The sequence below is a fragment of the Amblyomma mixtum genome, chromosome 1 (assembly GCF_055824585.1).
Source record: "Amblyomma mixtum isolate Tamu chromosome 1, ASM5582458v1, whole genome shotgun sequence".
In the NCBI taxonomy this organism is placed as follows: Eukaryota; Metazoa; Arthropoda; class Arachnida; order Ixodida; family Ixodidae; genus Amblyomma; species Amblyomma mixtum.
The window spans coordinates 87,639,446-87,710,880 of NC_143012.1; the positions used below are offsets into that span (position 1 = coordinate 87,639,446).

At 50.5% G+C, this 71,435-nt stretch overlaps 1 protein-coding gene across 1 annotated transcript; it reads right to left on the reverse strand.

Annotated features, from left to right (window-relative positions):
- Positions 1-22,268: 22,268 nt before the first annotated feature.
- On the reverse strand, positions 22,269-53,406 carry LOC149367129 (uncharacterized). The gene is made up of 6 exons (XM_089554311.1): positions 53,225-53,406; positions 39,491-39,687; positions 33,145-33,281; positions 29,616-29,710; positions 24,681-24,750; positions 22,269-22,666 (listed from the first exon to the last, which is right to left on the reverse strand). Exons 1-6 carry the CDS (start codon positions 53,248-53,250, stop codon positions 22,499-22,501), a joined length of 693 nt encoding a protein of 230 aa, XP_089410437.1. The 5' UTR covers positions 53,251-53,406; the 3' UTR covers positions 22,269-22,498.
- Positions 53,407-71,435: the final 18,029 nt, after the last annotated feature.

The window sequence follows — 71,435 nt, forward strand, 5'->3', positions numbered from 1 at the left end:
GCTTTTCGGCCGATCCTTCCATCTCTGTACGCCCTTGCTGCAGCCTGAGAATCCGTGGCTATCCAGTAACTCAGTCCCTGCCGATTGGCTTCAGTCAGGGCTAGAGCTATGGCGATCTCTTCCGCTGCTTGTGTTGTCCTTGTGCGCACTGATGCACCAGTAACTATATTCCCATTGGCGTTCACTACTGCTACCGCCCTAGCGTTTTCCTTCGTTCTGTACTTGGACGCGTCAACATACAGAACCATCTGCTTCTTCTTTAGGAACCTGTCCAACTCCAATGATCTCGCCGCCCGTCTTCCTTCGTGGTTCTTCGGGTCCATGTTTCTGGGCACTGGTTTAACCAAGAAAGTGCTCCTAATTTGGCTGTCAATGTCTGTCTTGTCTTCGCCCTCGTCTTCTGCCGGGTATCCTAGCTTGATCAGTAGTGCGCGGCCAGCGGCTGTTCTTTTAAGTCTTTCCATTTGAAATCTGAGCATGGTTTCGCTGTGCTCCTCATAGGTGCCGTACACCCCCATGTTCATCAGCTTCTCTGTCGAGGCGCAGGTCATGACGCCTAAGGCTTGCTTATACGCCCTTCTGATGCATGTTTCCATTTTGTTTTTTTCCCCTTTGTTAGGTTGTAGGTACGGAAGCGCGTACGTCATCCTCGGTATGATGAGCGCAGAAGTGATCCGTAACGCATCTCGCTCCTTCACCCCTTTTCTCTTGTTCGTAATCCGGCTTAACATCCTGCATATCTGTTTCGTGGAGTGTTCCAAGAGCTGGATGGTATGGTCCCGTTTGCCTGTCTCCTGCAGCCACATTCCCAAGATGCGAAGCTTATTTGTCCTTCTTACGCGTTGTCCATCTATCTCTAATTCTATCGTTCCCCTGTCCTCTTTATTTTTGTGAAGTCTAATAAATTCTGATTTTTCTGGGGAGCACTGCATCCCGCTAAATAATGCAAATTGACCGATCTCATCCGCCGCTCTTTTCAGTATTTCTTGCTTGTTTCCCGTCGATCCTTTTGTCGTCCACACTGTGATGTCGTCCGCATAAACTGAATGTTCTACATCTTTGATGTTTTTCAGTCTCCTAGTTAATCCAATCATTGCTATGTTGAAGAGCAAAGGTGAGATGATGGATCCTTGTGGCGTCCCTCTGTTTGGCGTCGTCTTGTTTTCTGACCTAAGGTTGTTGATGCCGATCGTTGCTGTTCTGTTAGACAGGAAGGCCTTTACGTATGCGAAGATCCTTTCCTCACAGTTTGTTGCCGAGAGTTCTGTGAGAATGGCATTGTGGCCGATGTTGTCGAAGGCCCCCTTGAGGTCTACGGCCAAGATTACGCCTTCTCCAGTGCCCGATATTTGTTTTAGTACCGTGTCTCTTAACTGGAGCATCACGTCTTGCGTGGAGAGCCCCGTTCTGAACCCGAACATGGTATCCGGAAACAGACCGTTGTCCTCCATGTAAATGCTCAGTCTAGTCTTGACCACTTTCTCGTATAGTTTACCGAGGCATGAAGTTAGTGAAATAGGCCTAAGGTTCTCCAAACTGGGTGTTTTCCCTGGTTTAGGTATCACGATATTCTCAGCGTGTTTCCACTCCGCCGGGACCGTGCCCCTTTCCCAGTGCTCGTTGATTAGTCCAGTCAGGCTTTCGATTTGGTCATCACTGAGGTTTCTGATCATTGCATTTGTTACTTGATCTTTTCCCGGTGTTGTGTTCCTTGTGAATGACCTGGCAGCCGCGTATACCTCGTAGTCGTTTATCGGTTCATCCAGCTTCGAGTTCCTTGTCCCTGAATATACCATGGTGCAGGGTGGCACTTGCGTGCTTCCGACGTACCTGGACCAAAGAAAATCTGTAATCTGGGCGTCCGTTCCCTGAAAATTGTGCGTGATACGTTCTATCGTTTTGCTGTTTTCTCTTTTCGATTTTGTCGGGTCTATGAGGTGCCTGAGCAGCGCCCATGTTTTAGCGCTACCCAAGTTGCCGTTTAGTTCATTGCAAATTTGGTGCCAATTATCTCTAAGTAAGTTTGCAGTGTGGTCTTCTATCTCCTTATTGATCTGAGCTATTCTGAGTCAATTTCCTGTTATGTTTTTGTTTCTTCCATCTTTTCTTCAGTCCCCTACGAGCCTCCCAAAGATGTAGCAATCGTTTATCCGCACGTGGAAATTCATCGGTGACCTCTAGCTCTGTAGTATTGTCTCTGTGGACCTCCCGTAGTCGTTTGGTCCACTTTTCGATAAGTTTCGCCTCTAAGAGTGAAACGCGACAGCGCCTTGCAACGCTGCCAGGGAGTCCACGGAACGCCATCGCCCGTTGGGTTCTGTACGCATTGCTCGTCGCTAAATTGGTTTTTGAGGAAAGGGAATGTGTCGGTCTCGCATACCTCGGTGGACTCCTGAACCTCGCCATAAAGGAGGGGAGGAAGATGGGAGTGAACAAAGACACCGTATTTACTAGACGCGCCTTTGTTCATTCCAAACCATCGAGCTGGCATGGCGGAGAGGATAGCGTGCTCGTCTCGCACTCCGAAGACCCTGGTTCGATTCCCCAACTCGACCAATTTCCTGCTTGGTTTTATTTACTTATCTGGTCTGACTAAAAATGTTTATTAGGCTAATTGGTTAATTAAGCAATTAACTAAACTCAGTCTCACGTACTTGGACCATCACTATACGATCCGTTTAATTGGTTGCATGGTTACTAGCCAAAGTACAATTGGCCCGTTTGAAATTCGCGCACTGTGACGTCACGACCGTTTCGACCAATTGAAAAGCGTGACATTTCTGTCGACAACGCCTGCTTACAGCGATGAGGCATTAAAGGCTTCCGCCTTAAAAGACGAGGGACCAGAGTGTCCTGTGCTTTTCTTTTTCTGGTCCCTGTCGATTACAATGAATGGAAAGTGACATGTTATGTGACTTCGAACGAGACCCTGTGCGACCGGAATAAATAATGTACGCTCGGTAGTGACCTGTTTCAGCGTTTGCATCACCTCCCTGATCTTCCCCGGGATGCCATCCATGATGTGCCGGCTTTTTAAGGCGAAAGTCTTTAATGTCTCATCGTTGTAAGCAGCAGTTGTCGACAGAAATGTCACGCTTCTCAGTTGGTCGAAACGGTCGTGACGTCACAGTGCGCCAATTTCAAACGGGGCCAATTGTACTTTGGCTAGTAACCATGCAACCAATTGAAGGGATCCTATAGTGATGCTCCCAGAAAGTGGGACTGAGCCCGCGCCTTCAAATCCCAACACTGTGAGCCTTGAACTCCGCCATGCCAGCTCGATGGTATGGAATGAACAAAGGCGCGTCTAGTGAGTACGGTGTCTTCGCTCACTGCCATCTTCCTCCCTTCCCTTCCGGCGAGGTTTAGGTGTCCACCGAGATATGAGAGACAGATTGATTTCCTTTCCTCAAAAACCAATTTACTGACCAGCGAGGCGTAGAACCGAATGGGCGATGGCGTTCTATGGACTCCCTGGCAGCGTTGCAAGACGCTGTCGCGTTCCACTCTTAGAGGCGAATCTTAACATCTTAACCACACATCAGTGACCGCACTTTAGGTCAAAAAAGTGCACCCCCCCCCCCCTGAATTTTGACGGGTGTCCACCGAGATATGTGAGACAGTTACTGCGTAATTTCCTTTCCTCAAATACAATTTTCATTTTCTTCATTACGGGCCATCTTTGTCTTTCTTCTTTCACTCCCACTTCCTCCCTTCCTGTACGGTGCGGTTCAGGTGTCCACCGAAATGACAGATTGGATTGGAAAACGTTTATTGTCAGCACTGAGCCCTAGTGGGCATTATACTAGGTGGCTTCGAGCCCATGGCTCTTGGCGACCTTGTGAGCCCACTCAGTGGCCCGGACTTGCGTCAACGGGTCTGAGCTGGCCAGTATAGCCTCCCACCGCTCTAGAGAAGGGACTGGTAGTAGGTCCGCCGGTGGCGGCGCCTTTTTGCAGCTCCATAAAATGTGGTCATATCCGGCTATCTCGCCGCATTGTTTGCAAGTAGCGTTGTATTGTGTTGGATACATGTGCGCTAGTCTCGACGGGCTAAAGAAGGCTCGCGTCTGGAGCCGACGCCACGTTACCTCCTGGCTTTTGTCGAGCTTTTTGTCTGGTGGCGGATAGATCCTCCTTTCCAGTTTAAACTGATTGGTGTATTCGTGAAATGATATGAATGCATCTCTCATAAAATTTGGGGACTCAACCCGGCTCACTGCTCGGCTGACATAACCTCGAGCTATACTGTGAGCCAACTCGTTTCCCCTGTTCCCCGAGTGTGCCGGCACCCATATTAGTTCCACCTCTATTTGGTCCCAGTCTTTATCTCTTAGGATTCGTTCTGCCTCCTGGGAGATCATACCCCGCGCAAAATTGTTGATAGCCACCTTGGAGTCGCTAATTATGGTGACTGCTTTGGTGCTGGCCATTGCCATGGCGATAGCCGCCTCCTCCGCTGTCCCTGAGTTTTTTGTTTTGACCGAACCGGCCGTTAATGTTTCACCCGAGTCGTTCACGGCCACGACCACAAAGGAGTCGCCTCCTTCGTATTCCGCCGCGTCTACATAGGTTGTGTATTCCGAGCCTTCGAGCTTGGCTTCAAGGGCCTTTGCTCTGGCTCTCCTCCTGCCTTCGTGAAAAGCAGGGTACATGTTTTTTGGAAGTGGTTTAATAGTGAGTAATTTTCTAACTTTGGTCTGTAATTTTGCCTGCGCGTTTCTTTCCGGAATTCTATCATGTAATCCTAGGTCGCTCAGGATCTTTCTCCCCGGGGGTGAGGTCGCAAGCCTCCTTAATTGCGCAAATATATGTGCCTCGCATAGTTCCGTGGTGGTGTTGTAGATCCCCAGTTTAAGAAGTCTTTCCGTAGGAGTGCAGTGGGGCAGCCCCAATGCTGCTTTATATGCCTGCCTTATGATCCCATCTATTTTGTTCTGTTCCGCCAGCCCTAGCTTGAGGTAGGGAACGGCGTAAACTATTCTGCTTATCACGAAAGCCTGAACCATTCGGCAGAGATCTTTCTCTTTGACTCCCCGTCTTTTGTTAGCTATTCGCCTTATGAGCCTGGTTGTCATGTTAATTGTGGACTTAAGCAGGTTTATTGTCTCTGTGTTCTTTCTATTGTCCTGTATTATAAGTCCTAGGACCCTGATTTTGTCAACTCTGGCTACCGGAGTCTCATTTACCAGTACGTGAATGTCTCCTGCGTTGGTATCGCGTTTCCTAGCCCCCCGGATCACCAGAAGTTCGGATTTGCTTGGCGAGCATTTTAGTCCTGCCCATTCCGCGTAATCCTGGACAATATCGATCGCGTGTTGGAGATTTCGTTCTATTTCCCCATCGTTTCCTGTATGCGTCCATATTGTTATGTCATCCGCATATAGCGTATGGTTTATACCTTCGACAGTCTTCAATAGCGGCGGTAGGTTCTTCAACGCCAGGTTGAATAAGAAAGGAGAGAGCACTGAGCCCTGCGGAGTTCCCTTGTCTCCCAGCTTAATAGTTTCTGACTGGATGTCTCCTAGATTTATTTCTGCGGTTCGGCCGGTTAGAAAGTCCCTTACGTAATCGTAGGTCCGCTTTCCAGGGGCAATCTCCGCCAGATTAGTTAGTATGACCTCGTGTTTGACGTTATCGAAGGCTTTATGTAGGTCTAGGCCCAGTATAGTTTTGGCGCCCCCTTTGTTCGGCGGGTCTATGATGTCTGCTTTGAGCTGTAGCATGACGTCCTGCGTGGACAACTTGCTCCTGAAGCCTAGCATCGTTTCAGGAAATACCTCCCTTTCCTCTGCGTATTCCTGGAGTCTGTTTAATATGACATGTTCCATCAGCTTCCCCAGGCAGGACGTTAGCGATATCGGCCTGAGGTTGCCCACTTCAAGTTTCTTCCCGGGTTTTGGAATAAAGATTACTTTGGCATGTTTCCATTGTGAAGGTAGACTACCTCGTTTCCATATCTCATTTTGGTAATCTGTGACTGCCGTGACCGAGACTAGATCTAGGTTCCTTAGCATTTTGTTGGTTACCCCATCTGCCCCCGCTGCCGACGTGGTTCTTAGTTGACTCATTGCTCTCCATACCTCCGCTACCGAGATGTCCTCATCTAGCTGTGTGTTCTCTGCTCCTTGGTAAGCTGGAGATGAACCCCCTTTGTCTGTGTTAAGGTACCTGCTCTTCAGTTCCTCTATTAGGTCCGCGGCTGTTCCCTGGTATTTGTGAATCAATCGTTTAAGCTGCCCTTGTGCCGCCGACTTTGTTTGTCCTGGGTCTAGTAAGTGGCGAAGAAGATGCCACGTGTTCTTGCACCCTAGCTTTCCATTCATTTCATCACAAATTTGTCCCCAGTGTTGACGCTGAAGCTCGTTTGTGTAGTCTTCTATCTGTTTTTCGAGTGTCGATATTCTCTTCTTTAGCCTTCTATTGTGTTTATGTTTTTTCCACCTCTTCAAGAGGCTCTCGTGGGCTTCCCACATGTGGGCCAGCCTCGAGTCTGTGATGTCATGTTCGGTGGTTGGGGTCTGTCTAGTGTGACTGTTTACGTCTCTTTTGAGTGTCTCAACCCATTGATTTAGATCCGATATCTCCCTCGGAGCGGTTCTGTCCCGGACTTTTCGGAGGGTGTCCCAGTCTGTCAGCTTCGTTTCGCGCAGCTTCCCCTTCATCGGCCTGGTTTGTGTTTCAATCTCTATGATGTAGTGATCGCTACCCAAGGTGTGTCCTGTGTTTGACCATCTTTCACCCTCGAGGTCTTTGCCTAGCGTCAAGTCTGGGGACGTGTCTACGCTGACGCTATTGCCTATCCTCGTGGGGTCTTTCGGGTTGTTTAGTAGCGTGAGCCTTAAGTTTTGGATTTCTGTCCATAGTTTGTTTCCCTTGGGGAGGCCGTCCGATATCCCCATGCCGGATGCGGGGCGTTGAAGTCCCCCGTGATTACTAATCCCTTCTGTCTAATGGCTTTACGTAATAGGTCCGCCAGCCCTGTGCCCCGGTTTTTCGGTGAGTTGTATATATTCACAATAAAGAGACTGTTGTCCCCTTTTCTGTTTGGGATTATTTCTAACATCACGTAGTCCTCGCTTGTGTTTTCGAGTGCGTGTTGCGTTGCCGTTAGATTTCTTTGCACTAGCGTGGCCGTGAACGACTTGGGTTTGTGCTCTTTTTGCACTTCTAGCGGGGTGTACGCGGCGTAGCCATTTAATTTGACCATGCCGCTTGCCTCCTGCAGCGTGATTACGTCCGGTGTGGTTATGTTTTTTTGAATGTATGCCTGCAGGTTCCATCTTTTGGACTGGAAGCCTCTGCAGTTCCACTGCCAGATTCTAATTTGTTGGCGAGGGGCCATGATGTCCTATAGAGGCTGCTGCTGCGGTTGCAGCGAGGGGAGGGTGTTGCCGGCAACAGGAGGAAGCCTGGCTTCTATGTTTGCTAGTTGTTCCAGAATTTGCTGGAAGCAACCCATGGTTCGTTCCCTGAACATGACGAATTCCGCCGTCAGATTGTCAGCACGTTCGGCTATTTTGTCTACCCTAGCGGTAAGGGCATCAATTCTAGCGTCTTGAGCGTCAAACCGCTTCAATAGTGTGTTCATGTCTGACCTAACCTTGATGTGGGTTTTAGCCGATGCGTCCTCGTTAGGACTTTCTGCCGCCTTTTTGGGAGTACTGTCGTTTGTGTTTCCCTCTCTGGGTAGAGGTCTTTTCAAGGGGACTCTGGTGTCTGTGTCCATTGTGTTTTGAATGTCTCCCCCTTCATATGTGTCACGCGGGGGCGCCTGACTCGCGTTTTCTGATTGTGGCAAAGGTGGTTTTTCGACCACCTTCGGCTGTTTTGTGTTAGCGTTAATGAGTTTCCTAAGCTCCGCCATCTCCTTCTTTATGGTGTCTAGCTCTCTCTCTCTCTTAGCGAGCTGCTCTACCAGTTCCTTCTCCCGAGCGGTTTCCCAAGAAGAGGCCTTATCTGGCCAGCTCACCTTTTTGCCCGCGTCTCTGTCCTTGCTTGAGCCTCTTCCTCTGCTCGAGCTGCTCTCTCTGTCAGGACCCGAGCTGGCGCCTCCGGTCCCCGGTAATGGTGGGAAGGAGCTCGATCTGCTTCTCCCCCGGTGGCCTTGGCGGGTGCCGCTGTGGTCCCTGGTCTTCGGTCTTGGTTGGTGTCCGGAGTCAAGTTGACCCAGGTCGTTCTTGGCTTTATAAGGTTCTTTCTTTGCCAGCCGATACTTGCAATTCCGGCTGCCGGTGTTGTGTGGCCCCCCGCATGCGATGCATTCGGGCTTGCATGTCGGCAGTTCTCCCTCCGGTGGGTCTGGATGGTCTTCGCCGCATCTGCGGCAACGCTTTACCCATGGCTTATAGCACACATCCGTCCTGTGTCCCGTCTTCCTGCAGTTGTAGCAGGTCTCTACCCGCTCTCGGTACGGGTAGACGATGAACACTGATCCCCAGTAGAAGACTTGTCTGGGAAGCTTTTTCTCTCCAAAGGTGAGGAGAATAGATCTCGACTTGCCAATTCTTCTGGCGTTGAGTACTACGATGTCCGGGTTGCGTTTGATGAATCCTTGGCGGACTTCTTCCGGTGTTCCGATATCATAGGCGTTGTATACCACGCCCTTAATTGCGTCGTCGGGAGCCGCGACGTAGGGTGCCATGGCGAGGGTCTTCTCCCCGATAACTATCGTCTTTATGAAATGACAGAGAATTGCTGCTCCATTTCCTTGCCTCAAAAAGCGTTGCGTTCAAACGGCAAGGCATCGCGCCGAACGGGTGGTGGCGTTCCGTGGCAGCGCTACAACACGCTGTCGCGTTCCACTCCTAAAGGCGAAGCTTAAGCGTCATTAATTAGCATTTAATTAGTATTCAGGCATTAATCGGTAATTAACCATTAATCAGTGATTTGTCATCACTTAGTAATTAGTACTCAATTACATGTGACGCCACCAGTGCCACAGAAGCAGCCAGTGGTGCGGAAAACGCTTTTGCCTCTACGCACTTTAGACAAAGTGCCCCTGAATTTTTTCTTTGGTCTGTACGCGTAGACCGGATATGCAGAGGTAGGATGCTTGTAGGGATGTCATTGCCCTCAAAAAGCTTGTGGCTGGGTGGGGGTAGTTCGCAGTGTTTAGCTTTGCGACGGAGGAAAATAAGCAGGATGTGCAAGAGAGAACTGTGGCATAGGCGTACTTCTGGTCGCCGTAGACCGTTGCCCGTACACTCTAAAAAAGGCCACGCTTATCAATCGGGAGTTTCCCAACTTTTTACGCGCTTCTGACGTGATGCTTCGACTCTTCCTAAGTGTTATCATTGCTAAAACGGTCATGCTTAACAAACGTGCATTTCTGGACTTTTTATCAGCTTTTTCTACACGTGATCTTGCTATGCGTTATCATTCATAAAAAATGGCTGTGGCTTAGCTAAGGTTAAGCCTGGTTATCTCGAAGCGAAAAGTTCTCGCTTCTTTTCAGCCAACTCCCAAGCTACCACTTCTGGTTGGTTGGTTGGCCTCAAGTAGAATGGCACATACCACTTCTGGATCGGTGTTTCTGCGCCGTCCGACTGTTGCTTCTTCTCCTTCCACGGCGAATGTCAGCGCCTGTTTTATGGGCAAGCGCGCCTTATAACCCCTCTTTTCAAATGCGCACTGCGCACGGCTGTGGCGAAAGGTCCAACGGTGGCGAGGAGAAGAGGCGGTGCACATGCGCAGTAGCGAGCGGCGGGGGCGAAAGGTCAGGCGGCGGAGTGTCGTGTCCGGTCGCTGTGTTGAATGCAGCGAAAGACGCACACGGTACTTTAAGACTTCGTTTATTTAAAGCCGATGAGGGTGCGACCAGCGTCGACCGAGGCAGGAGCCGAACTGGCCGCCCGAAGAAAGGTGGGAGCGGAGAAGCGTCCACGGGAGGGAGTGGCTTCCCAAAACAGGAGGAGGATGCGGGGGCGCACCATGGGGGGGGGGGGGGGGGCATCTGGCGACAGCGTGCGACGAGGGGCAAGTGGTCGTTAGGAGGAGGATACGAGTTGTCGTTAGGAGGAGGATGCGAGTGGTCGTTAGGAGGAGGACGCGGGGGCGCACACACACAAAAGCAATAAGGGGACACAACACGGAGTTACAGTGAACTAGAATATTTTCCAGTGGCGCGACCGCGCCTCTCAGCCTGACGCACGCCGTGTCCCCTGCAGCGGCGGCGCTGCGATCGACCACCCTTGAACGCTCGGCTCGCCTCCGCAGCGTGCGGTGCCAGCACATGAGACTGGAAAGCCTGCTTCGTTATTTAGCTGCGCGTTTAACGTAGTTTTGTTTTGCGCTTGCTTTATGTCTTTAGTATTTGAAGATACTTGGCATGTGCGGATGTTTACTGAATTGAGTGTACAATGTCGATCCCGCCATAGCAAGCAATGACAGACGAAGGCTATTGAGCGCACTGTAAACGTTTTTTTTGGGGCTAAGTATTACAAACTGTCGCAGTTCCGACATATTTCGAGACATTAAATTTCGAAAATTAACAGTTATTCGTGGGACCATTTCTCACGGGATATACGCAATTGAAATATATATATATATATATATAGATACCGTTTTCATTATGAACCAAGACACAAATTCACCGAATATTAGGTGTGTATAACTAATGATTCCATGCTCATACGAGAATACACTTAGGTCAACACATATGGTATACACCATAAAAGCGATTGACGCAAAAAACAGTCGAAAAACTGCTTAATACGATTTTAATGCAGGTGTTCGTAATTTTCACTGAGATCAACTTGAAAGCTCCAATGCATGAAGCAAACAGTCTACAAATATAGCTAATTTAATCTGCTTAGCTTGAGGTGCTGCGCTGCCTTTCGCTTCGACAGCATGTTTGACTTGTTCAGTCCTTTGATAAAAAAATGAAGCCGCGTAGTAATATAAAAACTCACTATGCGAGGAGTGATACTCTCAGCATGTGCATTGCATCCCACATTTAAAGGAGCAGCACAATGAATCATGTGTAATATGTAATATGCAGGACATTTTGTCGGTAGCACGCACTTTTTTGCCACGTACCCAGAGATGTGATAGATCAACCTTGAGTCACTTCTTTGGATGTTATAGTCATGTTGCACAGCTGCACTGCCACATGAAGCCGACGGTCCCTCTTTTTCGGAGCAAACCTTCACTTTCTCCATCAGTTGCTGCTTTGCAGTTTCCTCTTTGTCCCCCGCGTCAAGAAGATAACTTAATATGTCGCTCTCTGCATTTCCACCTGCAACGCTGTGTGCCAAGTTGTAATAAGAGAGGCAGTGAACAGTGATAACAAACTGTTGTGGTGTTGGATGGGAGTTGCAGCCAGATGAAAGCCTTACCAATCCAAAGAAGTTCTCCACTTTGTCCTGGCTCAGTCGGGATGTCAACAGGTAGCTGTAGCCAAGTTGGTCGTGCAAGTACTGAAGGAGCTCAAGAGTACTTGTTAGCGTGACTCTTAGGCCTTCCGCGGTAGATTCGCTCAGAATTTTTTTTTTTTTATCAGCGTGGCGCTCCCAGGTATCCAGGAAACCGAGGGTTTTCTTTATTAACTTCACACCATCAGAAGCAGGCCTGAGGGCTTCAGCTGTATACCTGCCAGTCATCACAGCAATCAAGGACTTCATTCTTATGAAAAACTTTTCTGTAGCTTCAAGTTTACCGCAGCTCTGCTCTAGCTGAGTGCGGTAAAGAAAAAAGGCTCGCAAAGGACCATGCCCGAACAATTGGAATGCATAACTTGCCCGCATTTTTTCGAAATTGTTGGGGCTGATGTACACGGTAGTTATGCCAGGCATTGCATTCATTGTTGCAGCATTTCTGTCCAGTTCGAAAGCTTTTCGAGCAAATTTCATTGAAACCGTTCCATCGGGGGTGTCAAAAGTTGTGACAATAAGCCTGTTTCGAATATTTTTGACAAGGTGTGGGAAATCAGAAAAAAAATATAAGAAACGGCTGCTGTCAACAGGATGCGGTTTCTCGTGCAATGCAACCACACTGAACGAAAAGCCAGCGCAGAACTGAAGCGCCGTCGGGCGTGCTCTGAACCGCCGCCGCCGGCCGCCTTCAAGGGTGGGCGACAACAGCGCCGCCGCTTCAGGAGACACTCTCGGTGACACGCGTAGCAAGGCGCTGCCCCCTCCGCTCGCTTCACTGGAAAATATTCTAGTTCACTGTAACGGAGTCAGCGCGCGGCAGCGACGACGGCTGCGGCAGCAACGGCCACCTGCGCTCCGCGTGACGTCACTCGGTTTCGCGCATGCGCAGCGGTGGCAAATCTGTAGTGTGGCTCACGCGAAGCGCGCTGTTGACGAGCCTAGTGAAGTTTTTCGCTTCAAGAGCTTGTGGCTGGGGGGGGAGGGGGGGGGGGGGTTTCGTAGTGTTTAGCTTTGCGACGGAGGAAAATAAGCAGGAGGTGCAAGAGAGGACTGTGGCATAGGCGTACTTCTGGTCGTCGTAGACCGCTGCCCGTACACAGCAAAAAAGGCCACGCTTATCAATGGTGAGTTTCTTAACATTTTACGCGTTTCTGGACGTGATGGTTCCACTCTTCCTAAGTGTTACCATTGCTAAAACGGTCATGCTTAACAAACGTGCATTTCTGGACTTTTTATCAGCTTTTTCTAGGCGTGATCTTGATATGCGTTATCATATATAAAATGATCATGTTTAGCAAGCGAGACTTCCTAGGTTTTACCGCCGTCGCGTTAAAGGGCCCGTTCTCCAGAAAATCCAGTCTTGACGTTGTCGGCGTCGGCATTGTGAGCGAAAATTCGCGGGCACGGCACGGGCAGGTGGTCCCCAGAGAAGCAACCTAGGAGGCAGGTGGACCACCTAGGTCATGTGACCTTGCGGCGTCATCACAACCTGCCCACAGTGGCACGTGGCAGTTAATGATTGGTCACTCGGGAAGAGCAACCTGGGCCGCACAAGGCCCCACCGGTGGCAGCACCTTCCATCGCAGGGCAGTGGCGCATCGCTTAACCGCCGCACCACTGCGCCAGGAGGGGGTATGAGAACTCCCAAGGATCTGTGAACGAAAAGTAGAAAATGACCTTCTGCATATTGTATCGAAGTTAAGACATGTTGAATGCCAGGGGGAAAAAGACCCAGCTTTATTGAGCAGCGCGTATTTATACCCACAGTAGGGAGAGGGGGCAAGCGCAGTTCATAACGGTTATCAGTTTGCCGTTTCAGCCTGCATTGCGCAGGCTGCCCGTCACGCATACGATGCACATATATGGGAATTAACCCATTGCGCTATCGCGTCACACCCTTAAGGCGCAGTTTAAGCGTCCCCTCCAATCTTTTTACGCGCTTATTCTAGGCTGGATGTCTTTCCACGCTTATTATGCGTTGTTTTTCTGATAACAGTAAAGCTTAGCAAGCATTAAATTCTTGATTTGTTCCACGCTTACGTTAGCCATGATCTTTCCCCACACCCACAAGCATTGCCAGCCTTGTATTATGCAGCCCTCAATCAATACAAGGTACGTAACTTCTGCAACTCTTCGTTCCAGAACCACTAAGCCCGCCACGGTGGCTTAGTGGTTATGGCGCTCGGCTGCTGACCCAAAAGACGCGGGCTCGATTCCGGCCGTGGCGGTCGAATTTCTATAGAGGCGAATTTCTAGAGGCCCGTGTACTGTGCGGTGTCAGTGCACGTTAAAGATCCTCAGGTGGTGGTGGTGGTGGAACTTTATTTCCAGCGGATAATAGAGGAGCGACCCGAAGTCGCCCCCCGCTTAAACGGCGGCCGCTATCCCTTGGGCAGCGGCGGCGTCTTCAGCCAGCTGGAGGAGCTTTATCTGTGTCCCCGGGTCGGGGCTGAGCAATAGAGCCTGCCAATGACCGGTAATGAATCGACTCGCGGGTAGCGACTGCGAGCAGTAAGAGATCATATGATTTAGATCGGCTTTGCTATCGCAATTTTTGCATTTGTCTGAGTAGAGTCCTTCCGAATAGAAGCTACACAATCGGGGATTTGGATAGGTGTTAGTTTGAAGAATCGGTGTTAGTTAGTTTACGCCAGGCTTTGGCCTGTTGCTTGGAGAGCGTTTTATCTGCTGGGGGGAATGTGAGTCTTGCAAGCCTGTAGTGCTGCAGGATTTCTCTGTAAGAAAACAACCTGTCCTTGCCGGAGTATAGGGCGGGTGGACTGCACGACCCAGCTCGGCGGGACAGTTCTCGAGCTCGGTTATGAGCCGCTTCATTACCAGCAAGGGAGGCATGAGCAGGCGTCCAGATTAGGCGAATGCGCCGCGTGGGCTGATAATTTAGCAGAATCCCTGCTGCTTGTGGAGAGATTCTTCCAAACGTGTAGTTACGTATCGCCAATTTTGAGTCGCTGACAATGGTTTCTGCCGAGGATCCCGCAATGGCTAGAGGAATGGCTGTTTCTTCTCCAACATGTGTGTGCTGAGTGCGTATAGTGCCCCCAGTTATGAGTGTACCACATTCCGTGGTGACCACAGCTACCATCTTGTCAGCCGAAGAATCTGCTGCATCAACATATACCACAGAGGTATCATTAAGGAAGCGTTCTACACAGCGTTCAGCGTGGAAATCTGGGTGCATGTTCCGAGGTAGTGGAGGAATGACCAGAAGCTGGCGTATATGTTTGGGAAGGTCAGTTGTTGGTCCGCCTTGTCGTTCGTATGTTATGCCTAGTGTGGACAGAATGTGTCTGCCAGTTGGTGTGGCCGTAAGGCGTTCGTACTGCGAGACGGTTACCGCTTCAATAATCTCACTTAGGGTGTTATGAAGACTGAGACCTAACACTTTCTCAGTCGCTGTGTGCATGGGTAGCCCAACTGGCTCTTTGACGCATTTTCTGATTATGGCCTCCACTTTCTCTTTTTCAGCTGACCTGAGATGTAGGTAAGGGCATACGTAAGCGATGCGGCTGATCACAAAGGCTTGTACTAAGCGGAGAGTATTGTTTTCCCTCACGCCCGAGTGGCGGTTACTGATGCGGCGAATGAGTCGCATAATTTGCTGCGAGGTTCCGTGAAGCTTCTGAATTACGTCACTATTGAAGCCGTGCTCTTGTAGAATTAGGCCCAAGATTTTAGTTTTGGTTACTCGAGGAATGGGGACTCCGCGAATACTGAGTTCGATGGCCGGTGGGGGTTGCACAGGGGATCTGATTTTGCGGAATATGAGAAATTCAGATTTGGCTGGAGAACACCGCAGCCCCCTGGGGTCTACATAGTTCCCCACGATATCAATGGCACGCTGAAGTCTCTCCTCGATTTCGGCATCACTGCCCTCGGCGGTGCACAAGGTGATATCGTCAGCATAGAGGCTGTGGTGGAGTTGCGGGATCTGCGCTAATTGGTGTGGAAGTTTCAACATTGCAACGATCCCCAGGTGGTCAAATATTCCGGAGCCCTCCAATACGGTGTCCCTTATAGCCTAAGTCGCTTTGGGACGTTAAAGCGCTACAAACCTAAACCTAAACTATCATTCTTAGGAAGCGCGAGAAAGGTGGGGATAGAGAGCCCCGAGAATTATTAGGAGAGACTGGCGCAAAAAATAAAATTCTGTCGCAATGTTTCCGGACTGTGTGCTACGCGGAGACATTTATATAATATTTGCTGCCACTAAAATGTCTAATCAGGTAACATTCATGAGGCCCTTTTAACGTTTGCGGAGAAAAATAAAGACTTCGAGTAAGGTAAATAAAAAAAGCGACTAAATTTAATCTTGGGCAGTGCTTTTTATTATCAGTGCATACCCTTCTCGGATGAAAAATGCCCTTTAAGCGCACTTGCACGTGAAGTGCTGTTTCGTAATCAGCAGGAAATAAAGAAACATCATTAGTTCGCACCGCAAATTTCCAGCGTAGAGAGAAGATGACGCAGTTTTATTTCTGCGGCCACGAAATTTCAGCGCTCCTGCTCAGCTTCAGGACTGCTTGGATGAAACCGAGGAGCTGCCCGTATGCTGCCGGATATGTCAGATTCTTGATGTTGTAAAGTGACAAGCGCATTCCAAGTGCAGTTTTCAGTAATGCACCGTGATTGGTCTCCCCAGCTTCACGAAGCTCATGGCAACATATAATGTACCTCTCTTCGACCCGCACGATAGATGGACCAACGATGTCTCAACCTGGCAACAAAAGTAATGTCATCTGTAAAATGTCACTGCAAAGCTGTCCTTGATATTAGTGAGAAAGAACTAATCCGGGCGTTCCGAGCCAAGCAAAATCGCCTCTTGCCCATGTTTGTGCAGCAGAATAATTAGAAAGAAAAAACAAAGAAAAGAAAGCCTCATGAATAACGACGACTGGGAGTCGAACCTGTGGCGGCGCAAACAGATCAGCTTCACGCCTCGTGTTAAACTGCTGCGCACTCTCGTTTTATTAATGCTCAAGCATTTCTAGGCTACGTCGCCGGGGTCATGTCACCAAAGCGTGTCCGCAAAACGTGTCCGCAGCAGTTGTGACGTTCTCAGAAGAGGTATAGCGTCAAACGAGTGGCTGTAATCGAAAGTGGATGGATGACTAGTGAATTAATTAGAGACAAAAATGTCGAAAAAACGTCGTAATAGCGCAGACGTCGATAAAGTGAGTGGACGCGAAAACAGCCGTGGACGGCAAAGAAGTGGAAAAACAGGCAAAAGAATGAAAATAAAGTTCGAAATGAATTTAAACGTATTTGATGAGTGATAATTAATCGAACAAAAAGTTCTATTGACACAGATTAATTAGTTAATTATCAGAAAAACCATTGGGCTGTTCAATAGGCTGATGGGGATATAGTAAGTGGACGACAAAGCAACCACAGCGTCAAACTTGAAAAACCAAAATGGTTGATTGAGACAAAAGAGGGTATAATCAGAGTAAATAAACCATTATTTAATTAAATCTTAAGATAATTACGCTAATTCGGTACTTAAATTAATGAAGAAATAAAATGAAAATGATAAAGAGAGGCAAAGAGAGGCGACGAGTGCCGAGGAGGCGTCAATACTTTCGCATTCTCTCAACGCGGGTCGCCGCAGGGATCGCAAATTTTTTTTTTGCCGACTTCAAGACTTCACTTTACAAAGCAGCCTGCACGAAGAACACAACACTTATGCTAAAAATTCGTCACCCGCACTTGGAGTGACGTGATCACATTAAAATTCGCGCATGTATATCAATGCTTCCGTTCTCGGAGGCCACTCCGGCAGTGTTCTTGTATCTTGTAACAATAACTGTGCAAACAGATTCACGAAAACACTGTTGTATCGGCCTCGCATCAATGTCTGCCTGGCTGATCGTCATCCTCGATCAGTATTTGGTGATGCAGGATGCTGAAAACTCTCGCGCTGTGCATCGGAGAGCGCCGTCTTCATCAACTTCCATTTGCTCCATCCCGCGGCACTGCCTGCTCACCGTCGTATCCTGCGTAGCACATAACCGTGCTTTCGCTCCGATGTGATTGTAGTAAGCATCCTATGTATTGTTTTAAATGACAGATTCCAGAAAGCGCCAACATTACCTGTGAAAGAGCTCTCCTAACTGTGGAATTGAGAGCAGACTTTGCAAGCCTTCGCCTTTGATGCACGGTAAACGCATTGATGCTGGATGTTGGGCCCGTTTCGATACCGCCAAGACAAGTTTCTTCGATCATTTTTGCTTGCCCCGAATTTCAGACCCAAGCTTTAGCTCACTTTCAAAGGCCAGCTGAAAGAAAATATATCGGAAGCCTATTGCACAAATGCCTCAAAAAGTTGCTGTTGCGGAAAATACTGGGTCAAACAGGAACGCCCTATAAAGAAAACGGTCTTATGTTGTCGGTCCCTTGCCTAGCAGGTTGCCTCTGCTGTTTCTACCGCCCCTGGACAATATGTTCCACAGGAGTTCCCTGTTCACGTTATCATATGCACCGCTTAAGCCCAGAAAGGCTAAATACAGAGGTCTGTTTTCCGCCTTAGCTATTTCTATGCTTTGGGTAGGCACGAACAGGCTATCATCTAAGCGCCTACCCCTTCTGAACCCATTCTGAAGTTCTCCGAGTATCCTATTACCTTCTGCCCATGACTGCATTTTAATTTCACCGCCTGCATTGGCAGCCTGTATATAACAGATCTTATCGAAATCGGACGGAAGGGTTTTATGTTCATCTTATCTCCTTTCCCTTTATAAATCAAATTCATTTTACTCTGTCTCCAGCTTTGCGCAATTTGCTTATTTGTTATGACTTTCTCCAATGCTTTTATCAGCTCTTCCTTGCTTCTTGGGCCAAGTTCATCAATCAGCTTAATTGGAATTTCGTCTATCCCTGCGGATGAGGTTTTAGGAATATTTGCTTCCGCCTTTTCCCAGTTAAGTTCCGCCTTATCCCAGTTCTAAGCTGTTCTCTATTGTGCTGTCCTGTGTTGCTCCCTCACTTGGGGAGGTTACCCTATTGTCGTAGCTAAAAGACGTAGCTATAACTGACGTAATGTAGTTCACAGCATTGTCTCCCTCTAAGCATTTTTCATCAGCACCTTTAATCTGTTCCTGCTTTCTTTGATTTGTTTTTCCCAACCAGCTTATATGGTTCCATAATTTTCTTGGCCCCCTTTATTTGTCTCGCGAACTTCAGCCAGCCATTTATCAGAGGACTGCTTTATTTTAGCCTGGACGAGGACCTGAACTTTCTGTTTCTTTTGTCGATAAGATTCCCATTTTTCGCCTATTTCCTCTTCAGATAACTGCGCCCTCTTTGCTTCTCTGAGTTCCCTTGAAGCCGCCCGTCATTGTTCGATGGCCTCCTTAATTTCCATATTCCACCAGATTCGTGGCTTCCTCTTTCCTCTCCAGGGCTTACTCCTTTCCCTTATGTCATTTTTTGTAGCGATGAGTAGTTCTGATTATAATCCCACTTCTCCATGGGGCGTTTCTCGATTGCTTCCTCTATGTCGGCTGCTATTAGCGCTATTTGTTCGTCGTTTAACTTTGCGTTGTCTTTTTGACTTCGCTGCATTTCTCTTTTGACTAGGGCTCCCAACTGTAGACTGATACGTTTATGATCACTTCCTAGGCTGTACTTCCCCTCTTCGTCTATTTCCATTATTGCGAGCTTGCTATAGATGCCTTGTGACATTAGATAGTAGTCAATGGTTGTCTGCCTGTTACGGGATTCCCACGTGATTTGTCCCTCACATTTAGTTTCTTTATTGACAAAAACTAGGTTGTGCCGCTCACAGAAGTCTAGTATTAACTTCCCGTTACAATCTGTGTATCCATCCTGAGCCTCGATGTGGCCGTTCATGTCTCCAAGCAGAATAATATCGGCACCGTCTCCAAACTGCTTTATATTGTCATTGAGGCGCTTAACTAGATCCTTGTTTTCTTGCCTGCATTTGTCCCCGGTTCCTAAATAAACTACCCCTAGCCATGTCTTTTTACCAGCAATTGTACCTGATACCTAGCCATGCTGTTTGCAAGTAGATTTTATTCTTTGTCACTTGGTTCCTTGATGTATTAGCATACCCACTCCTCCTCCCTTCTTCTCCGTTGTTGTTCAGCTTCACCCTTCCCAGGCACTGCCATCAATTAAAGGTGGATTTTCTAGATCCCTCAAATGTGTCTCGCATAGAGCGTACACACCTACTTCGTCGTCCTCTAACTGCTGTTCTATTTCTAGCCATTTCGCTCTCTTTCTACCCCCTTGCATGTTTATGTAACAGATCCTGGCGTTAAATTTCGTTTTCGTAGTTTTCTTTCTGGGCCTCCTAGTGGACATTTTGTTGGGCTCAGCCGCCATTGTTACATTTACTACATCGCTTCTAACTACCCCTACGCCTTGAGCCACCGTGGACCCCCTAAAAAAGCTACCGCTCGGCCTCCCAGGCGCCCGCCTATCTCTTCTCCTACCCTTCCGCTGAAATGGATGCCATCTCGTCCAAAGTCTCTGCCCGAACCTGCTCTGTGCACTTCCTTGTTTATGTCTACCACCTCAAAGCCTTTCTCGATGCCTAACTGCCTTATCTCTCGATTAAGGTTCACAACGTCGTTAGGAACCTCTCCATTCCTTCCGTGCACCTGCGGCTCTGTTCACATCATGATCTGCGCTTGCTGTGCTATGGCCCTTGTACCGTCAACTCCCCCAGCTAATGTTTTCCCTACTTGTGCGGCGTTACCATTCAGGACATCATTTAGCCCCGCCGCTACCACTACCAAGTTACGCCTTGCAACATTCTCGGAAAGTTCACTTTTTGTCTCTCTCAGTACCTCGTCCATTGTCCACCATGGGAATACCCCGACTGCTACCTGCCTATCACCCTTTACACGCTCCAGAATAGCTCTTTCGCAGCGCCTCACGTTTGAGTCACAAGCGATAAGCACTAGGGTACTTTCCCCTCCCTCGTAACTTCCAGATCTTGCTGCCTCTTATCAGTGAGTCCCGAAAGACGCGGGTTCGATCCCGGCCGCGGCGGTTGAATTTCTTTGGAGGAGAAATTCGAGGCCCGTGTACTGTGCGATGTCAGTGCACGTTAAAGAACCCCAGGTGGTCGAAATTTCCGGAGCCCTCCACTACGGCGTCTCTCATAGCCTTAGTCGCTTTGGGACGTTAAAACCCATAAACCAAACCAAACCATCTTATCAGTGACTGTGACCTCATTCCTTTGGTTTAGCTTGTTCCCCTTCTATCGCCTCTAGACTTCCTAGCTGCCACCTGTGCGTAGCTCTTCCTGTCTGAACATGTCTGACTTACTTGCTTATCGCTGTCAATGCCAGTACAAGCCCCACCCACGTGGCTGGCACTGGAATGTCCGCCAATGTGGCTTCCAAAGACGGTACCAGCCATGTTTGACTCCAACTGACCAAGCTGTTCTTGAAGTTTGCGCTTCTCTGCCATTTCTCCGTGTAATTCTCTTTGTAGAGCATCCATACGTAGCACTCTTTTGCTTGTTCGCCTGTTCAGCCCTCTCCAGGCGTGCACTTAATACGCAGCATTTCCAAATAAAATCTGCGCCTTTGGCCTCCTCTGCCTATTCGAACCGAATTTCCTTCAAATTCACCAATGCCTCACACTCCTTACATTTAACCTTAGGTAGCTTAACCATTTAGCAGCACTCGATTATTGCTACCACCAAATGCTAAGATATCTTAAAACAAAAAAAAAACACACTTGATAACACGTGCACAAATAAAATAAAATTCTGCCTACCGCAAATGCCGATCACTCACTTATAACAGGAATAATTATCTTTATAAAAAAGTTAACGCACAAATAAGCACTGAAAAACTATAGCTGCCGGCCAGAAAAGACGCGGCCGATTGTATGCCACTTACCTAAAATCTATTCTTTATCCTGCACTTCCACCCAACTTTAAAAACGTTAAAAGAAAGTACTCGTCTATTTTACGCAGTCGCGTCGCTCTCGCAGTCAGCAGTCGGTCCGGTCTCCACGCGTGATCATAGGAGCACCTGAACATGCGTCCGCACAGCACGGCTGTCAGATCGCAGACATGTAGCTATGTTCGAAAGAACCACCTAACGGTCATCATCATCATCAGCCTGACTACACCCACTGCAGGGCAAAGGCCTCTCCCATGTCTCTCCAATTAACCCTGCCCTTTGTCAGTTGCCGCCACTGTATCCCCGCAAACTTCTTAATCTCATCCGCCCACCTAACTTTCTGCCGCCCCCTGCTACGCTTGCCTTCTCTTGGAATCCACTCCGTTACCCTTAAGGACCAGCGGTTATCTTGCCTTCGCATTACATGCCCTGCCCAAGCCCATTTCTTCCTCCGGTGCAGCGGTGGCGTAGAGGTAGAGCATCCGCCTCGCGTGCAAGAGGACCGGGGTTCGAATCCCGGTGCCACGCAATTCTCCACCGGATTAAAAAAAAAAACTCCGCGTGTCGATAGAATTGCATACCCAGGCTTGGAGTGCGGCCTGATTTCGGTGAACCTAACCGACAACGCACTTCCTCACCAGAACAGGATTTGGCCACCCTGGTGTAGTACATGGCCATAAATTTCTATGAACAAACCAATTAACCTAACGGTGCAGTGACGCATCTCAAACTCTGCGCCCGGTAGAGGTATGAGAACTAGCCGCTATATCTAACAATGTGACACATTGTGCCCTTTTGCGTAGTTGCGCGATTGATATTAATGGGGGAGTTAAAGACAACAGACTCAGAAATTAAATAGAATCACTACCGGAATAGATTGGCGAGTCAAATAATACTGTCGCATTTCTTCCCCGCCAATAAAATTGATCACCCCTGATTTTGTCTCACTACTGACGTTGTCGGAATGCAATCATTCTTGAAGCGACCCACGCTGACGAGGAGCGAAGTTTATTTACAGCAAAAAGCAAAGACAGCACACAACACACACCAAACACAGGTAGAGACAGCAGTGACTCAGCAAGGCAAAGTTCCAGACGCAGCCAGCCTGCCTCCTTGCAGCCGGCTATTGTCCTTTGCACAAAATCTCTTTTTTTCTCGCACCAGGAAAAAAAGGTGTATCCTCCCCGCAGAAGGACGAAGGGGAGGTAGGCAGGGACGGCTCCTACACGAACATCCAGCGCTGGTGCCGAGCAGCTACGGCCACACAACCCAGCCCGATGGCAATCAGCATCTGGAGTATCCCGTCGAAGCGACCAGCGCCACCTTTCGCCGGTGCATTGGTAGGCGCCGCTGGATCCGGCGCTGGAGCCGGTGCCGCTGGATCCTCCCCCTAGTCATCACGAAAGGAAAGGCACTGTATGTTACATCAACTCTCGACAGCCTCGTGAGGGGAGGTGTCGGCACCCGCCGCGGTGGCTCGGTGGTCAGCATTCGGAGACTGAGCCCCGAGACCGCGGGATGAAATCGCGAGCCCGGCGGCCGCGTTTTTTGAAGCGAAAAGCTTCACTAGGCTAGTCAACACAGCGCTTCGCGTGAGCCGGAGCCCAGATCTGCCATTTCTGCGCATGCGCGAAACCGAGTGACGTCACGCATGGCGCAGGTGGCCGCCGCCGCTGACACAAAAAGAAATAAATTATCAAATAAAAAATTGGCTGCGGCTTAGCTAAGGTTAAGCCTCGATATCTCGAAGCGAAAAGCTGCGGCAAGGCGGAGGAGGCGCCGCGCGTGTAGTGAATACGGTGCTGTCTTAGCAGGTTGCTTTAGAGACATGTACGGAGGGCAAAACGCATGTCTAGAACACGCTCTGAGCTTGTTTCGGGCGTATCACGCGATAACTAGCGATAAGATGTGGTTAAAAATGGCCTGGATGTAAACATGTGCTGTTAAACTCACAGAATTTCATCGTCATTTTTTGCCTTCTTGGTTGCAGCGGTTTTGGGAGCTCCAGAACACAGAGTTTGGTTGTTCTAGGCATGTGTTTTGCCCTCTGTACTGCGGCGTGCATTCTTCTCGGGTGTACACCAAGATATGAGAGAAAGGCATTTGATTTCTCTAATAGCAGTTTTCATTTCATTTTATTTTCCTTAAGGCCCTCACGGCGCGGTTCGGGTACCCACCGAGATATGAGAGGCAGGAGTCGTTTCGTTTCCTTAAAACCAATTTTCTTTTCATTTTCCTTCCCTGACGGCGCGATTCCGGTGTCCACCGTGACGTCACACAGTTCGCGCATGCGTACCTATGGCTTTTTCTGACGACGGGGCTCACGCTAGCCTCGATGTTGACTAGCCTAGTGAAGCTTTTCGCTTCAAAAAATGAATGAAAGACAAACAGTGCGCCAGGAAACTCTCATATCTCGGAGGACACCCAAACCTTCCCTTGTTCACATTGTGTTGTCAAAAAACCCATCTTCGCTCCCCTTCTCTACTGTGCACCCAATTATAGTGATTTTATTCTTTTATTTGACCACAGCGCGCGAACTGTCTGTACATTGGGGGAGGGTATACAGAAAGAGAAAACGACGTAAGCACTCTCAGCCAAAGAACAAATCAACATCGTATCAAGAAGCAACCAGAAAGACAAAAATGCTCGCAGCACTACAAAATTCAAATGGTCATTGTTATAGCCATTGAATTGTATTGGTAATTTTTATACAACCTGACGTCCAGCGCGGCTGCAAATTGGTTACCGAATAGAATTTCATTTATTTCGAACTCCTACGAACTTTCGTCTGTGTTTGCTGAAACAGCGGGTGCAGAGTTCAGAAGGACAAATTAAGCACTAAGAACGATATACTTCAGAAGTACACTGACATACGATGAAGGGTCAGTGTTCGGGCTAGTGGGTAGCCAAGATAAGGATCCATATCGCACAAAATTAAAGGGACACAACACAAGCGCTAAACCTCCACTAAACGTGTGAAACGTGCTCACTGATTGGTGGCTTGCATTGTTTTTTTCTCATTCCTTGACACAACATGACCTGGACAAATAATCATTGCTAGTCATCTATACCTGTATCTTACGTGATCTTTATAACGTTGTCCGCGCCAAATGAAGACCGTTCAGTGGAAGTATAGCGCTTGTGTTCCGTCCCTTCAATTTTGTGCGCTATGGATCCTCATGTTGACATACGATGGAACACTTGGGAATGAGCCTTCATCACTCTTTATAAAAACTGCCCCCACTTGAAATGGTTGAGAAGCATCGTTATATTTTTGAGCGTGGTGTCTTTAGTGTGCAGCCTGAGGACGAAGACTTTGGTACTTTGGAAAAGCTGCTTTTCCACAACGTCTGGCCACCGGGATTTTTTTTTTGTTCCATAATAAGGCGCTGCTGCTCACCTACCTTCTTTATTTCCACTGCGGCGCTCTTGATGGGCTTTGTGAAATCATCTTTAGCCTTGACGATTATGGCTCTGGAAGGAAAAGAAAGGTGTAAATAAAGTGGGTTCATTGAAATTTGAAGCTAATGACGCAACGAACCAAACAATTCAAGGGGGGGGGGGGGCGCTATGTTGACCGAAAGTGCGGTGAGGCGAAAGCCTTAAGCGCGGTGTTGCTGCTTGTGTCACTGATGTGTGGTTAAGAGGTTAAGCTTCCCCTCTAAGAGTGAAACGCGACAGCGTCTTGCAACGCTGCCAGGGAGTCCACAGAACGCCATCGCCCGTTCGGCTCTACGCCTTGCTCGTCGGTAAATTGGTTTTTGAGGAAAGGAAATGAAGATGGGAGTGAACGAAGACACCGTATTTACTGGAAGCGTATTTGTTCATTCCAAACCATCGAGCTGGCATGGCGGAGAGGATAGCGTCCTCATCTCGCACTCCGGAGGCCCTGGTTCGACTCACCAACTCGACCAGTTTCCTACTTGATTTTATTTATCTGGTCCGACTAGAAATGTTAGGCTAATAGGTTAATTAAGCAATTAACTAAACTCAGTCCCACGTACTTGGAGCATCACTATGCGATCCCTTCAATTGGTTGCATGGTTACTACCCAAAGTACAATTGGCCCCGTTTGAAATTCGCGCACTGTGACGTCACGACAATTTCGACCAAGTGAAAAGCGTGACAGTGCTGTCGACAACTCCTGCTTACAGCAATGAGGCATTCAAGGATTCCGCCTTAATATTCGCACATAAGCCCGTGAAACGCCAGCGGGAATGCCGCAGCTCCCATAGAATCCCGCGTGTTCTTTCAAGATCTTCCTTTTACGTGACTGTGTATGGCGCGCGCGTTTGTAATGACTGCGCATAGACAAGGGAGGGTCGAGACCGGCATTGGTTGCGCCCAAAAAGCTCGCACGCTAACCACGTGGACAACGGATTTTCCAACTCGCGAGTACCTCAGTGGTTACGGCGTTCGGATACTGGGCCGGTCACGGGTTGTCCCGGTGGGAGCCGCGTGTCGGTGTAAATGGGGTAATACCGATAAGTATATATCCAAGGAGGCCAACGTTTTGCAAATTAAGAGAAATGTATATATTTTTTACTGGTAGGAGGAGGTAGGTAATAAGGAGGCAAGATAACCGCTGGTCCTTAAAGGTAACGGAGTGGATTCCAAGGGTTGGCAAGCAGCAGGGGGCTCCAGAAAGTTAGGTGGGCGGATGAGATTAAGAAGTTTGCGGGGATACGGTGGTCGCAACTGGTGAAGGACAGGGCTAATTGGAGAGACATGGGAGAGGCCTTTGCCCTGCAGTGGGCGTAGTCAGGATGATGATGATGTGATGATGTGGGTATTCCTTGGACGCCACCTCAATAAGTGTTGCTTCGAAAGCAGCAAGCAGTAATTGTAGACGTAACTGGCGTTTCACCAAAGATGTTGCACGTAGGTGATATCCATGTCTGATTTGGAATATTGAACACACAGTACTCTCGGCTATGCGGCCCACTCGCTCCACCAGCTAACCTGACCATAAAGACCAATAGGTGGCAGGCCTAGGCAGAAAACAACGCTGCGCCTAAGGGAATCTTCAATGCGGAGGGGGTTTCAAGAAAGGGAGGAATTGCTCGTCAACATACAGTATTGTAAATCGATGCCATTAATTCAACAGCAAGATGATCTTGGCTTGACACCTCATCTGTGATAATTGGCTCCGATACTGACAAAGTTCAGAACAGAAAGCTACTGATGCCGAGGGGAAAATCACTCCTTTCACAACCGTCTTGAGCCGTCAGGGCATGCGGCCGGGTAGTGACGGCTTTCTAAGATTTGCTTCCTGTGAAAGTGCTTTCCTGGAGTATCTTTATTTCGCAAGTATTTTGCAGCAAAAGCTACACTGGCCACGAACTTGCGATTTTGCTGTGGCGGTGCTCCAAGGAGGCACAGAGACCGACCTTAAGCCGTTGCCTAACAACCGCTGCATCTGGCGGGCGCCACGCGCTCGCCGCGCCATCTGGCATGACGTCACACCACGCGCCTCACTTCGGAGCCACAGCCGCCGTTTGCTATGACGTCACACCGCTTGCCTCGTCGTTGCTCTCGCTTCGTCAGCTGTGTCGCATGCATGCTAACATGTAGGAGGATTGGTTTGGTTTGGTTTGGTTTATGGGGTTTAACGTCCCAAAGCGACTAAGGCTATGAGAGACGCCGTAGTGGAGGGCTTCGGAAATTTCGACCACCTGGGGTTCTTTAACGTATGTCGGAAGATTGAAAGGAGAGCTCGTATGCGCCACAACCACAGTTGAGACGGCAGTATGGACGGCGACAAGTCTTCTAAGCAGAGGGATGCCTGCAATCGATATCGGAACGAGATGAAGAGGAAACGAGTCGCCCAGGAAACAGAGGAACAGCGCGCCGTGAATATGCCGCCGCGAGACAGGCACGTTTAACGTCCGATGTCTCGACCGCTAGCAGCAGCGAGAGCAGTCGGAGGAGAGACCATAATCCTGCTGCACTGAAGACGGCCCGTGATGAACGTATCGTCTTTAATGCAACGACAACATAGCTAGACAACCAGACTAAGCTGGACTTGCAATCAAGATTAACCAAGGCTAACCAAGCTATGCCTTCGCTTTCGCTACGTGTATCTTGGCATCGCCAAGCTAAGCCACTCTCATTTCTTGAAACCCTTCGCCTCACGGAGCTGTCGTAATGGCCGTTGACTTGGCATGGTCAAGCTCGCAGAGAACCGGTAGAAATCAGAGCTGCGGGTGGCGGTCTATAGAAGCACGAAGGGCATAGCACGGTACGGTGTTGAAGACATCGGTTCAGGCGGCTGCGTCATTTGCGCCTCTTCTTAATTGCCGTCGGAAATTGTCGAGATAAAACTTGTCGCTTCTATCAAAGAAGTTTGAATGGTGATTGTAGGTACTCGTAATATTTCAATTCACAAACAGCTTGACCAGAGCCATTTTCTCGCCCTCATCTATAAATGGCTAAAGAGACGCCCAACTCACCAAAAGCCTTCTTAGCAAATGGATGAGAGTGGTGAAGTTTCTAGTTAAGTGGAAGAGAAATTTGGCGGTCAAATTGTGGCCCCACTTTCGTCCGGCTCTTAAAAATACTACTCTAGCTTTGCCTAAACAGACCCGATTTTCTTACTTCACTCTCCTTCTAACGGTTGATAAAAAAAATTCAGGGGGGCACTTTGCTGACCTAAAGTGCGGTGAGGGTGAAGCGATAGCCTTAAGCGATGTCTTCCTGCAAGATGTCAAGCTTCGTCTCTAAGAGTGGAACGCGACAACGTCTTGCAACGCTGCCAGGAAGTCCACAGAACGCCATTTTGAGGAAGGAAATGTATATGCGTCGCATATCTCCGTGGACACCTGTACCTCGCCGTGAAGGCAGCGAGGAAGATGGGAGTGAACAAAGACACCGTATTCACAAGACGCGCCTTTGTTCACACCAAACCATCGAGCTGGCATGGCGCAGTGGTTAGCATGCTCGTATCGCACTGCGGAGACCCTGGTTCGATTCCCTAACTAGGCCAATTTCCTAGGCGGTTTTATTCATGTTTCTGGTCTAGCTAGAAATGTTAATTAGGCTAATTGGTAAACTAACTAATTTACTAAACTCAGTCACACTTGGAGCATCTCTAAACCATCCCTTTAATTGGTTGCATGGTTACTCGCCAAAGTACAATTGGCCCCATTTGAAATTCGCGCACTCTGACGTCACTACCATTTCGACCAGTTGAAAAGCGTGACATTTCTGTCGACAACTCCTGCTTACGACGATGAGGCATTAAAGGCTTCCGCCTTAATAGCTGTGGTACAACCAGTATAAAGCTAGTAAGATTAGCGAAAGCTCTGTTAAGCGTGGTTAGACATGGTTTAGCTTTGATTAAACTTTATTGTACATCAATGGTTTTGTTTGAACGGCGACGATACATCATCGAAGCACTAGTCCCGGCACGTTCCTCACCCATGGCTTTGTGACATAAAGAACGGGGCGTCACACGAATTCCGGCAGGTGCGAGAGCGACATTTTCGTCTTGCAAGAATCTAAAAACTCGCGATAAGTCTACTATTGCATTCTTTCCTATGAGTAAGCGTGGTTAGAAAGCAACGCGTTTTCCGTAAAATGTTTTGCAAAGGTTTTTCTTTTTTGTTCCCCGGCCTTTCTGCATGAAAATAAAATATGGTTTACTCTGACCGTTCCACAACAATTCTCAGAGGATGTCCTCGTTTCGTGAGTGTGAAGCTATGTGCAAGATGCGTATTTTCGATGCGAAGGCGACAGAAGATGACTTCAATAAAGCATTCTCAACGTTGAGAGGACTTCCATTCCCCAACGACCGGTTTTGGTAGGTCCACTTTTGTTGTTGATGTCATTATCCTCAGTGAATTAACATTTTTAATTATTTACTCTTTACTAGCTGTAAGAGATCTTTGTGTGGAATATTTAATTTCTGTGGTTGGCTTTGGTGACAGTGCACGTCAGCTCTTTCGTTATCGGCTATGCAGAGAATAAATGAATTGGTTTATTGGAGTTTAACGTCTCAAAGCTACTCAGGCTACGAGGGACGCCGTAGTGGAGGTCTCCGGAAATTTCGACCACCTGGTGTTCTTCAACGTGCACTGGCATCGCACAGCACACGGGCCTCTAGAATTTCGCCTTGAGTAATTTGCAAAATGTTAGGTATGGTAAGTCATGATACGGTATGGCATGTAATAATAGGGTATACGGGAATTAGCGCCCGAAAGCTTTACATTTGCTGTAGGAGAGGCAATAGCACAGTGCTTCGGACTCATTCCGACAATCTGACTTCGCTAGAACGATGCGCTCTCTGCAAGGAGCGGAGAACAAGTGCGCGATGGAGAAAGAAATGCCGCAGTGCTTACTCGAACATAACTTTTCCCATAACAGTATCCGCTGGTTTCCACATAACTTCGATGTTCTTGAGGTCTTTGGTGCCCGAACTGTGTGCAACGCCGGACTAGAAGGAGAAGGCAGGTTACCATTATTCCATTAGCGTATGAGTAAGATAAATTTTTGGAGTGAAGTAAAAAGAATTCAGAACAGTACGGGCATTGGAAAACACTTCCTACACACTGAAATAAAGTTGTCCCGCGTCGTTTGCTGCGTGCTGATGGCTGCGTTTGAGATGTCTGCATGCACGCCGTGGGCGACGGTCGCTCGAAAAGTTTTTTTTTTTTTTTAGTTTAGAGAAATGCATTTTCAGTGTTTTCTTTTCGGAAGCCTTCAGCTTAGTAAGCGAGTTTGCCTGCATGCCTTTGCTGGTGTGCGCAGCGAAAGGCGTGGCGCTGTTTCGCTGGCTACCAAGTTGTTGCCCGCTATTCGTCTGCTCGATAATTAGACTCAAATTATCTCAAAGTGGCCCTACAGTAATCTTGCGGCACGAAAGGAGCAGAGAAAAGTGCCGAATGCGACGGTTTCCCTGCTGCATGTGCTTGTGCGTAAGCCTAACATGCAAATTCCTTTCGGCTCGTAGAACCCTTTACCAGAACCATTGACCGCTGGCAAAATCCATCGCTACTCGAAGTCCCCAGAAAGGCGACGATTAGGACAACTGCAGACGCACTAGTAACTGTTCCATAGTTGAAAAGCAACACAGTTTAATGCACGGAGTAAAAAAAAGTAGACAGGGAGGTGACTTCTTATGACATCGTGCGACTTAATTTCTCTTCGAACTGTGTAAGCGTCGCAAACATTTAGGCACCTTAGGAGAGGTGGGTAGGCTCTACCGAGGCCACTGCATCCTGCTAAATCTGCCTCCTCCACCTGTCTGCCCCATTATTCAGCTGCATGTATGAAAGTTTGTAATCCCCTTTCAAAGAAACCTATACAACATTTTTTCGATAACTTGTCACAAAAACTACCTAAGGTCCAGTTTTGTTCTACGTTCTTGCGTGTTATTGCGAAGTTGATGATCCCTGTTGTCGAAATGACATTCATACTCGATTCATTTGTATTCAGGGGATAAATAGAAGCATTACAAGCGATATGGAAATCTTGCTGATAACAAACGTCACCATCTTCAGACAACGCTTAAGCGCTCAGGTAATGCAGCGCACACAGTAAAAAAATTTGCATCCTTAAAGGTGTAGCGCTCATGGCTGCACCCTTTCCGCACCCTCATTTTTTTCTTATTTCTTTGGAAAAGGGTGCGCTGAGCACTTTAGCACCTTTGATGCACCCATGGACCCTTCAAAGCTGCACGGGTGCAAGGGTGTCGTAGCTCCTGCGGGTGCAAGGGTGCGTAAGGGTGTATGGTATTCTTTGACTTGTCGAACAACATTCCAGTAGTTCAATTAAGCGTGCTTTTAAAATGACGTGACCCATTCGAGTTTTCCCTTAAAAGACAGCTGCAACCTTGATGCGAGCAGCTATGACTGGGATCTGCGTCCCCATAATGTGACAATTAACAACTATTTTAGCTGAAGTGCTAAGCGTCACTGACTCCATGTAGGGGGTCGCTGAAACGGCATATATAAACTTAGTATGCACGGAACTGTATCTGTCCTCGCTTCGGCGAGCGCGGCTTCGGCCGCTTATCCGATTTTTTCAGCAGCGTCCGCTCCGGCGGACGCAGTTGTTGCTGCGACGCGCGTCTTTTCTTTCCTTTTTCTCTTTCCTCTGCTCTCTTAACTCTCCTCTATCTGCACGTGGCAGCGGTGGTGGCTTGGCTCGAGCCAGTAGGAGGCCCGTGCAATTTCCTTTTCATCCTTCTCTCAGTCACAACAACAACAACAGTATTTGTTGTTTCAGTCGGCGTCTTCGCTTCGCCGGACGCGGTTGTTGCGACGCGCGTCTGTTCTTTCACTCTTTCTTGTCACTTTATTTTAGAGCGCAGCTCTTTGGCGTCCGTTCCTGGGTTTCGCGTCGTCGTCGTCGTCGGCGTTGTCGTCGGCGTCGGCCTCGTAACCAGATCCGCCCCCCTTTCATCCGCAGCTGGGGTTGACTCACTATCGGCGTCAGCGGCATCAGTCAGTCGCTGCTATCTCTTCCCTCCTCCCTTTATCGTGTTGTCCGCTTGCTGCGCGCGCTTCTGCCCCCATCGTTTGCCGCTGGGTGTACACGCCGCCCCCCTCTCCCCTCTTCCTGCGAGTCTCCGGTTGTCAAAGCGCCGGCTCGAACTTAATTCCTTTCTTCGCTCCTCCTCCAATGAAACCCCTGTGCGGTGGCAATCAGAGAGCCAGATCGGTGGCGGCGGATCTGTATATGTGCACCGCCCGAGCCAAAATTGCCGCTGCCGTTTGCCCTGTGCGGTGGCAATCAGAGAGCCAGATCGGTGGCGGCGGATCTGTATGTGTGCACCGCCCGAGCCGAAATTGCCGCTGCCGTTCGCCACTGCGAAATTATCTGCCAGTTCTTTCTGAGCCTTGAGCGAGACGACCGATGGAAGTCCTCCGTCTGCTAAAAAAAAAATTCTGTGATAGCGCATACATGTGTTGCTCGATTTCTTTGCCTCAATCTATCGAAAAGGTGAAACAGCTTATTTGCTGCGCTCAAATTTCGCATTAGGAAGTAACGTAATCGTCGGTAATTTTTTTAACTCTCCTCTATCTGCACGTGGCAGCGGTGGTGGCTCGGCTCGAGCCAGTCGACAGGCCCGTGCACTTTCCTTTCCGTCCTTCTTCCAGTCGCAACAACAACAAATGTGACTCCACAGCAAGGAGGTTCAGAAACACCGTGAGACACACATCTGGGTATTATAATGTTAGTCGAAGATGCCGTAACATTAGTGCACAGACAGGTCGTCGGCAGCTTTTCGTCGGAATGTTGAGCTTCCATTTAAGAGTGCACCCCAAAAAAGCAATTGATCAGTACCGTTTAAAGCAATAAAAAACTTATGAAGCTTTAAAGCAGTCGGAAAAAGGGTGCGACAAGCATACTTTTCAGCCCTTTAGGCAGCCAAAAATAAGGGTACAACTGTAACGATCCCACCCACGCTATGGGTGCGACGAACATACTTTGCACCCTTTTGGAAGGGTGTGAGTTATTGACACGGAAATGCACCCTTAAGGGTGCGAATTTTTTTACAGTGGTGACGTTTAGCACGAGTAGAACACGTGGACTCCATCCATCCGCATTCGATGGATGCGGAGGGCTTGCTTATTATGTTTCCTCTGCGCCCCTTTAGCTCGCCACGTCACTAGTGGCCTGGATATCGGTCCGTATAGCCGTCGTAGTAAGCTCAAAACACGTAAGCTCAAAAACGTTTTTGCCTTCTCGTCCACGAAGAGCTTTATTGATGTGATCCTGGGTTCGCCTATGGACCTTGCAAGCAAAGGAGTGAATCCCCAACGAACTGGAAACCTGTATTCAGGAGCTCATGTAGTGGGTGCGGTTCTTTAAGCAAGCCGCTCCGCAATTTCCGCGGAAAATGTAGCGCCATCAAGTACTTACATCCGCCTTGCCTTCACACGTCAACAACTTTATATCAGGCATCATTGTTGCGTCTGCCGAGAACTTTCCTTCAACCATCTTCCCTCCTTCGTCCGTGGCGGAGATCCGAAATCCCTTGTACGAACCTCGCAGCGTCACTGCACCAGAAAGGACGACAAATGCTTGAGCCTACAAAGACCGCTGTACTAACCTTCCACTTAATCCTCCGCATGGGAGACTTCCCAACGCCGTTTGCAAAAGAAGATTGGCAGTGGTTAAGCTCTGGCTAAACCTGGAGGATTGCGAAAGCAACGAGGAGAGAGAGGGAGGCGATGGAGAGCGCGCGGCAGCGGCGGCGGCCCCGGCACGGTAGCCATGCGCCGCTACTACGCATTGCGCAACTGGCGAACGCGGCGGCGGCGGCACCTCTGTGTCGCCTGCGCAGCGACGGCGGCGGCGCGCCAGCGTTGCGCCGTGTGACGTCACTGCTCCTCGCGCATGCGCAGTATAGCCTTTCGTTAGCTCCGCGAAATGGCTCGGCGGCTCGCGTAGTGTTGCTTTCGCAACAAAATTCGTGATACGATTTGCGTCTGGATCGTGCAGTCGAGGACGAAAGTCTCCGGACCACGTGTTCCTCGAACGAAGCTTGTAGCTCTACTATCAGACAGCAGCTCGAGACCGCAATTGTGGAGATGAAAGAACAAAAATTCAACTTTTACTTCCACAAGTGCGGTCTCCAGCCGCCGACTAATAGCAGAGCTATCATCTTCGTTAGAGGAACACGTGGCCCGGAGACTTTTGTCCCCGGCTGTACATTCAACTCGCGGGGTCAAATCCAAGCTGCGGCGGGAACAACTGCAAAACCGCTCGTGAGATGTGCCATGTCAGCGCACGGTAAAGAACCCAGAGAGGCCCACATTCAAATAAAGCCCTTATCTACGGCGTCCTTCAAAGCCCAGGAGTCGGTGCAGGACGATGAACCATACAGTTTGCAATTTGTCGGGACTATCGCATGTCCAAGACAGTTCTGACTTCACCAAGATAACTAGGATGGCTTGCGGATAGCACAAGGCCAAATAGATGAACAACTCGATGTGCAGCGGTGCTAGTTCAACGAGTTTACGGTTTAAGCCAATGAGTAACTGCTTTATTTCCAATCTATTCCAAATTTCCATACTCCTAAATCACAGCTCGTTTTGCTCGCTTTCGCTAGAAAAAAAACGACCACATAAAACTTAGACGCAGTAACTGTCTCAAACTCGATGGACACTAAAACCACGCCGTGAAGGAAGGGATGTAGCAGGGCCTGAAAGATGCAGGAGATAGAGGTGTCGTAGAGGAGGGCTCCGCAATAATTTGGACAACCTCGGGTTCTCCAACGTTCACTGACATTGCACAGTACACTAGTGCTTTCACGTTTGCCTTCGGCGAAACTGAGCCGCCGCGTCTAAGGTAGGTGGACACTAAAACCACGCCGTGAGGTAAGAGATGTATTAGGGCCTGAAAGATGCAGGAGATACAGAGGTGTCGTAGTGGAGGGCTCCGCAATAATTTCGACTACCTCTGGTTCTCCAACGTTCACTGACATTACACAGTATACTAGTGCTTTCACGTTTGCCTTCGGCGAAACTCAGCTGCCGCGTCTGTCTAAGGTAGGTGCGTGGAGAGGTCAAAACGCAAGCAGCAAATGTAATCGGGCCCTCTATTGAAAATGGATGCTTCCATTCTGGTCCTTTCAGGGACAGGACTTTTCCAATATGTGTCCAATATTGGGCCTGTGACTTGCGCTGCTAGGGAAGCGAGTAAAAGAAATTGGTGAGGGCTGAAGCAAGCTAGATCACGACCGGACTTGGGTCACACTGGGTTGGTAAGTGGTGGCCCACTTCTCGAAGGCTGCTTGCTTTACAAAACCCCGGCGTGGCACTCCACCATACGCGATGCAGGTGCCCGGACCTACGAACACAAACATTACGACGGCCCGAAATCACGAACAAAGCAGCCGATCCTGCGAAGACGCGGCTGATCGGGAAACTGAACTGAGAAGCAAGAGAGTACTAATACGCGATCCAAATGTAAGCCTTTTCACAGATATACAGTCCACAGGCTTTCCTTCTTGGTCTTGTAGCATGGCTCGCTACGCACTGTCAGCATTCAAAGTCTTTCCAAAGAGAGAGTGGTTTTACTCCGCAGCACATGAGTCACAGAGTGGTGTACACAGACATAACTTCACCAGCGAAAGTACGAGACACCAGGAGAAGAAGAACACAGGACAACGCTGGACTAACAACTGAAGTTTAATCGAGAAACGGCTCGAAATACGATCTAAATACTCTCCCCCTGCAGGAGTCACTGCAGGAGTTGTAAAAACTGTGTTCAGGTTTTTAACAACATTTCAATAATCGGAAAAGGAAAAAACAGGGGGGAGAGAGAAATCCTTGAGGCCTACCGTGTTAGGTTGCAAGGCAGTGACACGTGCGTCAGTGTACCGTCCTTGCATCTCACTAGCAAGGAAGTTAATTTCCTAAGCAGAGGTTTGCAAGCTTCATAGGCAAAATATGTCTTTTGTTGTTTGCCAGCGTAGAAGCGTGTATCCACACCTTGTTGATTTGCCACTTATCTATGCTTTGTTTCGTGTGTCTGATACGCATGCGTCTTCTGATGACCTAGGTAGGCGTTTCTCGGTAAAACTTCAGTTGTTAGTCCAGCGTTGTCCTGTATTCTTCTCCTGGTGTCTCGTACTTTCGCTGGTGAAGTTATCTCTGATTTACACCAGCTAGTCCACATGGGTACCTTGTTACAGTTTATGATGTACAAAGCCTCCCTGCACCACTTAGAAGCAAGCCCACCGGGCTCTATCTTATCTGACAAGGGCTGCGGCCGGCATCGAAGCATTACGACGTAGACACGAACGCCGGCCTTTACATCTCACTTCAGCTGAAAAGACACTACAGTCAAGTGCCGCAGCAGTCGAGCCGCAACGCCATGCCTACGATGATTTAGCACTGCATGCCGAAGCAGTGGTCACAGGCAAGCGATTAGCGAAGGAGCGACTATTGGCTTATTCCAATCAGCGATCCGGCGGAAATTCTTTTGCTCCAAAAAAACCAACTAGCCTGTTTCAGTGGGCGATGTGAATTCACATCCTAAGTTCTCATTGGACCACGATGGCATTTTCTGTAGACTCCGTAAGCAGCTTGCTCCTTCACGTATACAGAGAGCCACTCCGGATCGCCGAATGGAACGCGCAATAAGATTTGTGCAAAGTTGCTCGCTCCGCTCTGGCTCAAATTCTCGTGACCGGTGGCACCTGTCCTGGTATATTTTTTAGAACGCAGCCCATTGGCGCCCATTTCTGCGTTTCGCGGCGTCGCCGTTGTAACCAGCAGGGGACACCTTAGTCGTGCTTTAAGCTGAGAAAACAATGGAGCGGGAGATTGCAAAACAGGGAAGGCGCATAACTACCCTTTTTGAACAGTGGACACCTCAATCGTGCTTTAAGCTACGTGGTGACAGATGTGCGCTGCGTGCGTTGGCATTGACAAAGTTCTGCCAGAAATGCGGCGCTGAAGCCACAGGCCGTCGGCATTCATTGTGTTCATTGGCGTTGGCGTTGACAGCGTTTTACACTCATCATTTTGAGGCAAGGAAGTGCGCATAACTGGCTCCCTGGGTGGTGGTGGTGGTGAAAACATTTATTAAGAATGAACAGGAGGTATGTTTGGATCAGCCCATAAGGGGCCGAACCTTACAAACACTAGGTGGAGGTCCTTAGTATGGGACCCCAGTGGCGGTGGCTGCCGCCCGGGCGCGCCCGACTAAGGCTTGTTGGGCATGTAAGTCGTGGCAGCCGAGCAGGGTCGCCTCCCAGTCCTCCCGCAATAGCTCTCGCTGCCGCCGATCCAAAATCGAGAACGGTTATCACAGACTGTCGCCGGGCCTGTGAACATTATCTTGCAGGCTAAATATCACCTCTTGCCTCCCAAATCCTAAGACGCGCTCCCGCCGATCCAATCTGGGCTCCTGGCCACCAGGGTCTACGAGGCAATGAGGCCGCTGATGCGGCCGCCCGAGCGCTCTCACACCGGGCTCCTCATCCTAGCTCTCCTGGCTCAGAAGCTCATAAACCCGGTTCCGCGAAATCCTAATTCATTATTGCGACAGCCACCGTCTCTACCCGGCATCTGCCAAGGGGCTGAGTAAGGCGGAGGAGCGAACTCTGCGGGGCTTGCAGACAGGATCTCTTCTCTGTCCTGCCATAGCAAAACACTTCGATCCCAACACAGATGGGCGCTGCCCGCACTGTCGAGAGATCTGCGATACCTTTCACATGGTGTGGGCATGTACTCAGAATCCTCAACTTCCCCCTTCCCCCACCCCCACCCGAGAGGCATGGGAGACTGCCCTCCTCAACTGGTCCACACTGCAGTCTCAAAGGGCTCTAGTAAAGCGGGCGCGAGACGGGGCCTCGTCGTGCGGCGTCCCGGACTAACGATACCGACCATGCAGCAGGGTTTTCTGACCCTCAAACTCTCTTTGATTATTAAAGTTTTTCACCACCACCACCCAGGGTGGGTTGGGGATGGGTGGAATAGCGGGGTTGGTGGGGCAGGCCCACACCATGTGATAGGTGTCAGAAGACACTGCACTACAGTGTGGGCAGCTGCCGCTAAAGGAGGGGTCAATGTTTTAGCGCTGCCGGGCACAGCAATGTATTGGTGAGAAGGCGGAGAAGGAGCCGCTCATCCGCCTTCTTCAGGCCTTTACATGGGCTAGGGTAAAGGCGATGACAATTTTGATAATATGTTGTAATATCTTTGAATGTATAGACCGGATTAAAATCGGGTTCCTGATCGGATGGGGAGGAGAACACAGCCCGGTGAGAGAGAGAGCGGGCGGCTGCGTCTGCTGCCTCGTTTCCTGCCAACCCCTGATGAGCAGAGGCCCATATAAGGTAACGGGGTGCGGGGGTCCGTATCACGTAAGCAATCACCCAACGTACCTATAAGCGCGATTCAGCGTCCACTTACGCAGGGAGTCCGTAAATTGCATGCGGGATGCGGACTCTCTGGGTCAGTGGACGCTGAATCGCTCTTATAGGTACGTGGGGTGATGAGAGGAGTGTAGGCTGCATGCGTTTTTGCGCTGGAAACGGTGAGCGAACCCTCGTGATCAACCATTAACTTCTATCTGCCAGGATGGCAGGGTGGATGGGGAATTAAATGTAGATATAAAGATAAACATGAATTTCTTACCACTTACGCGGGCGAAAATCCCGTTCCTCTCGCTCGTAACGGCTCCCACGGCTGTGACAACCTCACGAAAGAAATTACTGAAGACACTTTGGAAATTCTAAAGTCTGCTTGGCGAAAGCCTTGTGGTCAACCCATTGCCTCTTCCCCGAACCGCTTGGCGCGGAATCACTGGGCCGCTTCGGAGCCATGCGTCTCACTCACTCGACTGCAACGAGACGTCTGGCGAAGGAGCGGTGGTGCAGCTGCCACCGCCGACGCGCGCGTGTTCGTTCTACCGCTACTGTGTGACGTCACAGTTGCTGTGCACAGCTCCACCCCAACCGGCGCGCCGATTGCTAAGGAGGGGAGGAGGTTGCGCCGCTGCGCAGAGGAGAGGCCACAGTTGGCACGATTCCAGAAGCGTGATAGCTCTGTTGACAACCTTCTGTCGACAACGATGAGACATTACAGACTTTCGCCTTAATACTTGTATAGACCTCGTCTTTGAGAACCAGGCATTGGTGCAGCAAGTCGAGCATACAGTATATCCATCTATTTCTCCGACCATAAAGCTTCCTTCATGACAGTCAAGAACCGTCAGTGGAGTGTTTCTTGAAGAAGGAATATGTGTGAAAAATAACAAGTCGTCTGTAATTGTACATAGATGTCTTGCTCGAATTATTTGCCCCAATCTATCGAAAAGCTGAAACAGCTGATGAGCTGCGCTCAAATTTTGCATTTGCAAGTAACGTAATCATCGGCTGTTTTTTTTTCTCTTCCCGGCATCTTCATAAGCAGCAGTTGCCCCAGTTGGCATAACCTTCCACAACGGTTTTAGGGCCCGTTCCCACCTTGTCATTCGACGTCAAGAGCCGGATCCTCCACCTCGTGTAAGATTCCGCCCAAAAACATTGCGAAAACGATATCGGTCCAGAAATAATCTGTGCGATAGGAAAAACCGAGTTTCTCACCTCCAGCCAATAGGGCCTTGAGAAGGAGGCTCTCGAGACCTCGCCCACTAACTTGCGCGATTTCGCGCACTAGTGGACGAAGTGTGGGCGGCGCTTCGTTACGGCGGCCGGACTTTCGCTCCTTCATGACGCCAAATTAGAACATGTCATTCGCGGCTGACTCACCTTTAACCATGCCTCCCTCGCCCATGATGGCATCCAGTCCCATATCCGCTTCTGGATCCTTGCCCTTGGCCGCGTCCGCGCCAGCAAATAGCGCCGTGCAGTCCGTGAAGGGAAAGTCGTCTGCCCGGACTCCGCAAGCCACCGCCAGCGCCAAGATGAGGACACGTAGCGCCATTGTGCCTCCACTCGTGGGCCTTCTGCACAGAGACCTCCTTTCCAGACCGGAACGTCGCCGTGAGCAGTGGACACGCACAGCTAACGGACACTAACGGAGCAGCAGGGGTCATGGCCTCCGAGATCACCCGCGCACATTTGTGGCCTCTGAGATTGGCGGCTAACCGCTGCTCTCGGAGGCCATCATAGGATGGCGCTCTGGTCGCAGTAACGTCATCGCCGGATAAATCGCTGTGTACGGTGGCGCACTAGCTGTTCATGGGAAAGTGCCATGGCGGATTCAAAGCCGCCGCAGTACCACAAGTAGAATGGAGATTCAGAAGCGGCTCTCAAAATTCGCCGTGCTCATGAGCGGCAAAATAAGCGTCGCCTAACTGAAAGTCCAGCTATGGGCGACACCGAGCGTGCAGCCGCTCAGCTCCAAAAATTGCGAGTTCACTTTGGCAACTAAAGTGTTGAGAGGCGAAAGCCGAGGACACTATGCGTGACGACTTCCAGTGGATGTGACGTCACACCTTTACCGAGGCTATACTGACATCCGCGCTATTTCGACATGCTTCCAGACGCGATAGCAGATGCCGGGGTAGCAAAAATTCTTTTACCTTCCATATTCAATGCATAACAAAAACCACTACTACTACTACTGGTTGGATTAGGTTGGTTTAGGGGGTTTAACGTCCCAAAGCGACTAAGGCTATGAGAGACGCCGTAGTGGAGGGCTCCGGAAATTTCGACCACCTGGGGTTCTCTAACGTGCACTGACATCGCACAGTACACGGGCCTCTAGAATTTCGCCTCCATCGAAATTCTTGCTCTTCTGTCCCACCGCTGCCACCAGTGTTAGAGACGGATGGCGAGCCCTTGGGTTGTCTGACTCGTGTAGTGCCGCAGGTCCCGGCTGCGAAGGACGGTGTCTAACTCCGTTATGGAGGAAACTGTACAGTAGGTTTATTTGTACGCATTTACAACTGGTTGGTTTGTGGTGTTTAACGTCCCAAAGCGACTCAGGCTATGAGGGACGCTTTAGTGAAGGGCTCCGGAAATTACGACCACCTGCGGTTCTTTCACGTGCACTGACATCGCACAGCTGTGGTGGCCACTGCCCCAGGGAGCCAGTTATTAAGGCGAAAGCCTTTAATGCCTCATGCTGTCGTTAGCAATCCGTGTCGGCTGCCATGTCTGCATCCGTGTCGGCAGCCGTGTCGACAGATGTGTCCGCGTTTTGACGGGTGTCCACCGAGATATGTGGGAGAGTTACTGAGTAATTTCCTTTCTTCAAATACAATTTTCAGTTTCTTAATTACGGCCCCTCTTTCTTCTTTCACTGCGACTTCTTCCCTTCCTTTACGGTGCGGTTAAGGTGTCCACCGAGGCACTGAGAATTACAGCGCCATTTCCTTTCCTCAAAAAGCGTTGCGTTGAAAGGGCAATGCATCGCGCCGAAGGGATGGTGGCGTTTTGTGGACTCCCTGGCAGCGCTACAACACCCTGTCGCGTTCCACTCCTAAAGGCGAAGCTTAAGCGCCATTAATTAGCAGTCAATCAGTGCTGAGTGATTAATCAGTAATTAGCGATTAATTAGTAATTTGTCATCATTCGTCATCAATTATGCGTGACGTCATCCAGTGGTGACGTCACCAGTGTCATGTAGGCAAAGCGGTGCGGAAAATGCTTTCGCCTCTACGCACTTTAGACAGTCAAAGTGCCCCCTGAATTTTTCGCCTTTGCTTTCGAAGCTGTCGCGCTCCACCGGTTATACTTAAAACGTGTCCATTGCCCCAGGAGGGCCAATTATGAGCCTTTAATTAGCTTTCGAAGCTCCCGCTCTTCATCGGTTTCGTAGCTGAAAGCGCGACTAAGGTGTCCACTGTCCCAGGGGTGGTGGTGGTGGTGGTGAAAACATTTATTTATTCATAGGGAGAGATGTTGGGGGTCGTGACCTGATTGGATTGGATTGGAGCAAACTTTATTTGTGCCTGCAGTTGGGCGCTCGCGCGCCCCGACGAGGGCCTACGTCGTCTACGCGGCTGCCGTTACTCGGCGCGGGTCTCCGCTCGCCGTTGCCGGCTCGCTGGGTCCCTGCCTTTCGAGCGCCCCGAGGACCTGCTGGACGGCCCATAGCTGTTGGTCATGGTCGTTGCTTTTCGCGGCTGCCTCCAGCTGCGGCGGGATTGTTCCTGATCTTGCTTCCTTTGGATTTCTGATGCAGTCCCACAAGATGTGCGTGTGATCTGCCGGCTCCCTCCGGCAGACTCTACACGTATCGGTCGGGTAGGTCTCGGAGTACATGCGATGCATCAGTCCCGGGCTCGGTAGCGATCCGGTCTGGAGCTGTCTCAGTAGTACCGCCTCCGCTCGACTCAGCCTCGGGTGCGGGGGTGGGAGAGTCCTGCGAGCCAGGCGGTAGGCCTTGGTGATTTCGCTGTAGTCGGTCATGCGGTCCTTGGCTTCGAACCACGTCGGACGGTGTGTTGCCGGGGCGCGGTTGGTTAGCGCTCGCGCCGCTGCGTCTGCCGTCTCATTGTGGTTCGCACTGCGTTCCGACGCGTCGCCCGCGTGCGCCGGAAACCACTTGATTCTTACTCTTCTGTCTTGCAGTTTAGTCGCTCGTAGTACGCGCTCGGCCTCCCTGCAGACTTGGCCTTTGGCGAAGTTTCGCACCGCCTGTCTCGAGTCACTCAGCACCGTGTAGCAGTCTGCGTCGGCGATGGCCAGGGCGATGGCCACCTTCTCCGCTTGTTCCGCTCCGGCGCTTCTCACGCTCGCTGCCGTCCTCGTGGCGCCGGTCGACGCCTCTATGACGACCGCTGCGAAGGCGTTCCGTTGGTATTCGGCCGCGTCCACGTACCGCGCGTGCTCGTCGTTGGCGTGCAGGTCGATGAGAGCCTTGGCCCTCGCCGCTCTTCTTCCCTTGTTATACTCGGGGTTCATGTTCTTGGGTATGGGGTCGATTCTGGTCTGGCGTCGGACCTCTTCGGGGACGGGGAGCTTCGTTTCCGCCTCGTTCGAGTGTCCTATTCCCAGGTCGTCCAGTATCTTCCTCCTGGCTTTGGTCGTGGACAGCCGCTCCAGTTGAGAGGTCCGTTGCGCTTCGGCTATTTCTTCGAGCGTGTTGTGCATCCCGAGTTGAATGAGGCGGGTCGTGCTCGTGGACTCGAACAGGCCCAGCGCCGCCTTGTACGCTCTCCTGATGATCACATTAATTTTGTTGCGTTCGTGTTGCAGCCATCTGTGGTAGGCTGCAACGTACGCGACGTGACTGATGATGGATTCGACGAGCCTGATTAGGCTCTCCTCTCTCATGCCAGCCTTCCGGGAAGTGACTCTTTTGAGGAGTCGCATAGCGTTGGCCGTTTTTGCCGTGAGACGGACGATGGTTTCGTCGTTTCTTCCATGCTTTTCGATGACCATGCCTAGGATCCTGATTTTGCTGACCTCGGGGATCACGTTGCCGGATTTGGTTACGATTCTGATTTTCTCTCATTCGCGTTGTCTGGTCTTGCATCTGCCATTGTTGGTAGGTGGGAGTATGAGGAGCTCCGATTTGGTCGGCGAACATCTCAAGCCGGTGCCTTCCAGGTGGTCTTCTATCGCGTCGACGGCGGCTTGCAGAGCGCCCTCGATGAGGGCGTCGCTGCCGCCGGTCACCCACAGTGTGATATCGTCCGCGTAGATGGTGTGCCTGACGTCTTCGATGTCCGCGAGCTTCTCGGCCACTCCGATCATTACCAGGTTGAACAGCATCGGCGAAATGACCGATCCCTGCGGTGTGCCGGTGCTCCCGAGCTTCTTCTCTTGCGTTTGTAGGTCGCCTGCTCGTAGCTCGGCGTCCTGTCCGTGAGGAAGTCCTTGATGTAGTTGTAGGATCTTTCGCCCATGTTGAGCTTAGAGACTTGGGACAGAATCGCCGAGTGTTTCACATTATCAAAGGCGCTCTTTAGGTCGAGACCCAGGATTGCCTTGTTGTCGCGGGCGCTGCCGCCATTGTCTATGATTTGGTATTTGAGCTGCAGCATCGCGTCCTGCGTGCTGAGGTGCTGTCTGAAGCCGATCACCGTGGCCGGATACAGCCCTTCTCGTTCCAGGTAGTCTTGCCACCTGTTGAGCAGGACGTGCTCCAGCACCTTGCCCACGCAGGACGTGAGCGAGATGGGCCGAAGGTTGTCCGTGTCCGGTGGCTTCCCCGGCTTGGGTATCAGGATAGTCTTGGCTGTCTTCCACTGCTTTGGTAGCGCGGCCGCTCTCCAGCACTTGTTGAAGTATTTTGCGAGGTTCTCAATCGAGCCATCGTCGAGGTTCTTGAGCGCCTTGTTCGTGACGAGGTCCGGGCCAGCTGCCGACCGGCTGTTGAGGGCGTGCAGGGCCGCGCGGACCTCCTCGACGTCGATGTCAGGATCGAGCTTCGCGTTGGGTAGGCCGCCGTACGGCGCGTGTTGTTCGGTGGGTGTAGTGGGCAGGTATTTGTCATTGATGCGCCTGGTGACTTCATCGGCACCGTGTACCGAGACCGCCCGATGTATGAGCTTGGCGAGTCTGTCCCTTTGGTGCGACTTGGTCTTGGTTTCGTCGAGCAGGTGCCGCAGCAGGTTCCACGTCTTCCCGCTATGCATCTGCCCGTCTGCCGCGTTGCAGATCTCGATCCACTGTTGCGTGCATAGAGCGCGGCAGTGCTCCTCGATCGCTCGGTTGACCTCCGCCACCTTCTTTCTGAGTCTGCGGTTGAGCTGTTGGTTCTTCCAGCGACTGAGTATTGACTGCTTGGCTTCGATAAGATGCGCTAGCCGGCTGTCTACTTTATCAATCGCAGCGTCAGTTTCAATTTCTTTGGTCGCGTCGCGTACGCTCTTGGTGATTTCGGCCGTCCACGTCTCTATATCTTCGATCTCGCCGTCAGCGTCTGTCTTCTGGCTTCTGGCGTCTCGGAAGGCATCCCAGTCTACCCATCTGTGTGTTTTGATGCTGGTGTCGTTGTGTTCCGGTATGCTGATTTCCACGATGGTGTGGTCGCTGCCGAGGTCGGTTCCCGTGTTTCGCCAGGTGATCGCGCCCCGGACGTCGTTCTTGACGAACGTGAGGTCCGGAGTGGTGTCCCGGGACGCAGAGTTACCGATTCTCGTCGGATGCGCCGGGTCCGTGATGAGGGTGAAGTCGAGTTCCATGGCGTCTTGGTACAGGTCGCGGTCCTTTGCTGTGTACTTGTTGTAGCCCCAGGCTGGGTTCATCGCATTGAAGTCGCCGCAGACGATCAGCGTGTTGCGGCCTGCCGCGGTGCTAGCTCTGTGTAGTATTGTTTTGAATCTGTTTTCTCTGCGATGGGTTGCTGTATATGTTGAGCAGAAAAATGCTTCCTTTTCTCTTCTTGCCCGGAATGATTTCGGTGAGTGTGTGCTCGATCTTGTATTGACCTGAAGGGTCACGCCCTCACAACCACTAGGTGCGATGCTTAGTCAGGCACACCATTGGCGTTTGCCGCAGCCCGGGCGCGCTGCGTTAAGGCCCTTTGGGCCTCGAGGGTGCAGCAACCGGACAGGGTCACCTCCCAGTCCTCTCGGGTGGGGTTCGGGATAGGGGGTAGGGATGGGTTCTGCTGGCAGGCCCACACCATGTGGTAGGTGTCAGACACCTCCCCACAATGTGAGCACCACCCGTCGAATTCAGCATCGAAATGCTGTAGAGTTGCCGGGCACAACATCGTGTTGGTGAGCAGGCGCAGGAGTACCCGCTCGTTGACCTTCCCTAGCCCTTTGCACGGGGTGGGAAGAGTTTGGTGCGTGGATTTATAATAATCGCATATTTCCTTAAAAATGTAAATCGGATTGAAATCGAAGTCCTGGTCGGCGTCGGGTCCCGTGGGAAATGCCCGGACAGAGAGCGCGCGGGCGGCGGCGTCGGCTGCCTCATTTCCGTGGACGCCTTGGAGACCTCGAGCCCAAACGATAGATCGGTGCGCGGGATCCGAGTCTCGGCTACAATTTTGGTAAATGCGATAAGCTAGGGGAGTAACCCACCCTTGCGAGACGTTTAGACAAGCCCCTCGCGAGTCGGTGATTATGTATTTGGAGGAGGTGTCAGAGGCTGCCAAAGCGATGGCAACCTCTTCTGCGTGAATTGCTGACTGGGCCTTGAAAGTAAGGGCGTCTACTGTTTTACCCTTGTGGACGACCGCGGCCGTGTACCATCCCCTGGGGTCCGGGCCGGACGCGTCCACGTAGAAGACTACTGGTTTGCTCCGAAAATGGCGGTCCAAGGCTTCCGCCCGCGCCAGGCGCCTGACATTATGATCCTCTTTGGACATATTGGTGGGGAGAGGCCGCACGTGGAGGGCGCGTCTCCAGTGTACGGGAAGGCGGCATCTCTCCTCTGTGAATTGAGTGTGCTGGATGTGAAGTCGGGCTAAAGGGCGGCGACCCGACCCTGTCTTTGTGAGACGAGTGTATTGGTTGTTGAGGTGGGCCTCCCGAAGCTCCCTAAAAGTGTTCACCATCCCCAGTGCCAAAAGGCAGCTGGTAGAGGTAGAGACCGGGCGGTCCAGCGCTCGTTTCATGATTTTGCGGAGGATGACCTCGAGGGCATCCTCCTCCTGTTTCCGCAGGTGGAGGTAGGGAGTCGAATGCAAGATTCGACTGGTCACGAATGCGTTCACCAGCCGCAAGGCGTCTTTGCATCGTAACCCACCGCGCTTGTTGGAAACCTGGCGGACCATGCGGCCCACCTGCTCCCCCACCTGCCGGAGCTTGGCGAGTGTTGTGTCGCAGCGTCGCTGGTTGTGTATGAAAAGTCCAAGGACTCTGATTTCCTTGGATTCGCGAATGGGACCTCTTTGCAACGAGAGATTGATTTGGGTCGAGCATGTGCGCGAGGAACATAAATGCACGAATCCCGATTTCTGCGGGGAGCATTGCAGACCACTGTCTAGAGCATAGCGGTCCACTATGCTGGCGGTCGTTTGCAGGCTGATCTCCATATCCCCCAGGCGTCCTTGCGTAGCCCAGATGGTGATGTCGTCGGCGTACAGCGCGTGCTGCACCCCTTCGACCGCACTCAGCAGGGCGGGTAGGCGCATCATCGCAATGTTGAATAGCAGAGGGGCCAGTTATGCACTTTCCTTTCCTTTGCTTTGTCTGAAGGTCAAGGGAATGTGAACACCGCAAGCGCCGCGAAGAAAACTCGGCATCCCGTAGTGAAGCTTTCGCTTAAAAAAATTCAGGGGGGTACTTTGTTGACCTAAAGTGTGGTGAGGCGAAAGCCTCTAGCGTGGTGTTGCTGCCTGTGTCACTGATGTGTTGTTAGTACACAATTGTTTGTGAATCTTAAATGCTCGAGACACTGGAGGGCGTTTGGGAGGCATCGGTCTGATTCGACGCCTTTCTGCAAACACTCTCCAGTGTTTTAGAGAAGGAGAACAACATATGCGTTAGTAGGAATTAGCGTAGCCATTAGCCCGCTCGGCTGCCGAACGGAAGGATGGTGGTTCGAATCACATCGTGAAAAAAGATTTTTTTTCTGTGTCTGACGACAAAAACCGTGACACCTCTGCTGACAACCTTGTGTCGACAACGATGAGGCATTTAAACGCTTTCCCCTTAAAACAGAGGACGCTTAAGCTTCACCTGTAGGAGTGGAACGCGACAGCGTGTTGCAGCGCTGCCAGGGAATCCGCGGAGAGAGAGAGAGAAAACTTTTATTGCTCTTTCAAGAGATTCGCGGAGATGAAGACTTCTTGGTCGTCCTGCTTGGGCGCTGGCGACTTGAGTCTTCGAGCAAGGGTGGGCCCTCAGTCCAGGGCTCCACTGAGTCGTGCCGCTTCAACAGCGTGCTGTACCAAGGCCCTCTGGACCTCGAGCTCGCTGCTGGAGAGACAGCTCTCCCATTGCTCCTCACTCGGTGGTTGATAATTGTGGAATGCTATGTTTCTTTCGCACTCCCAGGTAATGTGATAGAGTGTAGGTGTACCGCCGCACCAGGGACAGTCTGATCTGAATTGCGTTGGTGACATTTTGCTGTATATGTACAGGTTAGGAAAAGTGTTCGTCTGTAGCCTACGCCATCCTACAGCCTCTTCCCTAGTCAGTGCTCTGTGTGGTGGTGGATACCTCAATCTAGTTCCCCTATAAAGTTGTAGGGTCTCTGCGTAGCCTCCCTCGCACGTGAGTAGCCGTAACTCCGGGGCGTCCGATAAGCCTGCTCGGTAAGTGAGCCCTCGAGCCAGGCTGTCCGCCCTTTCGTTTCCTGCTACGCCTGCGTGAGCTGGCACCCAGATGATATGCTGTATAGGCGTTTTTCCAGCGGAAGCTGCCGCCTCGCCGATGATCCTAAGGGCGATGCCGCTAATGTTGCCCTTCGTATAACTCTTGCATGTTTCTTTCGAGTCCGTTAGAATGTTCAGGGAGCGGCCTCTTCTATAGCCTTCGGCTACCGCCAGCGCGACGGCAATCTCTTCGGCCTCCGCTATCCCCGACACTCCCACTGAAGCGCAGGAGGTCATTTCCCCTGTACCATTGACTACCACTACAGCGGCTGTGCGCTTCTCTACGCTTGCGTACATAGAAGCGTCCGTATATAGTGTGTTTTCGGATCGGCCTAGCCTTTTCTCCATCTGCTCGGCCCTAGCCCTCCGCCTCTCCTCGTGTAAGTTGGGATCCATGTTTTTAGGCAATGGCCCTACATTGAGAGTCCTTCTGAGGTCGTCTGGTACTTCTGTGTATCTGTCAGCCAGACCACCGGTGTTCCGACCCAACCTCTTCAGGAGCGCCCTTCCTGTGGGGGAGCCTCTGAGTCTAACCAGTTGTGCACCCGTTTGAGCCTCTGCGAGCTCGTCGAAGGTGTTGCTGACTCCGAGCTGGAGCAGTTTTTCGTTTGATGCGTTCCTGGGTAGGTGCAAAGCGATCTTGTAGGCCTTCCTGAGGACACAGTCGGCCTGCTCCCTCTCCGCTTTCGTTGTAGCGTGGTAAGGCAGCGAGTACATGACCCTGCTGACGATCAAGCTGTTTACGAGTTTTAGAGTGTCTTCTTCCTTCATTCCGTATCTTCTCTGAGATACTCGGCTGATCATTCTGCCCACTTGTTCCGCGGCCCTCTTGAGCAGGGTGATGGTGTGACTGCATTTGCGGCTACTTTGCAGCCACATACCCAGGATGCGGACCAGGTTCTTTTCCTGGATCAGCTGTCCTTCGAGGACGACATCCAGTGAAGCTTGGGTGGGGTGTCTCCCTATTCTGATGATCTCCGACTTTTCGGTCGAGCACCTTAGGCCTCTCTCCCTTACGTAGTCTTCTATGCAGGTGGCAGCTTCTTGTAACCGATCTTGTTTCTCTCCTAGCGACCCTTGGGTGGTCCATACGGTAATGTCGTCGGCGTACATCGCGTGTTGAATACCCGGGATCTCTTTGAGCCTTCTCGCTAGTCCTAGCATCGCCATGTTGAAGAGTACAGGCGATATGACAGAGCCTTGGGGTGTTCCCTTGCAGGGCGTGGCGAAGACGTCGCTTCGTAACTCGCCTAGCCCTACGGTTGCTGTCCGGTCACTTAGGAAGGCCCTGATGTAGTCGTGGACCCTCTTCCCGCAGTTCGTGTCGTTTATGCCTTCCATGATGGCGGCGTGGCTCACGTTGTCAAAGGCCCCTTTGATGTCGAGGGCCATGACAACGTTACAGACAACCGGTACAGACGAACAGCTAATGGAGGAAGTCCGGACCAAATGCTATGGCAACGATCAGGCCCAGAGCTATAAAGAAGAATACCGGGGCGAAGCGAACCCTAATATGGACAGACCCATAACCAGAGCAGAGGTGGTCGAAGTGATCAGGTCTGCTACGAAAAATACGGCAGCAGGAGCAGACAAAATCCGTAACTCGCTGATCAGAAACCTAGGAGATGGAGCCATTGATCAGCTTACTGCCTACTTCAACAAACTCTGGCAGGAAGGAACGGTGCCCGCCGAGTGGAAACATGCGGTCGTGGTTATGATCCCGAAGCCTGGCAAGAAACTACAAGTGGAAAACCTCAGACCGATCTCCCTTACGTCTTGTCTAGGCAAGATGTACGAAAAAGTAATAACGAAGAGAATCCAGTCGCACCTGGAGAGGAACCAACTCTACCCCGATAGCATGTACGGGTTTCGAGCTCACCTGTCCACGCAAGACGTACTCCTCCAGCTAAAGGAGGAAGTACTGGAGAAGATGCCAAGAATCCGCGGAACGCCATCGCCCGTTCGGCTCGACGCCTTGCCCGTTGGACAAATGATAATTGCTTGAGGAAAGGAAACAACGTGTCTTGGTGGACACCCTAAACTTGCATGATACGATTTTTTTTTTCACGCAGCCCCCGATTATAGGTCGCAGGTTCGAATACCTCCCGCGAGCTAGGCTCTAAACTAGCAACTTTATTTCGCAGGACATGCTCAATCGTATGACACTATACGGAACGTTCTATGGCAAACGGTTCACAGGATGCGATTTTTTTCCGACGCGTGGTGCCGATTACGACGACGATGGCTTTTCGACCGAACGAGCTGCATACGCTGTCACGTAATCACAAAGTTGGGGTCTAGCGGGAGGCGGGAATCGCACTCGGGCCAGCGGCGTGTAAGACGGGGACGATTCTACTGCGCCACGACGGTTCGACTTTTGCAGCTGACTGGAGGCACGTAGTGAATACAGAGTTTGTCTTAGAAACATGAAACCCCAATAAACCAAACCAATTAAGCGCCCATCTACCGAGCCGGAGTACCCGGGTTCGAACCCGACCGCGCCGGCCGCGTTTCGATGGAGGCGAAACGCAAGAGGCGCCCGTGTGCTGTGCGATGTCAGTGCACGTTAAAGATTCCCAGGTGGTCGAAATTATTCCGGAGACCTCCACTACGGCACCTCTTCCTATCTCTTTCTTGCACGCCCTCCTTTATCCCTTCCTTTACGGCGCGGTTCAGGTGTCCGCCGATATATCCGAGACAGATACTGCGCCATTTCCTTTCCTCAAAAAAAACAATTTACCAACCAATTTAGTACGCCTTCAGGATAATGCGGCCGCCAGAGCTAGAATTTCGTTGCGAGACCTTGGGATCTCTAGCTTAACGCCGTAGACATCGAGTCACTCGAGCGGTGAGTAACAAGATATGACTCGTAGTTCCACATTATTTGACATATGTGACAATTGTCTTCGGTTTGTGTCTGTTGTACCATGTTGTTCATGGAAGATTTTTATGCGTAGCATATTGCAATCACTCAGTTCAGCCCTTGGGCGCGGCCGGGCAGCCACCAAAGCACGTGGCGTGACGTCACGACAGCCGGAGGATGGATGGATGGATGGAAAAACTTTATTTTCGTCAGAAAGCATGTGTGGACGATTCCGTGTTAGATGGCCATCAACCCATGGCTGACGGCGACCTGGGTGTTTCACTCCACGGCCCTGGTCTGGACGACCGGGTCGGGTCTGAGCTGGCCAACACGGCCTTCCCACTGCTCGAGGGAAGGATCACGCATAATGGCTGCCGGTGGCGGTGCTATGCTACAGCTCCATAATATGTGGTCATATGTTGCCAATTCGTGACACCATTTGCACTCCGGCTGAATGTCCGGGTAGATTTTGCTCAACACGTATGGGTTGAAGAAACATCTAGTCTGCAATCGTCGCCAGACGCATTCCTGCGCCTTCACCAATTGCTTGTTCGGGGGTGGGTAAATCCTCCGCTCAAGTCTGAAATGATTAGTAATGTCATGAAAGGATACCAGCCCATCTCTCGTGGACCTTCCTGGGACGTCCAGCTCACCTACTCGGCTGACGAAACCTCGAGCATTCATGTGAGCCGTCTCGTTCCCAGGGTTCCCAGAGTGTGCAGGTACCCAGACAATTTCCGCCTCAGTAATCCCTCGCTCCGTGGCCCGATTCAGCAATTCAAAAACAGCCATCCGAAATTTGGCGAGGGGCAGAATATCTGTCACAGCCGGAGGAAAAGCTGGGCCCCAACTCGCGCGGTCGCGCGCGGCCGCAGCCACCACCTGACTCCCGCTAAAACAAAAAAAGAAAAAACAACAACAAAAGAAAAGAAAAGAAAGATAAAAAAACCGGCTGAGCATGGTGGCGGTTGCCACCGCCCCGTTTCAAAGGGGGCGCTCCTATCCATCCATCCATCCAGCCATCCATACGTCACGGAGGAAAAGCTGCTGAGAAAATCGACTGCCGCCAAGCAATACCTCGCGCAAAAAGACCGCACAATATGCAACGCATTCTTGGCTTAACCAAGCTCAGCCTAGGCATCTTTTTTTTCATTCTGCTGTAAAATGCACATTATTTTATTTTTTTCCTTGTTTTGTGATGTATTTGGGTCTTTCGCCGTATTTTGTGCTTTTCATTTTTCACAATTGCTGTGTCATTGCCTTCATATATTTTGTTTCTGAACCCCACACTAACCTCTGGCTATGGGTTCAGTCAGTATTTTGGTAATTTGTATGGCAAGAGTAGAAATAAAAATGAATTAATTAATTAATAATGAATGAATGAATTATTTTGGCGGCGCCGGTGAGACCATGCGTAGGAAACAAGTACGCAGCTGTGTCTACGCCTGACCGACCGAAGCAAGACAAACGAGCACCTTTCTCAGAATGCGTGCGGTGCAAGTGGAAAGTCTGTTGTGCGAGATTTTTATACATTTGAGCGAAGACCGCAATGAGCAGGTGCCGTAATGGCACACATATGGTTGGTTTGGGGGCGTTTAACGTCCCAAAGCTACTCGCACTATGAGGGACGCCGTAGTGAAGGGCTCCGGAAATTTCGACCACCTGCGGCTCTTTAACGTGCACCGACATCGCACAGCACACGAGCCTCCAGAATTTCGCGTTCATCGAAATTCGGCCGCAGCGGCCGAGACCGAACCCGCGTCTTTCTAGTCAGCAGCCGAACGCTGTAACCACTCAGCCACCGCGGTGGCTAATGGCGCACACGTCTCCATGCACCTTAAAAACGAAACAAGCAACGGGACATACGCGCGGTCCACTTCCTGGCATCTGTAAAGTTTCAGTGTGGGATTCGTTGGCAAATTCAAGGATATTTTAAAGCCTCTTTCCTGAACCTGAAAGTCGGGATTGGTTCTTGTGGCAGTGACAAGTGATCGGCTTCGCTCGATCAATGTCTCCTCAGAACAACGGTCTCCAACATCGCCTATTGGAGTACAGGGAATCTATCCACAACATGCCCTGGCTTTTCTTACGCGCAAGAGATCGGGTCGTCAGTGTGTAGCTCGGGATTTTCTTGCAGTAGCGCCGAGGAAGCGCTGCCACAGAGCGCTAGGCTTAGCTTTTTGGCTCTCGGCGAGAACCAAAGCCAACGGGTAAACCCGTATGCGCCGGCTGTTTACAGAAACACCTCCAATCAAGGAGCGCTGGAAACAATGCAAGCGAAAACTGAGCGCCCCACCGCCGGCGTCGAATCAGCACCTCCAACGCCCGGGGCAAGTCGCGTCGAAGAAATTACTGGGTTTCCTCACCGTGCCTAGCTGTTCCCGTGCCAAGGTAAACCGAAGAAGAGCAGTATATGAAAACGCGCCGGAAGAAAACAGACATCGCTTACCGAGTGACGCCGAGAAGGGACTGCATCGTGTTCCAGAAGAACGCCCCGGGAGGAAGCCACGCGCCGAGGGACAGTGGGGGCGTTCTTCGACTTCTTCGATCCAAGCACTGCCTCGGCGCGCGGTGCGGATTTACTTAAGCTTTAAGCGCTAAGCAACGCAGTTTAAGGAACTAAAATGGAAATGCTAAGGAACGGGGGAGAAAAGATAAATAACGCGCAGAATGCGTAATGTGAAGAACAGGCGTACAATGTTTAAACGAAGAAACCGAAAGGACCATCTTTACAAGGCAAACCGTGGGTTAAAAATACCACGACGGAAGTGAACACTTAAGGAAGAAAAAAAAGTGAACAACGTTTTTGAGACGGCGCTGCTTGCCGCCTATAATTTTCAGCGCGCACCTCTTATATAGGCGCCCGTTTCTGCGTTTCGCGGCGTCGCCTTTGCCGTCGCCGTTGTCCGTTGTAACCAGAAGTGGACACTTCGCGCTTTAAGCTGCGAAACCAATGGAGCGAGAGGTTGGAAAGCAGAGGGCAAAATGGGTAAAATGGTTTTTAAGGCGGAGGCCTTTAATGCCTCATCGTTGTAAGCAGGAGTTGTCGACAGGAATGTCACGCTTTTCAATTGGTCCAAACGGTCGTGACATCACATTGCGCGAATTTCAAACGGGGCCAATTGTACTTTGGCTAGTAACCATGCAACCAATTAAAGGGATCGTATAGTAATGCTACAAGTAAGTGTGACCAACCAACGAACGCAACACAACGGGTCGTAGATATATCCCATGAGTACGCGCACCGCGTAATATATACATGAGTTTAGATATGAGAGACAGGTACATTTCCTTTCCTCAAAAACCAATTTACCGACGAGCAAGGCGTAGAACCGAACGGGCGATGGCGTTCCATGGACTCCCTGGCAGCGTCGCAAGACGATGTCGCCTTCGACTCTTAGAGGCCAAGCTTAACAACTTAACCACATATCAGTGACACAAGCAGCAACACCAACGCTTAAGGCTTTCGCCTCACCGCAGTTTAAGTCAACAAAGTGCCCCCCTGAATTTTTGAGGAAAGGAAATTGCGCACTATCTGTCTCACACATCGCGGTGGACACCTGAACCAGAGGGAAGGCGCATAACTGCCCTCTTGGAACAGCGTACACATAGAGAAAGGTGTACACCTCAATCTTGCTTTAAGCTGCGTGGCGGTAGTGACAATTTGCGCTGCATGCGGTGGCATGGCCAACATTGTGCTAGAAACGTGCGCTGAAGCCATAGGCCGTCGGCGTTCGTTGGGTTCATTGGCGTTGGCGTTGACAACGTTTTTACGGTCCGATCATTTTAAGGAAAGGAAGTGCGGATAATGGCTCCCTTGGTGAGTGGACACCTGAATCGTGCTTATAGGTATGTGGGGTGATGAGAGAGAGAGAGAAGTGAGTTGCAGGCATTGACAAGGTTGTGCCAGAAACGCGGAACTCAAGCCATAGGCTGTCGGCGTTCATTGTGTTCATTGGCGTTTGCGTTGACAATGTTTTACACTCCGATCATTTTAAGGAAAGGTTTATGGTTTATGGGGTTTAACGTCCCAAAGCGACTAAGGCTATGAGAGACGCCGTAGTGGAGGACTCCGGAAGTTTCGACAACCTGGGGTTCTTTAACGTGCACTGATATCGCAGAGTACACGGGCCTCTAGAATTTCTCCTCCAAAGAAATTCCAGCCGCGACGGCCGGGATCGAACCCGCGTCCTTTGGATCAGCAGCCGAGCACCATAACCATTGAGCCACCGCGGCGAAGGAAATTCTCATAGCTGGCTCCCTGAATCGCGCTTATAGGTACCTACGTGGGGAGATGATAGAGAGATGTGGGCTGCATGCGTTAGAGCCGACAACGGTGAATTAACTCGCGATCAACCATTAACTGCCACCTGCCAGGGTGGCAGGTTGGATGGGGACTTTAAAAAATGGCTGAGGCTTAACTTGGTTAAGCCTGGAGAATGCGAAGCATCATCGTGTCGCGTAATTTGGAGGCGCACAACCACAGCGACGGCGCGAGGTGGGCCCCCGTTTGATGATGATGATAACTTTTATTTCCACCGATGTAGGAGGCCCCCTACTCCCCGTCCCTGGCACGCAGGCCTAGGGGACGGGGGACGGGACCTCCGCGACTAAAGACTGGCGAAGATACATTGTCTCTTCGCGGCTTCAGCCGCCAGGCGGACAGCTCGTTTCTGGTCGGCGGGGACCTCGCTTCGCAGAAGGGCCTCCCAGGCTTCTCTACTCTTAATATTGTCCTCAGCACCCGGGGATCCAGGGCATTGCCAAATGATATGATCGAGGGTCCCCCTCGCTCCGCAGGTCTTACATTTGTCACCTTTTTTATCGTCTAACGTGGTTTGAAATAACCAGACAGGGTTAACGAAATTTCCGGCCTGTAATCGTCGCCAGGCGATGGCCTCTGTATTGGTTAAGTTTGGATCTGATGGTGGCATTAGACGCCTGCCTAACCTGTAGTGCACGGCGATTTCCGCGTATGTTTGCAAACGTTCGTCCATCCCCTGGGGGTCGGGTGGTTCTACAGTTACCCGGAAGTAGAGATCTCGGGCTAACATGTGGGCCGCCTCGTTACCGGGGACGGATGTGTGTGCTGGGACCCAAATTAAGGTGATCTTGCGATCAATTTTGGCTGCGGACAGAATTCGAGCCGTTTCTGGCGAGACCCTGCCCTTTCCGATGTTGCAGATTGCTGTTTTGCTGTCACTAAGAATCAAACTAGCCTTGGTTCCGGCGCAAGCAAGCGCTATTGCGACCTCCTCGGCCGTATCTATGTTTCTACTCCTAATAGAGGCGGCGGCGGCTGGTGCACCTCGGCCGTCGACCACTGAGGCGACCGCCGCCCCCGACCTGCCACTCGCTGCGTCCACGTAGGCAACCTCATTTGCCCTGAAGTTCCCGGCCCTTTTAACCAGCGCCTCAGCCCTCTTCTCCCGTCTTTCCCTGTGATGTTCTGGGTGCATGTTGCGGGGGAGGGGGGGAACGATGATATTCTCGACTTGCTGCACCAATGCCTGGTTCTCAAATACGAGGTCTCTGCAAGTATTTCGCGAGGTTGCCAGCTGTGAGAGGCGTTACGAGTGAGAGGAACAGGATGTTGATAAGTTCCTCATAAGGGGTAAGAAATTCTTGTTTGCCTTTATATCTATATTATGCGAAGCATACTACTTTAGCTACCATTTCAGCCCTTCACCGTGGTTATGCGCCTCCAAATCACGTGATACATGACGTCACACCACGTGACACGATGACGTCACGACAGTGCAGAAACGGGGGCCCATTGTGGCGGTAGGGCGACCTTGTCGCATATGCCCCTACTTTTCTTAGAGTCGGCCGAAAAGTAGATAGGGGCATATGCGACAAGGTCGCCCTACCGCCACAATGGGCCCCCGTTTCTGCACTGTCGTGACGTCATCGTGTCACGTGGTGTGACGTCATGTATCACGTGATTTGGAGGCGCATAAACACGGTGAAGGGCTGAAGTGGTAGCTAAAGTAGTATGCTTCGCATAATATAGATATAAAGGCAAACAAGAATTTCTTACCCCTTATGAGGAACTTATGAACATCCTGTTCCTCTCACTCGTATTTGAGAACCAGGCATTGGTGCAGCAAGTCGAGCATATATCCATTTCTGCGACCACAAAGTTTCCTTAATGACAATCAAGAACTGTTAGTGGAGTGATTCTTGAGCAAAGAATAGGTGTAAAAAGTAATAAGTTGTCTGTAATTGTACATACATTTCTTGCTCGAATTCTTTGCCTGAATTTATCGAAAAGCTGAAACAGCTGATGAGCTGCGCTCAAATTTCGCATTAGGAAGTAACGTAATCGTAGGCAATTTTATTTAATAAAATTGGCGGGGGCTTAGCTTTGGTTAAGCCTGGTAGGTTGCTAAAGCTAAAGCGCAGCGCCTCCAACTGAAGGAACGCAGTGCGCCGCGTCTACAGGTCACGCGTGGCTACCGGCCGCCGCTGCGCGACGACTCAAAGCGTCTTCGGTAATTTTTATGCGAAGCATACTATTTTAGCTACCACTTCAGCCCTTCACCGTGGTTATGCGCCTCCAAATCACGTGATACATGACGTCACACCACGTGACACGATGACGTCACGACAGTGGAGAAACGGGGGCCCACCTCGCGCCGTCGCTGTGGTTGTGCGCCTCCAAATCACGTGACACGATGATGTCACACCACGTGACAGGATGACGTCACGGCAGTGGAGAAACGGGGGCCCACCTCGCGCCGTCGCTGTGGTTGTGCGCCTCCAAATCACGTGATACATGACGTCACACCACGTGACACGATGACGTCACGACAGATGAGAGATGGGGCTCCAATTTGTGCCGTCGCTGCGGTTGCACGCCGTGTGAATCACGTGGTATGGTGACGTCACACTCCCGCGCATTTCGAACGCGCGTTCACACTCAGTGTAGGTGAAACGCTTGCTCCACCGGGCAGGCGGACGCGGCTTCCGTGGCAATCCAGGCGCTCACCCAACGCGCGTCTCGGGGTTAGTCGGCGTTCCGCTGTAGCCATGCCGTTGTCTTCCCCCACGACGAAGGCTTCTAGTGGTTGTACTAAATTAACCAAGTATTCAACCAAGGAAAGCCATGTATTACCAAGCCTAGCCATCAATATGCTTCGCATCTGACTAGGCTTAACCTTAGCTAAGCCTCAGCCATTTCTTATATTTTGTTTTTGATGTTGCGACTGAGAGAACGAAAACATAATCTACAGCTGGTATGACGTCACAGCGGCAGTAGCGCCACAGGTGCGCAGCGCGGCAAACACACCGTAACTGCAGCCGGGCTCTCTGAAGGAGCGAGTTGGTCGGCCATATTCACTCCGCTAAAGGTCAAACGTAACTGCAGCCAGGTCACGCGAAGGCTTGAAAGTTCTTTCGCAATAAATAGCTGGTATGACGTCACAGCGGCAGTAACGCCACAGGTGCGCTGCGCGGCGTAACTGCAGCCGGCCTATATGAAGGAGTGAGTTGGTCGCCCATATTAAGGCGAAAGCCTTTAAAGCCTCATACTGTCGTTAGCAGACAGACGCGCCGACAGACGCGTCAGCAGCCGTGTCGGCAGATTTTTCCGCCTTTCGGCATCACTGCTTAGAAAGAAACTGCGCCGAGGGTGGGAATCGAACCAGGGCCTTTGGCATTTGAAGAGGAGACGCTACCACTCCGCCACGAAGGCTCAAGGCTCGAGCATGAATAAAGGCGCATCTAGTGAATGCATGGGTTTCATAAATAAAATAAAAGGAATAAAGTCCAAAAATGAAAAATAGAAAATAAAAATAAGAAAGTAAACAAAAATAACAAGAAAATAAAACTAAGTTATGTAAATAAAATAAAAATAATAAAAATAAGAAAAGGGGCAAACAATAAAAAAAATATTAAAAATAAAAAAGTATATAAAAACAAACAGTGCTCCAGGCAACGCTTTCGCCTTGCAGCACTTTAGAGAGCCAAAGTGCCCCCTGAATTTTTCACTCCGCTAAAGGTCAAATGTATTGCGGCCGGGTCACGCGAAGGCTTGAAAGTGCGAGTAGTATTCCTTTCGCAATAAAAATCTGTTCTCTCTCTCTTCTCCTTTCAACATGTTTCGCATCTAACAGTACCCAAACTTTATCCCCTCTTCCCTTCACATGTGGTAAATGGGCAACTGTCTCACCTATCTCAGTCAAAGCCACCTAGACACTTTAAGGCCTGCGCGCTCCCTCCGTGACGTCACCGAACTTGACCCAGCCGCCATTCCCGGCGTCTCCTCCCGTGCCGGGGCACGCGCGGAGTGCGGGCGGTACTGATGCGGGGTAAAATTTTTGCGCCTGCTTTTTAATTGCATTGGGCTAAAATGAAGAAAGGTATGCATTGAATGGGTGGGTTTTCATCGTACTTAATGAAGGGATTACTGGAAACGTTTAGCGGTATATGTTTCGCGTAGCATATCTAGATTTGAAACCTCAGTGAAAGAAACGTCAGTGATCGAAAGGAACAGTGGCAACAAGACTTTATTCACATATTTACAAATTGTATACATATTTACAAATGGAAAAGCTTTTTCCGTTTGTGTGCCATGAAATGCTTTTCGCTCCCGTTGTCGGCAGTGTGGTGACGTCACGCCGAGACCCAGTGGAAGGTTCCACTCATCCGGGCTCTGAAACGAGAACATCCGGGCACCGTACGAGACTTCACGAGATTTAGCGAGACTCTCTAAGCCCTCCTACGCGACCGGCATGCAAGCGCCGGCTGGTCTCCAAACGAGTCACAAAAAATAACTGCTGCCAGTGCCTTCTCAATGTTTATCGAGTATCAGATTAGCTGTGCGTTTGATAATGCACGGAATTATAATTTCCGATTTCTAATAACGCGTGCAAAAAGCACATACATGCCACAATATTTAAAATAATTCTTTCAACAGCGCATGCTACACAAGGACACAAGACGAGGAAACACACACACAGCGCTGACTGCAACTTTATTATTATTTGCGCTGACTGCAAATAAAGTTGCAGTCAGCGCTGTGTGTGTGTTTCCTCGTCTTGTGTCCTTGTGTAGCATGCGCTGTTGAAAAATTATTATGAATAACCAACTAGCCCGTGAGCTCACCCCGTTACAATATTTAAGCATGAAATGCTTTACGGTGCGGTTCGGGTGTCCACCGCGATGACAGAGAATTACTGCTCCATTTCCTGTCCTCAAAAAACTTTGCGTTCAAAGGGCAAGGCATCGCGCCGAACGGGTGGTGGCGTTCCTACCTTCCTGTAAGGTGCGGCTCGGGTGTCCACCGAGATGGCAGAGAATTACGAATTACTGCGTAATTTCCTTTCCTCAAAAAGTGTCGCGTTCAAAAGACGAGGCATCACGCCGAACGGGTGGTGGCGTTCCGCGGACTGCCTGGCAGCGCTACAACACGCTGTCGCGTTCCACTCCTAAAGGCGAAGCTTAAGCGTCATTAATTAGCAGTTTATTAGTATTCAGTCATTAATCAGTCATTACACACTAATCAGTAATTTGTCATTACTTCGTCATGAATTATGTGTGACGTAATCCAGTGGTAGCATCACCAGTGTCACATACGCAAAGTGGTGCTGAAAACGCTTTCGCCTCTACGCACTTCGGACAGTTTCGAACGCGCTGCATATACATTCTTGTCAGGCCTGCGTCTCGTCGTGTCCGCGTGCGCTTCGCATTATGCCCGTAAACATTTCATGCTTACTCTACTCTCGGTTACGGGAGAGGCAGAGTTTTTTTTTAATTAACCAAGACATGAACTCCCGCACTGAACTTGAAAAACTATCTATTCAACCACACAAGAACACTGCCTGGTACATAAGAGACAAAGCTGTAATATGTACTGATACCAGCAGTCTAGGGAAAACTTCGCGTTCCATCAATTTTAAAACCACACCTTGCCCATATTTTAGCACCGTGATAAATTATTAGTCTTCAACGATAGCTTCAATGCGCAGACAACGTACCTTAGGATCTCGCAGAGTCCGTATGTCGACGTCGTCTCGACGAACAGCACGCTCCCACGTAATCCTACGGGCGTCTTTTGGGAATGAAAACACACGCACTTTTGGCCCGTTGTCGTAATTTCCTTTGCAGTTGGGCACGCAGCAGCGACCCATCGTTTCCACAGCAGGTGCGGGACACGCAAAAATTTATGTATCACGATCACAAGCAATTTTCTAGCCAGCACTCATGAACGCAACAGCAATGGAACGCAGCAGCGCACGCTGAGACGTCCGGCTACACGACAACGGAAGGGTACAAAACTGGTTGAGGGAAGAAAGGCGACGGCTCAGTGTCGGAGGAATGCGGTGGGGCAGGTGGGGGCGCTGGGTCAGCGGTCAAAGTGGCCGACGTCAGAGCAGGGGAAAAGGAAAGCGCGCAGGCCTTGAGAATTCAAGATGGCGCTGTCTCAGTGGACACCTGAACCGCACCGTAGGGGAAGAGAGGAAGGTGGGTGTGAAAGAGGGGATGAAAGAACGAACGAAAGAAAGAAAAAAGGAAGGAAAGTACTGAAGATAGAAAGAAAGATAGAAAGAAAGGAAGAAAGAAGAAAAAAGAAGGAAGTAAAGAAGCAACGAAAGAAAGAAAGAATGAAAGGAAGAAACAAAGGAAGGGAGAAAGAAAGAAAGAAAGAAAGAAAGAAGGAAAGAGAGAAAGGAAGAAAGAAAGAAATAAAGAAGGAAAGAATGAAAGGAAGTGAAGTGAAGTGAAGTGAAGAAACTTTATTTCCGCCAGAAGAAGACCCGTGCCCCTCCGGGTCCGCACGCAGGCGTCCGGGGAGGGGCAGCGTCGCAGCTGGAAGACTAGCAACGATATAGTCGCGCAGCTTCTGCTGCCAGGCGGGTAGCGTATCGTTGTATGCTAAGGTCGGCACTTCTGAGTATGGTCTCCCATTCCTCTGCATTATTGATTCTGCCATATCCTGGGGCACTGGGGCATCTCCATAGTATGTGTTCAAGTGTAGCGGTATGCCCGCAGAACTCGCACACCTCCGCATCCTCCCTCGTGTCACCTCCTGTCCAGCTCCTCCAGAGCGGGGATGCGAAGTTTCTAGCTTGGAGTCTTCTCCAGTCATAGGCCTCAGCCGAGCTAAGCGATCTATCCGGAGGAGGATAGATCCTTTTGTTCTTTTTCTGAATGTCTGTGATGCTATTAAAGGTATTGGTTTCCTCTTTAGTGCTGAATTCGTATGAGGTGTCCACGGCTCCCCGGGGTAAAGAGGAGCGGGCGAGCCTGTGGGCGGCCTCGTTTCCAACCAGACCCGAGTGGGCTGGGGTCCAGATAATTTGAATATTGTGGGCTGGGATAAAGTCTTTTAGATATTTAGCCGCCATTTCGTGGATGCGTCCCTTGCTGTAATTTCTAATTGCGGCTTTGCAGTCGCTTACTACGTATTTGGTACCTGGCTGAGTTAGAGCGATCGCTATTGCAACCTCCTCCGCCACAAGGGGTTTTAAGTCAAGGTGTCTTACAACGCGTAACGTTCTGCCTGAATCCCCGACGGCTACGGAGACGGTGTCTCCTAGCGTGCCTACCGCGGCATCAGTGTAGGCCACGGTTCCCTGTGGCATCTTGCCTAGCTTAGCAGTCAGCTGTGCGACCCTGCTTTTCCTTCTGCCTTTGTCGTGGATGGGATGCATGTTTCTAGGTATGGGAGCGATAATAAGATGCTCTCTTATTTCTCTTCCCAGATCTGTTCTGGTGTTCACTGTGCTATCTACGGTTGCCCATTTCGCTAGCTCTAGGTATTTCCTTCCTGCGGGTGTGGATGTTAGCCTTTCGATTTGCGATGTTCTAACCGCTTCAGTCAGTTCTCTCCAATTGTTATGCAGGCCCATTTTCTCCAGTATATCATTGGACGTGGAAATGGGCAGCCCTAGCGCTCGTTTGACACATTTTCTGATGATTGTGTCTAATGTCTTTTCTTCGGTTTTGTTTATTTTCAGGAATGGGGTTGCGTAGCATATCCTGCTAACGATGAAGGCCTGCGTGAGTCTTAGTTTGCTGGACTCTGAGAGTCCTTCCCCCCTTCTAGATACCTTTCTGAAGGCTCTGACGACAAGTTCAGCTTGCGCTTTGAGCTTGTCTAGCGTACTTTTGTTTTTCCCTTTTCTGTTAATATACATGCCTAGGATTCTTATTTCCTCGACAATTGGTATCGTTCTATTTTCAAGTGTAACCTCGATTGCCGGTATCCTTTGACTGCGCTTGCTCATTGCTACAAATAGCTCCGACTTTTGCGGAGAGCAGCTGAGACCCACGCATTTCGCATGCTCGTTAATGATATCCGCTGCCTTCTGTAGCTTTTCTTTCATTTCTGATTCGCCTCCTTTGTTTAGCCAGACATTTACATCATCTGCGTAGAGGCTGATGTTTAAGCCTTCTATCTCTCTAAGCTTGCGGGGAAGGTCCCTCATTACCAGATTAAAGAGAAATGGGGAGAGGACAGCCCCTTGTGGGGTTCCTCTGCATCCCATGGGGAACTCATCGGATGTGATGCCCTGAAAGGTAATGATAGCAGTCCTGTCCCTAAGGAACCCGTGTACTGTCAACACCACCTAGAAGATACTGTACACTGTGCAAGGCCCTGTACAAGGCCCATTGTACCGCCAAAACCTTTAAAAATAAATTACACACCGGAACGCTACCAACTAAAATGTTTTTAGAGGGAAAGGATTTCTTTTTACCGTGGGGAACGAACTGCTTGATTTGTAAACAGCCCGGAACAAGAGACCATGTTTTTTTTGCATTGCTGGGAAGGGGTTTATTTTTGGGATGTGTTACAAAGGACAATAAAAAAAATGGCTGAGGCTTAACTTGGTTAAGCCTGGAGAATGCGAAGCATCATCGTGTCGCGTAATTTGGAGGCGCACAACCACAGCGATGGCGCGAGGTGGGCCCCCGTTTCTCCACTGTCGTGACGTCATCGTGTCACGTGGTGTGACGTCATGTATCACGTGATTTGGAGGCGCACAACCACAGCGACGGCGCGAGGTGGGCCCCCGTTTCTCCACTGTCGTGACGTCATCGTGTCACGTGGTGTGACGTCATGTATCACGTGATTTGGAGGCGCACAACCACAGCGACGGCGCGAGGTGGGCCCCCGTTTCTCCACTGCCGTGACGTCATCCTGTCACGTGGTGTGACATCATCGTGTCACGTGATTTGGAGGCGCACAACCACAGCGACGGCGCGAGGTGGGCCCCCGTTTCTCCACTGTCGTGACGTCATCCTGTCACGTGGTGTGACGTCATGTATCACGTGATTTGGAGGCGCATAACCACGGTGAAGGGCTGAAGTGGTAGCTAAAGTAGTATGCTTCGCATAAAAAGAGCTACCACTTGACGCGCAAGGAATTCTTTAAGATGGGGTACCATTCGATCTCATAATGCTCTTGGGCCTCCACTCTATATGGCGCTCAAGAATGCCAGGCTACCATTGTGATAGAGATGCACGACCTGCCCGAATTTACTTTCGGGCTGCTTTCTTGCCATCCAGAAAACCGCTGCGGAGCCTCCCGAGTGGATCTCAAGACTGGAGCCGTTGTGTATGTTGCAGGAATTTTAATCTGACGAAGCCAGACTCGTGCTGACTGACCACGACAGTGTCGTATGCACATAGGGTTTTGTGTTTTTTAAGCACGAAATGCTTTTAGCTCCCGTTGTCCGCAGTGTGATGACGTCACGCCGAGACCTAGAGCCAACATCCGGGCACTGAATTCCACTCATCCGGGAGCTGAAACGAGAACGAGAATACGAGATTTAACGATACTCTCTGAGCCCTCCTACAGGACCGGCAAACAAGCGCCTGTAGCTTCGCGCCGAACGGGTGGTGGCAAGTTTTTTCTCAATAAAGTTTTTTCTCTCTCTCTCTCTCTCCTCCCTTCCTCTATGGTGCGGTTAGGGTGTCCGCCGTGATGACAGAGAATTGCTGCGCCATTTGTCCACCGAGATCACAGAGAATTACTGTGCCATTTCATTTCTTCAAAAAGCCTTGCGTTCAAAGGACAAGGCATCGCGCCGAACGGGTGGTGGCCTTCCTCCCTTCCTCTAGGTGTGGTTCGGGTGTCCACCGTGATGACAGAGAATTACTGCTCCATTTGTCCACCGAGATGAGAGAGAATTACTGCGCCATTTCCTTTCTTCAATAAGCCTTGCGTTCAAAGGACAAGGCATCGCGCCGAACGGGTGGTGGCCTTCTACCTCCAACGCCAAACTGAAGGCGTTGGGAGTGGTAAACTCCTATAAGGAGTTGCGGGAGGCCCACCTCGTGAACCAATATACGCGGCTATCGCAGACGGTTCCTGCGCGCCGCCTGCTAAACCGCTTACACATCCAACACACATGCATACCAGAGGGGACGGAGAACATCCCGGTGCTGTGGCGCCACATGCTCTGGGTCGCTCCGCTCCCGCGTGACATGGGCATGGCTTCACATGAAGGCAGACGACAAGCGCGGATTCGCACGCTTGAGAGGCAATATGGATATAAAGAGGGCGTCTACTACGTGGACATCACAGGGCCGTCGCCCGCGGGATTCTTCACGGCTGCCGTAGTCCACCGGGGAATGAATGTCGATGGGCTATCTTTTCGGTCCCCAAATTCAACACGAGCGGAGGAAGTCGCAATAGCTCTCGCTGCCGCCGATCCAAAATCGAAAACGGTTATCACAGACTCTCGCCGGGCCTGTGAACATTATCTTGCAGGCGAAATATCACCTCTTGCCTCGCAAATTCTAAGACGCGCTTTCGCCGATCCAACTCGCACAAAAGTGATCTGGGCTCCTGGCCACCAGGGTCTACGAGGCAATGAGGCCGCTGATGCGGCCGCCCGAGTGCTCACACACCGGGCTCCTCATCCTAGCTCTCCTGGCTCAGAAGCTCATAAACCGCTTCTGCGGTTCCGCGAAATCCTAATTCATTATAGCGACAGCCACCGTCTCTACCCGGCACCTGCCAAGGGGCTGAGTAAGGCGGAGGAGCGTACTCTGCGGCGCCTGCAGACAGGAACCCTCTGTCCTGCCATAGCAAAACACTTCGATCCGAACACAGATGGGCGCTGCCCGCACTGTGGAGAGATCTGCGATATCTTTCACATGGTGTGGGCATGTACTCAGAATCGTCACCTTCCCCCTTCCCCCACCCCCACCCGAGAGGCATGGGAGACTGCCCTCCTCAACTGCTCCACGCTGGAGTCCCAAAGGGCTCTGGTCAAGCGGGCGCGAGACGGGGCCTCGTCGTGCGGTGTCCCGGACTAAGGATACCGACCATACAGCATGGTTTTTTAACCCTCAAGCTCTCTTTGAATAAAAGTTTTTCACCACCACCACCACTCCTCCCTTCCTCTACGGTGCGGTTCGGGTATCCACCGTGATGACAGAGAATTACTGCACCATTTCCTTTCCTCTAAGAGCCTTGCATTCAAAGGGCAAGGCATCGCGCCGAAAGGGTGGTGGCGTTCCTCCCTTCTTGTATGTTGAGGTTCGGGTGTCCACCGAGATAACAGGGAATTACTGCGTAATTTTCTTTCCTCAAAAAGCGTCGCGTTCAAGTCTCAAGGCATCGCGCCGAACGGGTGATGGGGTTCTGTTCCGTGGACTGCCTGGCAGCGCTACAACATGCTGTTGCGTTCCACTCTAAAGGCGAAGCTTAAGCGTCATTAATTAGCAGTTAATTATTCAGTCATTAAACAGTAATTAGTCACTAATTAGTAATTTGCCATTACTTCGTCATCAATTACGTGGGACGTTATCCAGTGGTGACGTAACCACTGTCACATAGGCAGAGTGGTACAAATAACCCAGGAATGAAAACAACGATTACAAAGATGAAAGGCAAACAGAAACCGGATACAGCTGACGAGGCAGGGCGGAAGAGATTCTCCAGACACTCACAGGAAACGATTGCGTCCACATGGACCAGTGCACAGTATGTGTGGTGTGGTGTGTTGAACACTAGACCCATTTCAAGATTTTGACTAGTACCATCGACAACCAATTTGTTATGCCCGTAAACATTTCATGCTTACTCTACGCTCGGTTACGGGAGCGTCAGAGATTTTTTTTTAGAGCGCAGCTCTTTGGCGTCCGTTCCTGGGTTTCGCGTCGTCGTCGGCCTCGTAACCACCTCCGCCCCCAATGACACGCTTTTCAATTGGTCGAAATGCTCGTGACGTCACAGTGCGCGGATTTCAAATGGGGCCAATTGGCTAGTAACCTTCCTCATCAGACGCATCGCAAATCGGCGAGGAGGAGTTAAAGAAGCCGAGACCAGGAGACTAATACAAGCCTTCGTTCTTAGCAGAGTCAACTACACTACACCATACGTCACCCTCACAGTAAGAGAAAGAGACGACCTGGATTCTCTAATTAGACAGTCCTACAAAATTGCGCTCAACCTCCCACGTCATACTCCAAATGAAAAACTATTACAGTTAGGAATTCATAACACCTTAGCGGAAATGATAGAAGCACACCTCATTGCACAATATGAAAGACTATCAGGCACTGAAACGGGACGTTTCATCCTAAAGAAAGCAGGAATACAATATGAAGGAATCCGTACACACACCTTGCCAATTCCAAGACACGTGCACGAACACTTAACAGTCCCTCTTCTGCCCAAAAACATGCATCCACACTACGATACGGACAGAAGAAAGGCTAGGGCACAAAAACTTCACGAAAGATTTTCAGTTCAGAAAGACACGGCGCACGTGGACGTGGCAGAACATGCGGACAGAGACGCCTTTTCTCTGGCAGTTGTCGATCATCGAGGTTCTCCCCTTGCATCGGCGACTATAGATAAAACAAAATTTCCGGAGGAGGCCGAAGAAGCTGCCATAGCTTTAGCCATTACCTCCACCACTGCCAAATACATCATAAGTGACTCCAAAACAGCAATTCGAAATTTTGCAAAAGGAAGGGCCCACTCAGCAGCCATCAAAATCTTACAAAAAATCTCCAATACCCGCCAGATAACATTGATCTGGGTCCCCGCCCATTCGGACCATCCTGGAAACGAGGCGGCGCACCAATTTGCCCGAGGATTCGTGGTTAACCGGGAGGAGCGCTACCCCGAGCTCAGGTCGGCCAAGGAGCGAATGACAACCTACAAAGAAATTACTACCCACTTCAAGAAAGAAAGACAGATCTTCCCAGAACCACATACATCCCTCAGTAAAACACAACAAGTCAGTTGGCGGCAGCTCCAAACAGACACTTTCTTTAATCCATACATGTGCTCCATATGGTTCCCGGAGCAGTACAGCCCCGTCTGTTCTCTCTGTGGGCACCGAAAGGCAGACACACCGCACATCCTATACTCATGTACTCAAGACAAGCCATCGCACAGTCTGCAGCTCTCTACCCAATCTCAGTGGGAGGCCGCGCTGCTCAGCTCGGACCCGGAGGTTCAACTTCGAGCCACAGAGCGAGCCGAAGAGGTCGCCGAACGACATCGTCGGTCGGTCACCTGGCGTCCGGCCTAGAAGAGGAGCCCACCGCGGGGAGGGGAACATGACCCCAATCCGCGCCTAAGACCTCTTCTTTAATAAAGTTTACCTCCTCCTCCATGCGACCAATCAAAGGGATCGTATAGTGATACTGCAACTAAGTTGGACTGAGTTTAGTTAATTGCTTAATTAATCAATTAGCCTAATTAATATAGAGGAGAATGAAGAGGACAGAAGAAAAGAAAAGAAAAAAGAAAGACGCGCGCCGCAGCGACAACAGCGTCCGCGGAAGGAAACGCTGCTGAAAAAAAACAGATAAGTACGAAGCCGCGTTCCCTCCACCACCACGCACTTCCCCACTCAGTAAGACGTTGCTCGTTTCATATACGTTGTGTCGAATATCCTAGACAGTTCCAACAATTGACAGGTTAATGACAGAACACGATGGATAGAAATACAATAATATAAATATGAAATAGCCTAATTAACCTTTCTAGTTAGACCGCATAAATCAATAAAACCGAGAACGAAATTGGTCGAGTTGGGGAATCGAACCAGGGTCTCCGGAGTGCGATACGAGCACGCTAGCCACTCCGTAATGCCAGCTGAATGGTTTGGAATGAACAAAGGCGCGTCTAGCTAATACGGCGTCTTCGTTCACTCCCATCTTCCCCCTTTCCCTTACGGCGAGGTGCGGGTGTCCACCCAGATATGCGAGAGAGATACATTTCCTTTCCTCAAAAAATAAATTTACCGTCCAGCAAGGCGTACAGCCGAATTGGCGATGGCGTTCTGTGGACTCCCTGGCAGCGTTGCAAGACGCTGTCGCGTTCCACTCTTACAGGCGAAGCTTAACATGTTAACCACACATCAGTAACACACGCAGACAGCCAATGGACGCGTCATTCGCTGGCACCACTTGATTCATCATTCACAACCACATTCTTAACGTACGCTCCCTTGCCGCACATGCCAAGGACGTACACCACGATCACATTCTGCGCCATTCCTCTGTACTTTGCTTTGCTGAAACCTGGATGGATCCCGAAGAGCCTCTCGAAATCATAGATTTCCTATACTGCTGTGGTGCTCGCAGAGACCACAACAGAGCGGCGGGAGTCGCTATCTACTTGCGCACAGGTCTCTCTGCAATACCAGTCGAAATGTTTGGCACGTCACATGAAGTTGGCGAACTGTGCGCCGCAAAGTTGCCCAACGGCTTGCTGGTAGTAGCTGCCTACTTCGCCCCTACCGCACTCACGAAAGACGTCGTGCACTTCCTGCAACTCGCATTAACCGTCCATCGATCCACACCGATGTTAGTAGTGGGGGACTTTAATGTTGACATAAAGACAAACAGCAATTTCCTAACACTTATGCGGGATAACATCCCGTTCCTCTCGCTCGTAACGCGTCCCACGGCTGTGACAACCTCGCGAGGCACTTGTATAGATCTCGTCTTTGAGAATCAAGCATTGGTGTACCAAGTCGAACATATATCAGTCTATTTCTCCGACCACAAAGCTTCCTTCATGACTGTCAAGAACTGTTAGTGGAGTTTTTGTTAAAGGAATACGTGTGAAAAATAAAAAAAAAATTCTGTGATAGCGCATACATGTGTTGCTCGATTTCTTTGCCTCAATCTATCGAAAAGGTGAAACAGCTTATTTGCTGCGCTCAAATTTCGCATTAGGAAGTAACGTAATCGTCGGTAATTTGTTTTGTTATGTGTTTTTTAAGCACGAAATGCTTTTAGCTCCCGTTGTCGGCAGTATAGTGACGTCACGCCGAGACCGAGAGCCAACATCCGGACACTGAATTCCACTCATCCGGGCACTAAATTCCACACATCCGGAAGCTGAAACGAGCGCATCCGGGCACCGTACGAGATTTAACCTACAGGACCGGCGTACAAGCGCCGGTTGCTTCGCGCCGAACGGGTGGTGGCGTTCCTCCATTCCTGTACGGTGCGGTTCGGGTGTCCACCGAGATGAAAGAGAATTACTGCGCCAGTTCCTTTCCTCAAAAAGCGTCGCGTTCAAAGGGCAAGGCATCGCCGTGCCAGAACCCTGGAGACGCGCCCTCCGGGTCCGACCCCTTCCCCGCAACATGTCCAGAGAAGACCATAGCGGTCGTCGCCAGGCGCGCGCGGAAGCGTTGGCGCGATACTATGGTAACCAAGAACATGTGTATTACGTAGACGTTGCCGGCCCACACCACGGGGTGTGGTACACGGCCGCAGTCGTACACAACACAAACACAGTCAACGGGCTCACTTTCAAAGCCTACAGCGCAACACACGCGGAGGAGATTGCCATTGCTCTTGCTCTCACTACTCCCGTCGAAACACATCATCACCTACTCGCGAGGGGCCTGTCGGAACTACGAGTTGGGCTGGGCTCCCCCGCTTGCCTGGCCCATACTGGAATATAGCTGTCGATCTGAAGATCCAACTCCACGCAACCTGATTTGGGCCCCCGGTCACCAGGGACTCCAGGGAAACGAACAGGCCGATCAGGCCGCCCGCGCACTCTCTCCCCGGGCTATCTCCCTGTCCTTGGAAGGGTACTCCCAATCAGACAATCTGGCCATTACATTCAAACAAATCACCGATTACTACAAGGAGGAGCACCGGCGCTACCCGGCCCCTTGTAAGGGTCTGGATCGCGCTGACGAGCGCCTCCTCATCAAAATTCTTACTAACACTGTACTGTGCCCGGCGGTGCTTAAACATTTCAATACATCCTTTGATGGCGCGTGCCAGTTCTGTGGGGAGGTGGCTGACACCTTCCACATGGTTTGGGCGTGTCAGTCAAACCCATCTATCCCCCCCAACCCCAACCCCAGCAGAGAGGACTGGGAGGCGGCCCTGCTCGGCTGTCAGGACCTAAAGACCCAAAAGGCCTTGGTTCACCGGCCGCGGGCGGCGTTGCTTGCCAATGGGGCCCCGGAATAGGGGCTCCACCTAGTATTGTTAGGGGAAAGGGCCAATAGGGCCTACCCCAATCACCTCTCTGTAAATATTTATTGTATTATAAATGTTTTTCACCACCACCACCGCCGAACGGGTGGTGGCGTTTCGTGGACTGCCTGGCAGCGCTACAACACGCTTTCGCGTTCCACTCCTAAAGACGAAGCTTAAGCGTCATTAATTAGCAGTTAAGTAGTATTTAGTCAGTAATTAGGCACTGA

What these genes read in the sequence shown, in the direction of transcription:
- LOC149367129 (XM_089554311.1), bottom strand. Translation starts at nt 53,250, where the DNA reads ATGCAGTCCCTTCTCGGCGTCACTCG. An exon ending in TCCCTTCTCGGCGTCACTCG is followed by an intron (nt 39,688 to 53,224) that starts GTAAGCGATGTC and finishes GTCTCTGTGCAG; the next exon opens with AAGGCCCACGAGTGGAGGCA. An exon ending in CCGCAGTGGAAATAAAGAAG is followed by an intron (nt 22,667 to 24,680) that starts GTAGGTGAGCAG and finishes CGTGATGACTAG; the next exon opens with GGGGAGGATCCAGCGGCACC.